A 72,089-nucleotide genomic window follows, 5' to 3' on the forward strand; every position below is an offset into this window, starting at 1 on the left:
TTTAGTCACTTATTTCATACGAAATTAAAGAAATTTTGTCGTAAAAATTAGTGAAAAGTGAATATACTCTGACAAAATAATGATGGCTTAATGTAATATAAATCACAACTGTGCTTATAAGCAACTAATTTGTTCCTCTACAAACATCTATTTATGCTGCCTTTGTGAATAATAATCTTTAGAAAAGGAAAATTTATTGCCATTATTATTTATTGCAACTCATTATGACGATGATGAGTATGTATGTATACTTACGTGTCGTATCTGTAATCTTCATCAAGATTGTACTAAAAATATGTTGCTCATTTACAAACAGAAGCTATATTAAGAGTCAGACTCCTGCAACTATATTTCATATATAATATAATACTGCGTGTGTATAATTTATACAAAAATTATTTATTCTAATCTATAATTTTGTAGCATTTACTTCATCATTATATTATATTTTCATCACTTAAAAATATTAAAAAGTATTGTATATGTATATAAGGTTGAGTATGTATCTATGAGTATGAATAATGAGTAATATATTTATTTAAAATGACGAGAAATTCAGAAAATATTTTTAAAAAATTATTAAAAAATATTTAAAAATATCTCTTATCATGAAAAAGTACTCATTTTTATGGCATAGTTCAATTTCTTCATAAAACCCATCAAACCCTGTATTATAAATCATGTTGTATATCATGTTGATAATATATGTGTATAGTATTTCATTAATCTATTAAATTATCTATCTATTCATATTATTAAATTGTTTTTTTATAATAAAACAATATTTGTGTAAGAGTGCTTTTTCGACGATGTATTCTGTATTTTCAACATAACTTTTCCTCGGCTATATTGCAGAGTTCAGAAAAGTTCCCAATGATTTATTTAACAATCTATAATCTTTGATCCGTCTCACCATTAATGTATCCTTTCTACCATTCAAAAACCTACATGAAAGCCTGACATACATACTTGTACATGTATCTATCTATAATTAATGACCATTTCAAGGCTGCGATAGCGAGGGAAACCTCCGCATCTTTTTGCTAACAATAAACTCAAGGAGAGAGACTTACATAGATTGACTACGCGCACCCATGGAGGATAAGAAGACGACATTAGAAAGACAGGACGAGAGTCGTAGAGAGTCATATTTCTTCCGTGTCCAGCAAGAAAAAAATCGGACAGGGAAAGAATAAGAGCGCGCAGTTTATCTATAAAAATATATGTCCTATATATAATTATATAAATCATTATAAAATTATATAATTATATAACCGTAAGTAACACAAATTTATAAATAATATTCGTCTGAATTAAATCGTAAACAATAATAAAAATGGTGAAATTTGTAAAATTGACAGATGTCGAAGATGGTCTAAAACATAGGACCAAAACGTTCATTATTTTAATAAAGATTTCTAATATTATATAACATTACGCACTGACTTCCGGCTCTTAATTAGCCTGTCCATATTAAAAAAAATTATATGAATAATTATATAAATTATACAAATAATTAATATTAATTATTTGTATTAAAAGGAATAAAATAAATTGAATAAATGACAGGATCATCGCGAGGTTGAGGATACCTCGACGTTATCTCACCTGTTGTTGTGTACAACCTCGCAATGGCGAACGCGGCGGCCTCGGAAGTCGCCGCCACACACGCACGCACACGCGCTTGTCCACGCAGCGCAGCGCAACGCGATGCAATGCAGCGCAGCGCAGTGCGGCGCGCGCAACACCGGTTCGACCGGAATCAAAGCACTATCTCTCCAAGTCGACGCGGGGCTCTCACGGGCACATACACGCACCCGCGGAAAGTCCGAGGCGAAGCCTCGGACAGTCGATGGTCGGCTTTGATGTGGCCGCCGGCTCTGCTGCTCCTTTTCGCCATCCCGAATACCTTTATATACGTTTCTCGCGCTCTACTTTTTCTCTCTTCTCTCTCCTCTCTACATATAGGGTGACCGACTCTTGATCAACCAATTTTGGGATATCGATCTTAAAAGGGGCACAATAAAAAGAAATCAGGATTTTTTATTAATAATTTTAATTATTAATATAATAATTTTTAACTATAATATAATTATGAATTATTTTAATATAATAATAATTAATATAATTAGAATTTTGAAACATAATATGATAATAATGTTGCAGGTTTTTTATTGCATATTATTTTTTAAATATAAATAATTATTAATTTAAAATTAAACTGGTAAAATTCTTAAAATAAAATTAACAAACAATCATCAACCGAAAACATAGAAGTAACATAAACTTTTTTCTCTTATCAAGCAAAATACAAATAATAAAATGACATTGTAGAGTTGATTTTATATCTATAGCGAAATTTTAGTATGATCTATTATTGTTTTATATTATTTAATGTTATGTGAAAAATAGCGTTCTGTCTAAGGTTCTTTCAGGCTTCTAATGAGAGTCGAAATTCGGGATGTCCCGGAAAATTGGGGATCGTCGACCACCCTAGCTACATAGCTTTCGATTGTCGTCTTACCACAATCTTCTTTTTCCCCTCGACATGCTTTTCTTTCCGTTCTTTTGCTCTCTCTTTTTCTGTATAAATGCATATATACAGTACAAACTTTATTCCATTATTTACTTCACTCTCTTCTTATACAGGCTGGACTTTCTTCTCGACTCAAGGGGGTAGATCGCTGATGCTTTAGCTCTCCTGCGTGCGACACGAGAGATCTCGTGATTCTGGCGGAAATCGTTAGACGAGTGGCGAGGCGCGTGTTGAATTCGTAGAAAGATTAGGCTTTTTAATTTCTCTATCAATCCGGCGAAATGACGTAGTGAGCGAGCATAAGTTTGTTTCGAGAACGATATACCACAATAATAGTAGTACCATTCTTTACATACATATAATTACAGTTTGCTTTTTTTTTACATGTAAGAGTTTACACGACCTAGTTGAAAGAATTATGCGACACACAATGCTGCTTTGTAATAATAATATTCAATTTGATAAACAATTCTAACAATTGTTTGATAAAACAATTTCTACATATTCGTAAAAATATAGAAATATGTGATAAGAATGCGATTTTTTAAATCTTAGGCAAGTGGATGGTTTTAGAAGAATCTGCCAAATTTATCAAATTTTGCGAATTTATAATAATGCACGCACAAGAAATGTCTCTTCAATCTTTAATTATTCTATTTCTGTCAATTGAGAAAGAATTATTATAAATATGTGATTAGTTTCCCAATTATGTTTTACCCATATCTTCATTTATGTGTCAATGTTTTTTAAAATATTTAAAATCAATTCAATTAAATGATTTAGACCGATTAAAAAAAAAAAAGACTGTTCCAGTATTAAACCATTTTTGTCACGCATGAATGCAAAATAAATCGTTCTCCAACAGGAAAATCTCCGAAACGGAGCGGGCAATAAACTCTGGCGGCGATTAGTGTGCTATACATCGATCAAGGGAGTGACGGAAGGCAAAATCCTACGCGATGTGGTCGGAATGTGAGTGAGATGCAGAAAAAGTTTCGCGCGTATCTTGGAGGATACCGCGTTCCCGCAGGATCAAGGAAGAAGGAGGTCTCACTTTCTCTCTTTCTCTCTATGCAGCACCTATAGCGTGTCCATCTGTCCATCCGTTCATTCCGTGGCATCGGTGGGAAGGCAAGGTCTGGTCAGCTTCTTGTTGCGCAATCAATCGAGCCGCCACCGTTGATGCCTCTCCCCTTCGACCTTCTCCTCATTCGGCTTCGACTCTGTGCTTTCCCACTAATGACACGAATTGTACTCGTGCGCACGTAGATTATTTGTTCTTTCGACTGTCTCGAGTGTCTTAAGTATGTGTATCGACATCCATTCGCGCAAAAGGCGTAGGAATAGGCTCTGATCCGTCTTGAGAGGACGAACCTTGAGTATCAGAAACATGTAGTATAGATTATATATTAAAAATAAAATATTGTAATTAATTACACATTTTGCATGATGTTAAATCGTGAATGTATCAATATTGAATCTCGCCTTTCGTTTTAGAGAAGAGATTCGTACTAATATTTTGCAGCATATGAAGATTGTAATAAAAATTCCTCTGATATTCGATAATTTAAAAAGCGAAATAAGAATGCAAGCAATGTAAAATTTAAATAACTAGAACAACACAAGCGCGTGCTACGCACGCGCCATTCTTCAATTTTATATTAAAAAGAATGATATTATAAAAATGATATTTTTATATAAAGTTTGTTTAAATTTGATTAACATTTTTTGACAGAAGTCAGATAATTAAAGCGTTAATTTGCTAATTAAATTTTAAAATAAAAATATGTTATAAAAATTAAAAATGTTATAAATATAATATTACAAATAATATGTTTACTACTTAAAACTCGAATAATATATTTCATTGTTTGCACAGATAACTTTTATATATATAATACAATGTACTATCGAAATATATACAAGCAATAAATTTTTGGCTATTTTCGAATATCAAAAATCGATACTTTGTAGCAGCGGATCCTATATGGCGCAAACTTTTATTATGTATATCAAATAAAAGAATATGCAGGCTCGTATCTATTTGGTATAAAAATAATCTGCAAACAACGTACTATTGGAAAAAACAAGCGATAAATTATATTGGCTCTTTATATTAAATAAATACGAGCATGCAAATTATTTTATATAATATACATAATATAAGTCTGTGTAGGGTTCGCGGCTACAAAGTTTCATCTTTACATATAATAAAAAAAAAAGAATTCATCGCTTGTTTTTTGTTAATAGTATATTGTATGCAGATTACTTTTATACCAAATATATTCGAGCTTACAAATTTTTTCGTTTAATACACATAATATAATTCTGCTTTATATAAGGTCCGCGGTTATAAAGTATCGATTTTGAATATTCTAAAAAAAAGCCAAGAATTAAAAAATAATCGAATATTTTTTTTAATAGTACATTTTATGCAGATTTCTCTTATACCAAACAGATTCGAGCGTACAAATTTTTTTGTTTAATACACATAATATAATTCTGCTTTATATAGGGTCCGCGGTTATAAAGTATCGATAATTAATATTTTAATAAGAGCCAAAAATTAACCGATTGTTCTTTTTAGAAGTACATTTTAAACAGATTACTTTTATATCAAACAGATTCGAGCGTACAAATTTTTTCGTTTAATACACATAGTATAATTCTTCGTTATATAATGTTCGCGTTAATAAAGTATCGATTTTTAATATTTTATAAAGAGCCAAAAATTAAACATGTATATATTTCAACTGTACATTGTATGCACATTATGATGGTACCATCAGCATACCAGCGTACAAACTTTTTGATCTAATATACGTAAAATGAATCCGCGCCGTATGGGATCCGCGGTTTAAAAATTTTAATTTTCAATTGTTTAAAGCGAGCAAAAAATTATTTTTTCATATATTTTAACATTACATTGACTGCACATTATGATGGTACCATCAGCATACCAGCGTACAAACTTTTTGATCTAATATACGTAAAATGAATCCGGGCCGTATGGGATCCGCGGTCTCAAAATTTTAATTTTCAATTGTTTAAAGCGAGCCAAAAATTAAATCTGTATATATTTCAACTGTACATTATATGCACATTATGATGGTACCATCAGCATACCAGCGTACAAACTTTTTGATCTAATATACGTAAAATTAATCCGCGCCGTATGGGATCCGCGGTTTAAAATTTTAATTTTCAATTGCTTAAAGCGAGCCAAAAATTAATATTGTATATATTTCAACTGTACATTATATGCACATTATGATGGTACCATCAGCATACCAGCGTACAAACTTTTTGATCTAATATACGTAAAATTAATCCGCGCCGTATGGGATCGGCGGTATAAAAATTTTAAATTTCAATTGTTTAAAGCGAGCCAAAAATTATTCTTTCATATATTTTAACATTACATTGACTGCACATTATGATGGTACCATCGGCATACCAGCGTACATACTTTTTGATCTAATATACGTAAAATGATTCCGCGTCTTATGGGATCTGCGGTATAAAAATTTTAATTATCAATTGTTTAAAGCGAGCCAAAAATTAATCTTGTATATATTTCAACTGTACATTCTATGCACATTATGATGGTACCATCAGCATACCAGCGTACAAACTTTTTGATCTAATATACGTAAAATGAATCCGCGCCGTATGGGATCCGCAGTTTAAAAATTTTAATTTTCAATTGTTTAAAGCGAGCCAAAAATTATTTTTTCATATATTTTAACATTACATTGACTGCACATTATGATGGTACCATCGGCATACCAGCGTACATACTTTTTGATCTAATATACGTAAAATGATTCCGCGCCTTATGGGATCTGCGGTATAAAAATTTTAATTTTCAATTGTTTAAAGCGAGCCAAAAATTAATCTTGTATATATTTCAACTGTACATTATATGCACATTATGATAGTACCATCAGCATATCAGCGTACAAACTTTTTGATCTAATATACGTAAAATTAATCTGCGCCGTATGGGATCTGCGGTATAAAAATTTTAAATTTCAATTGTTTAAAGCGAGCCAAAAATTATTCTTTCATATATTTTAACATTACATTGACTGCACATTATGATGGTACCATCGGCATACCAGCGTACATACTTTTTGATCTAATATACGTAAAATGATTCCGCGCCTTATGGGATCTGCGGTATAAAAATTTTAATTTTCAATTGTTTAAAGCAAGCCAAAAATTAATCTTGTATATATTTCAACTGTACATTATATGCACATTATGATAGTACCATCAGCATATCAGCGTACAAACTTTTTGATCTAATATACGTAAAATTAATCCGCGCCGTATGGGATCTGCGGTATAAAAATTTTAAATTTCAATTGTTTAAAGCGAGCCAAAAATTATTCTTTCATATATTTCAACTGTACATTATATGCACATTATGATGGTACCATCAGCATACCAGCGTACAAACTTTTTGATCTAATATACGTAAAATGAATCCGCGCCGTATGGGATCCGCAGTTTAAAAATTTTAATTTTCAATTGTTTAAAGCGAGCCAAAAATTATTCTTTCATATATTTTAACATTACATTGACTGCACATTATGATGGTACCATCGGCATACCAGCGTACATACTTTTTGATCTAATATACGTAAAATGAATCCGCGCCTTATGGGATCTGCGGTATAAAAATTTTAATTTTTAATTGTTTAAAGCGAGCCAAAAATTAATATTGTATATATTTCAACTGTACATTATATGCACATTATGATGGTACCATCAGCATACCAGCGTACAAACTTTTTGATCTAATATACGTAAAATTAATCCGCGCCGTATGGGATTTGCGATATAAAAATTTTAAATTTCAATTGTTTAAAGCGAGCCAAAAATTATTCTTTCATATATTTTAACATTACATTGACTGCATATTATGATGGTACCATCGGCATACCAGCGTACATACTTTTTGATCTAATATACGTAAAATGAATCCGCGCCGTATGGGATCCGCCGTTTAAAAATTTTAATTTTCAATTGTTTAAAGCGAGCCAAAAATTATTCTTTCATATATTTTAACATTACATTGACTGCACATTATGATGGTACCATCAGCATACCAGCGTACAAACTTTTTGATCTAATATACGTAAAATGATTCCGCGCCGTATGGGATCCGCCGTTTAAAAATTTTAATTTTCAATTGTTTAAAGCGAGCCAAAAATTAATCTTGTATATATTTCAACTGTACGTTATATGCACATTATGATGGTACCATCAGCATACCAGCGTACAAACTTTTTGATCTAATATACGTAAAATGAATCCGCGCCGTATGGGATCCGCAGTTTAAAAATTTTAATTTTCAATTGTTTAAAGCGAGCCAAAAATTAATCTTGTATATATTTCAACTGTACATTATATGCACATTATGATGGTACCATCACCATACCAGCGTACAAACTTTTTGATCTAATATACGTAAAATGAATCCGCGCCGTATGGGATCCGCAGTTTAAAAATTTTAATTTTCAATTGTTTAAAGCGAGCCAAAAATTATTCTTTCATATATTTTAACATTACATTGACTGCACATTATGATGGTACCATCGGCATACCAGCGTACATACTTTTTGATCTAATATACGTAAAATGAATCCGCGCCTTATGGGATCCGCGGTATAAAAATTTTAATTTTCAATTGTTTAAAGCGAGCCAAAAATTAATCTTGTATATATTTCAACTGTACATTATATGCACATTATGATGGTACCATCCGCATACCAGCGTACAAACTTTTTGATCTAATATACGTAAAATTAATCCGCGCCGTATGGGATCCGCGGTTTAAAATTTTAATTTTCAATTGTTTAAAGCGAGCCAAAAATTAATATTGTATATATTTCAACTGTACATTATATGCACATTATGATGGTACCATCAGCATACCAGCGTACAAACTTTTTGATCTAATATACGTAAAATTAATCCGCGCCGTATGGGATCGGCGGTATAAAAATTTTAAATTTCAATTGTTTAAAGCGAGCCAAAAATTATTCTTTCATATATTTTAACATTACATTGACTGCACATTATGATGGTACCATCGGCATACCAGCGTACATACTTTTTGATCTAATATACGTAAAATGATTCCGCGTCTTATGGGATCTGCGGTATATAAATTTTAATTATCAATTGTTTAAAGCGAGCCAAAAATTAATCTTGTATATATTTCAACTGTACATTCTATGCACATTATGATGGTACCATCAGCATACCAGCGTACAAACTTTTTGATCTAATATACGTAAAATGAATCCGCGCCGTATGGGATCCGCAGTATAAAAATTTTAATTTTCAATTGTTTAAAGCGAGCCAAAAATTAATATTGTATATATTTCAACTGTACATTATATGCACATTATGATGGTACCATCAGCATACCAGCGTACAAACTTTTTGATCTAATATACGTAAAATTAATCCGCGCCGTATGGGATCTACGATATAAAAATTTTAAATTTCAATTGTTTAAAGCGAGCCAAAAATTATTCTTTCATATATTTTAACATTACATTGACTGCACATTATGATGGTACCATCGGCATACCAGCGTACATACTTTTTGATCTAATATACGTAAAATGAATCCGCGCCGTATGGGATCCGCATTTTAAATATTTTAATTTTCAATTGTTTAAAGCGAGCCAAAAATTAATCTTGTATATATTTCAACTGTACATTATATGCACATTATGATGGTACCATCAGCATACCAGCGTACAAACTTTTTGATCTAATATACGTAAAATGAATCCGCGCCGTATGGGATCCGCGGTTTAAAAATTTTAGTTTTCAATTGTTTAAAGCGAGCCAAAAATTATTTTTTCATATATTTTAACATTACATTGACTGCACATTAAGATGGTACCATCAGCATACCAGCGTACAAACTTTTTGATCTAATATACGTAAAATTAATCCGGGCCGTATGGGATCCGCGGTTTCAAAATTTTTATCTTCAATTGTTTAAAGCGAGCCAAAAATTAATCTTGTATATATTTCAACTGTACATTATATGCACATTATGATGGTATCATCAGCATACCAGCGTACAAACTTTTTGATCTAATATACGTAAAATGAATCCGCGCCGTATGGGATCCGCGGTTTAAAAATTTTAATTTTCAATTGTTTAAAGCGAGCCAAAAATTAAATCTGTATATATTTCAACTGTACATTATATGCACATTATGATGGTACCATCAGCATACCAGCGTACATACTTTTTGATCTAATATACGTAAAATGAATCCGCGCCTTATGGGATCTGCGGAAAAAAAATTTTAATTTTTAATTGTTTAAAGCGAGCCAAAAATTAATCTTGTATATATTTCAATTGTACATTATATGCACATTATGATGGTACCATCAGCATACCAGCGTACAAACTTTTTGATCTAATATACGTAAAATTAATCCGCGCCGTATGGGATCTGCGATATAAAAATTTTAAATTTCAATTGTTTAAAGCGAGCCAAAAATTATTCTTTCATATATTTTAACATTACATTGACTGCACATTATGATGGTACCATCAGCATACCAGCGTACAAACTTTTTGATCTAATATACGTAAAATGATTCCGCGCCGTATGGGATCCGCCGTATAAAAATTTTAATTTTCAATTGTTTAAAGCGAGCCAAAAATTAATCTTGTATATATTTCAACTGTACATTATATGCACATTATGATGGTACCATCAGCATACCAGCGTACAAACTTTTTGATCTAATATACGTAAAATGAATCCGCGCCGTATGGGATCCGCAGTTTAAAAATTTTAATTTTCAATTGTTTAAAGCGAGCCAAAAATTAATCTTGTATATATTTCAACTGTACATTATATGCACATTATGATGGTACCATCAGCATACCAGCGTACAAACTTTTTGATCTAATATACGTAAAATTAATCCGCGCCGTATGGGATCCGCGGTTTAAAAATTTTAATTTTCAATTGTTTAAAGCGAGCCAAAAATTATTTTTTCATATATTTTAACATTACATTGACTGCACATTATGATGGTACCATCAGCATACCAGCGTACAAACTTTTTGATCTAATATACGTAAAATGAATCCGGGCCGTATGGGATCCGCGGTCACAAAATTTTAATTTTCAATTGTTTAAAGGGAGCCAAAAATTAAATCTGTATATATTTCAACTGTACATTATATGCACATTATGATGGTACCATCAGCATACCAGCGTACAAACTTTTTGATCTAATATACGTAAAATGAATCCGGGCCGTATGGGATCCGCGGTCACAAAATTTTAATTTTCAATTGTTTAAAGCGAGCCAAAAATTAAATCTGTATATATTTCAACTGTACATTATATGCACATTATGATGGTACCATCGGCATACCAGCGTACATACTTTTTGATCTAATATACGTAAAATGAATCCGCGCCTTATGGGATCCGCGGTATAAAAATTTTAATTTTCAATTGTTTAAAGCGAGCCAAAAATTAATCTTGTATATATTTCAACTGTACATTATATGCACATTATGATGGTACCATCACCATACCAGCGTACAAACTTTTTGATCTAATATACGTAAAATGAATCCGCGCCGTATGGGATCCGCAGTTTAAAAATTTTAATTTTCAATTGTTTAAAGCGAGCCAAAAATTATTCTTTCATATATTTTAACATTACATTGACTGCACATTATGATGGTACCATCGGCATACCAGCGTACATACTTTTTGATCTAATATACGTAAAATGAATCCGCGCCTTATGGGATCTGCGGTATAAAAATTTTAATTTTTAATTGTTTAAAGCGAGCCAAAAATTAATCTTGTATATATTTCAACTGTACATTATATGCACATTATGATGGTACCATCAGCATACCAGCGTACAAACTTTTTGATCTAATATACGTAAAATTAATCCGCGCCGTATGGGATCTGCGATATAAAAATTTTAAATTTCAATTGTTTAAAGCGAGCCAAAAATTATTCTTTCATATATTTTAACATTACATTGACTGCACATTATGATGGTACCATCAGCATACCAGCGTACAAACTTTTTGATCTAATATACGTAAAATGATTCCGCGCCGTATGGGATCCGCCGTTTAAAAATTTTAATTTTCAATTGTTTAAAGCGAGCCAAAAATTAATCTTGTATATATTTCAACTGTACATTATATGCACATTATGATGGTACCATCAGCATACCAGCGTACAAACTTTTTGATCTAATATACGTAAAATGAATCCGCGCCGTATGGGATCCGCAGTTTAAAAATTTTAATTTTCAATTGTTTAAAGCGAGCCAAAAATTAATCTTGTATATATTTCAACTGTACATTATATGCACATTATGATGGTACCATCAGCATACCAGCGTACAAACTTTTTGATCTAATATACGTAAAATTAATCCGCGCCGTATGGGATTTGCGATATAAAAATTTTAAATTTCAATTGTTTAAAGCGAGCCAAAAATTATTCTTTCATATATTTTAACATTACATTGACTGCATATTATGATGGTACCATCGGCATACCAGCGTACATACTTTTTGATCTAATATACGTAAAATGAATCCGCGCCGTATGGGATCCGCCGTTTAAAAATTTTAATTTTCAATTGTTTAAAGCGAGCCAAAAATTATTCTTTCATATATTTTAACATTACATTGACTGCACATTATGATGGTACCATCAGCATACCAGCGTACAAACTTTTTGATCTAATATACGTAAAATGATTCCGCGCCGTATGGGATCCGCCGTTTAAAAATTTTAATTTTCAATTGTTTAAAGCGAGCCAAAAATTAATCTTGTATATATTTCAACTGTACATTATATGCACATTATGATGGTACCATCACCATACCAGCGTACAAACTTTTTGATGTAATATACGTAAAATGAATCCGCGCCGTATGGGATCCGCAGTTTAAAAATTTTAATTTTCAATTGTTTAAAGCGAGCCAAAAATTATTCTTTCATATATTTTAACATTACATTGACTGCACATTATGATGGTACCATCGGCATACCAGCGTACATACTTTTTGATCTAATATACGTAAAATGAATCCGCGCCTTATGGGATCCGCGGTATAAAAATTTTAATTTTCAATTGTTTAAAGCGAGCCAAAAATTAATCTTGTATATATTTCAACTGTACATTATATGCACATTATGATGGTACCATCAGCATACCAGCGTACAAACTTTTTGATCTAATATACGTAAAATGAATCCGCGCCGTATGGGATCCGCAGTTTAAAAATTTTAATTTTCAATTGTTTAAAGCGAGCCAAAAATTAATCTTGTATATATTTCAACTGTACATTATATGCACATTATGATGGTACCATCAGCATACCAGCGTACAAACTTTTTGATCTAATATACGTAAAATGAATCCGCGCCGTATGGGATCCGCGGTTTAAAAATTTTAATTTTCAATTGTTTAAAGCGAGCCAAAAATTATTTTTTCATATATTTTAACATTACATTGACTGCACATTATGATGGTACCATCAGCATACCAGCGTACAAACTTTTTGATCTAATATACGTAAAATGAATCCGGGCCGTATGGGATCCGCGGTCACAAAATTTTAATTTTCAATTGTTTAAAGGGAGCCAAAAATTAAATCTGTATATATTTCAACTGTACATTATATGCACATTATGATGGTACCATCAGCATACCAGCGTACAAACTTTTTGATCTAATATACGTAAAATGAATCCGGGCCGTATGGGATCCGCGGTCACAAAATTTTAATTTTCAATTGTTTAAAGCGAGCCAAAAATTAAATCTGTATATATTTCAACTGTACATTATATGCACATTATGATGGTACCATCGGCATACCAGCGTACATACTTTTTGATCTAATATACGTAAAATGAATCCGCGCCTTATGGGATCCGCAGTATAAAAATTTTAATTTTCAATTGTTTAAAGCGAGCCAAAAATTAATCTTGTATATATTTCAACTGTACATTATATGCACATTATGATGGTACCATCACCATACCAGCGTACAAACTTTTTGATCTAATATACGTAAAATGAATCCGCGCCGTATGGGATCCGCAGTTTAAAAATTTTAATTTTCAATTGTTTAAAGCGAGCCAAAAATTAATCTTGTATATATTTCAACTGTACATTATATGCACATTATGATGGTACCATCACCATACCAGCGTACAAACTTTTTGATCTAATATACGTAAAATGAATCCGCGCCGTATGGGATCCGCAGTTTAAAAATTTTAATTTTCAATTGTTTAAAGCGAGCCAAAAATTATTCTTTCATATATTTTAACATTACATTGACTGCACATTATGATGGTACCATCGGCATACCAGCGTACATACTTTTTGATCTAATATACGTAAAATGAATCTGCGCCTTATGGGATCTGCGATATAAAAATTTTAAATTTCAATTGTTTAAAGCGAGCCAAAAATTATTCTTTCATATATTTTAACATTACATTGACTGCACATTATGATGGTACCATCGGCATACCAGCGTACATACTTTTTGATCTAATATACGTAAAATGAATCCGCGCCGTATGGGATCCGCCGTTTAAAAATTTTAATTTTCAATTGTTTAAAACGAGCCAAAAATTATTTTTTCATATATTTTAACATTACATTGACTGCACATTATGATGGTACCATCAGCATACCAGCGTACAAACTTTTTGATCTAATATACGTAAAATGAATCCGGGCCGTATGGGATCCGCGGTTTAAAAATTTTAATTTTCAATTGTTTAAAGCGAGCCAAAAATTAATCTTGTATATATTTCAACTGTACATTATATGCACATTATGATGGTACCATCACCATACCAGCGTACAAACTTTTTGATCTAATATACGTAAAATGAATCCGCGCCGTATGGGATCCGCAGTTTAAAAATTTTAATTTTCAATTGTTTAAAGCGAGCAAAAAATTAAACTTGTATATATTTCAACTGTACATTATATGCACATTATGATGGTACCATCAGCATACCAGCGTACATACTTTTTGATCTAATATACGTAAAATGAATCCGCGCCTTATGGGATCTGCGGTATAAAAATTTTAATTTTTAATTGTTTAAAGCGAGCCAAAAATTAATATTGTATATATTTCAACTGTACATTATATGCACATTATGATGGTACCATCAGCATACCAGCGTACAAACTTTTTGATCTAATATACGTAAAATTAATCCGCGCCGTATGGGATCTGCGATATAAAAATTTTAAATTTCAATTGTTTAAAGCGAGCCAAAAATTATTCTTTCATATATTTTAACATTACATTGACTGCACATTATGATGGTACCATCGGCATACCAGCGTACATACTTTTTGATCTAATATACGTAAAATGAATCCGCGCCGTATGGGATCCGCCGTTTAAAAATTTTAATTTTAAATTGTTTAAAACGAGCCAAAAATTATTTTTTCATATATTTTAACATTACATTGACTGCACATTATGATGGTACCATCAGCATACCAGCGTACAAACTTTTTGATCTAATATACGTAAAATGAATCCGGGCCGTATGGGATCCGCGGTTTAAAAATTTTAATTTTCAATTGTTTAAAGCGAGCCAAAAATTAATCTTGTATATATTTCAACTGTACATTATATGCACATTATGATGGTACCATTAGCATACCAGCGTACAAACTTTTTGATCTAATATACGTAAAATTAATCCACGCCGTATGGGATCCGCCGTTTAAAAATTTTAATTTTCAATTGTTTAAAGCGAGCAAAAAATTAAACTTGTATATATTTCAACTGTACATTATATGCACATTATGATGGTACCATCAGCATACCAGCGTACAAACTTTTTGATCTAATATACGTAAAATGAATCCGCGCCGTATGGGATCCGCGGTTTAAAAATTTTAATTTTCAATTGTTTAAAGCGAGCCAAAAATTATTTTTTCATATATTTTAACATTACATTGACTGCACATTATGATGGTACCATCAGCATACCAGCGTACAAACTTTTTGATCTAATATACGTAAAATGAATCCGGGCCGTATGGGATCCGCGGTCACAAAATTTTAATTTTCAATTGTTTAAAGGGAGCCAAAAATTAAATCTGTATTTATTTCAACTGTACATTATATGCACATTATGATGGTACCATCAGCATACCAGCGTACAAACTTTTTGATCTAATATACGTAAAATGAATCCGGGCCGTATGGGATCCGCGGTCACAAAATTTTAATTTTCAATTGTTTAAAGCGAGCCAAAAATTAAATCTGTATATATTTCAACTGTACATTATATGCACATTATGATGGTACCATCGGCATACCAGCGTACATACTTTTTGATCTAATATACGTAAAATGAATCCGCGCCTTATGGGATCCGCGGTATAAAAATTTTAATTTTCAATTGTTTAAAGCGAGCCAAAAATTATTTTTTCATATATTTTAACATTACATTGACTGCACATTATGATGGTACCATCAGCATACCAGCGTACAAACTTTTTGATCTAATATACGTAAAATGAATCCGGGCCGTATGGGATCCGCGGTCACAAAATTTTAATTTTCAATTGTTTAAAGGGAGCCAAAAATTAAATCTGTATATATTTCAACTGTACATTATATGCACATTATGATGGTACCATCAGCATACCAGCGTACAAACTTTTTGATCTAATATACGTAAAATGAATCCGGGCCGTATGGGATCCGCGGTCACAAAATTTTAATTTTCAATTGTTTAAAGCGAGCCAAAAATTAAATCTGTATATATTTCAACTGTACATTATATGCACATTATGATGGTACCATCGGCATACCAGCGTACATACTTTTTGATCTAATATACGTAAAATGAATCCGCGCCTTATGGGATCCGCGGTATAAAAATTTTAATTTTCAATTGTTTAAAGCGAGCCAAAAATTAATCTTGTATATATTTCAACTGTACATTATATGCACATTATGATGGTACCATCACCATACCAGCGTACAAACTTTTTGATCTAATATACGTAAAATGAATCCGCGCCGTATGGGATCCGCAGTTTAAAAATTTTAATTTTCAATTGTTTAAAGCGAGCCAAAAATTATTCTTTCATATATTTTAACATTACATTGACTGCACATTATGATGGTACCATCGGCATACCAGCGTACATACTTTTTGATCTAATATACGTAAAATGAATCCGCGCCTTATGGGATCTGCGGTATAAAAATTTTAATTTTTAATTGTTTAAAGCGAGCCAAAAATTAATATTGTATATATTTCAACTGTACATTATATGCACATTATGATGGTACCATCAGCATACCAGCGTACAAACTTTTTGATCTAATATACGTAAAATTAATCCGCGCCGTATGGGATCTGCGATATAAAAATTTTAAATTTCAATTGTTTAAAGCGAGCCAAAAATTATTCTTTCATATATTTTAACATTACATTGACTGCACATTATGATGGTACCATCGGCATACCAGCGTACATACTTTTTGATCTAATATACGTAAAATGAATCCGCGCCGTATGGGATCCGCCGTTTAAAAATTTTAATTTTCAATTGTTTAAAACGAGCCAAAAATTATTTTTTCATATATTTTAACATTACATTGACTGCACATTATGATGGTACCATCAGCATACCAGCGTACAAACTTTTTGATCTAATATACGTAAAATGAATCCGGGCCGTATGGGATCCGCGGTTTAAAAATTTTAATTTTTAATTGTTTAAAGCGAGCAAAAAATTAAACTTGTATATATTTCAACTGTACATTATATGCACATTATGATGGTACCATCAGCATACCAGCGTACAAACTTTTTGATCTAATATACGTAAAATTAATCCACGCCGTATGGGATCCGCCGTTTAAAAATTTTAATTTTCAATTGTTTAAAGCGAGCAAAAAATTAAACTTGTATATATTTCAACTGTACATTATATGCACATTATGATGGTACCATCAGCATACCAGCGTACAAACTTTTTGATCTAATATACGTAAAATGAATCCGCGCCGTATGGGATCCGCGGTTTAAAAATTTTAATTTTCAATTGTTTAAAGCGAGCCAAAAATTATTTTTTCATATATTTTAACATTACATTGACTGCACATTATGATGGTACCATCAGCATACCAGCGTACAAACTTTTTGATCTAATATACGTAAAATGAATCCGGGCCGTATGGGATCCGCGGTCACAAAATTTTAATTTTCAATTGTTTAAAGGGAGCCAAAAATTAAATCTGTATATATTTCAACTGTACATTATATGCACATTATGATGGTACCATCAGCATACCAGCGTACAAACTTTTTGATCTAATATACGTAAAATGAATCCGGGCCGTATGGGATCCGCGGTCACAAAATTTTAATTTTCAATTGTTTAAAGCGAGCCAAAAATTAATCTTGTATATATTTCAACTGTACATTATATGCACATTATGATGGTACCATCACCATACCAGCGTACAAACTTTTTGATCTAATATACGTAAAATGAATCCGCGCCGTATGGGATCCGCAGTTTAAAAATTTTAATTTTCAATTGTTTAAAGCGAGCCAAAAATTACTCTTTCATATATTTTAACATTACATTGACTGCACATTATGATGGTACCATCGGCATACCAGCGTACATACTTTTTGATCTAATATACGTAAAATGAATCCGCGCCTCATGGGATCTGCGGTATAAAAATTTTAATTTTTAATTGTTTAAAGCGAGCCAAAAATTAATATTGTATATATTTCAACTGTACATTATATGCACATTATGATGGTACCATCAGCATACCAGCGTACAAACTTTTTGATCTAATATACGTAAAATTAATCCGCGCCGTATGGGATCTGCGATATAAAAATTTTAAATTTCAATTGTTTAAAGCGAGCCAAAAATTATTCTTTCATATATTTTAACATTACATTGACTGCACATTATGATGGTACCATCGGCATACCAGCGTACATACTTTTTGATCTAATATACGTAAAATGAATCCGCGCCGTATGGGATCCGCCGTTTAAAAATTTTAATTTTCAATTGTTTAAAACGAGCCAAAAATTATTTTTTCATATATTTTAACATTACATTGACTGCACATTATGATGGTACCATCAGCATACCAGCGTACAAACTTTTTGATCTAATATACGTAAAATGAATCCGGGCCGTATGGGATCCGCGGTTTAAAAATTTTAATTTTCAATTGTTTAAAGCGAGCCAAAAATTAATCTTGTATATATTTCAACTGTACATTATATGCACATTATGATGGTACCATTAGCATACCAGCGTACAAACTTTTTGATCTAATATACGTAAAATTAATCCACGCCGTATGGGATCCGCCGTTTAAAAATTTTAATTTTCAATTGTTTAAAGCGAGCAAAAAATTAAACTTGTATATATTTCAACTGTACATTATATGCACATTATGATGGTACCATCAGCATACCAGCGTACAAACTTTTTGATCTAATATACGTAAAATGAATCCGCGCCGTATGGGATCCGCGGTTTAAAAATTTTAATTTTCAATTGTTTAAAGCGAGCCAAAAATTATTTTTTCATATATTTTAACATTACATTGACTGCACATTATGATGGTACCATCAGCATACCAGCGTACAAACTTTTTGATCTAATATACGTAAAATGAATCCGGGCCGTATGGGATCCGCGGTCACAAAATTTTAATTTTCAATTGTTTAAAGGGAGCCAAAAATTAAATCTGTATATATTTCAACTGTACATTATATGCACATTATGATGGTACCATCAGCATACCAGCGTACAAACTTTTTGATCTAATATACGTAAAATGAATCCGGGCCGTATGGGATCCGCGGTCACAAAATTTTAATTTTCAATTGTTTAAAGCGAGCCAAAAATTAAATCTGTATATATTTCAACTGTACATTATATGCACATTATGATGGTACCATCGGCATACCAGCGTACATACTTTTTGATCTAATATACGTAAAATGAATCCGCGCCTTATGGGATCCGCGGTATAAAAATTTTAATTTTCAATTGTTTAAAGCGAGCCAAAAATTAATCTTGTATATATTTCAACTGTACATTATATGCACATTATGATGGTACCATCACCATACCAGCGTACAAACTTTTTGATCTAATATACGTAAAATGAATCCGCGCCGTATGGGATCCGCAGTTTAAAAATTTTAATTTTCAATTGTTTAAAGCGAGCCAAAAATTATTCTTTCATATATTTTAACATTACATTGACTGCACATTATGATGGTACCATCGGCATACCAGCGTACATACTTTTTGATCTAATATACGTAAAATGAATCTGCGCCTTATGGGATCTGCGATATAAAAATTTTAAATTTCAATTGTTTAAAGCGAGCCAAAAATTATTCTTTCATATATTTTAACATTACATTGACTGCACATTATGATGGTACCATCGGCATACCAGCGTACATACTTTTTGATCTAATATACGTAAAATGAATCCGCGCCGTATGGGATCCGCCGTTTAAAAATTTTAATTTTCAATTGTTTAAAACGAGCCAAAAATTATTTTTTCATATATTTTAACATTACATTGACTGCACATTATGATGGTACCATCAGCATACCAGCGTACAAACTTTTTGATCTAATATACGTAAAATGAATCCGGGCCGTATGGGATCCGCGGTTTAAAAATTTTAATTTTCAATTGTTTAAAGCGAGCCAAAAATTAATCTTGTATATATTTCAACTGTACATTATATGCACATTATGATGGTACCATCACCATACCAGCGTACAAACTTTTTGATCTAATATACGTAAAATGAATCCGCGCCGTATGGGATCCGCAGTTTAAAAATTTTAATTTTCAATTGTTTAAAGCGAGCAAAAAATTAAACTTGTATATATTTCAACTGTACATTATATGCACATTATGATGGTACCATCAGCATACCAGCGTACATACTTTTTGATCTAATATACGTAAAATGAATCCGCGCCTTATGGGATCTGCGGTATAAAAATTTTAATTTTTAATTGTTTAAAGCGAGCCAAAAATTAATATTGTATATATTTCAACTGTACATTATATGCACATTATGATGGTACCATCAGCATACCAGCGTACAAACTTTTTGATCTAATATACGTAAAATTAATCCGCGCCGTATGGGATCTGCGATATAAAAATTTTAAATTTCAATTGTTTAAAGCGAGCCAAAAATTATTCTTTCATATATTTTAACATTACATTGACTGCACATTATGATGGTACCATCGGCATACCAGCGTACATACTTTTTGATCTAATATACGTAAAATGAATCCGCGCCGTATGGGATCCGCCGTTTAAAAATTTTAATTTTAAATTGTTTAAAACGAGCCAAAAATTATTTTTTCATATATTTTAACATTACATTGACTGCACATTATGATGGTACCATCAGCATACCAGCGTACAAACTTTTTGATCTAATATACGTAAAATGAATCCGGGCCGTATGGGATCCGCGGTTTAAAAATTTTAATTTTCAATTGTTTAAAGCGAGCCAAAAATTAATCTTGTATATATTTCAACTGTACATTATATGCACATTATGATGGTACCATTAGCATACCAGCGTACAAACTTTTTGATCTAATATACGTAAAATTAATCCACGCCGTATGGGATCCGCCGTTTAAAAATTTTAATTTTCAATTGTTTAAAGCGAGCAAAAAATTAAACTTGTATATATTTCAACTGTACATTATATGCACATTATGATGGTACCATCAGCATACCAGCGTACAAACTTTTTGATCTAATATACGTAAAATGAATCCGCGCCGTATGGGATCCGCGGTTTAAAAATTTTAATTTTCAATTGTTTAAAGCGAGCCAAAAATTATTTTTTCATATATTTTAACATTACATTGACTGCACATTATGATGGTACCATCAGCATACCAGCGTACAAACTTTTTGATCTAATATACGTAAAATGAATCCGGGCCGTATGGGATCCGCGGTCACAAAATTTTAATTTTCAATTGTTTAAAGGGAGCCAAAAATTAAATCTGTATTTATTTCAACTGTACATTATATGCACATTATGATGGTACCATCAGCATACCAGCGTACAAACTTTTTGATCTAATATACGTAAAATGAATCCGGGCCGTATGGGATCCGCGGTCACAAAATTTTAATTTTCAATTGTTTAAAGCGAGCCAAAAATTAAATCTGTATATATTTCAACTGTACATTATATGCACATTATGATGGTACCATCGGCATACCAGCGTACATACTTTTTGATCTAATATACGTAAAATGAATCCGCGCCTTATGGGATCCGCGGTATAAAAATTTTAATTTTCAATTGTTTAAAGCGAGCCAAAAATTATTTTTTCATATATTTTAACATTACATTGACTGCACATTATGATGGTACCATCAGCATACCAGCGTACAAACTTTTTGTTCTAATATACGTAAAATGAATCCGGGCCGTATGGGATCCGCGGTTTAAAAATTTTATTTTTCAATTGTTTAAAGCAAGCCAAAAATTATTTTTTCATATATTTTAACATTACATTGACTGCACATTATGATGGTACCATCAGCATACCAGGGTACAAACTTTTTGATCTAATATACGTAAAATGAATCCGGGCCGTATGGGATCCGCGTTTTCAAAATTTTAATTTTCAATTGTTTAAAGCGAGCCAAAAATTAATCTTGTATATATTTCAACTTTACATTATATGCACATTATGATGGTACCATTAGCATACCAGCGTACAAACTTTTTGATCTAATATACGTAAAATGAATCCGCGCCTTATGGGATCCGCGGTATAAAAATTTTAATTTTCAATTGTTTAAAGCGAGCCAAAAATTATTCTTTCATATATTTTAACTGTACATTATATGCACATTATGATGGTACCATTAGCATACCAGCGTACAAACTTTTTGATCTAATATACTTAAAATGAATCCGCGCCTTATGGGATCCGCGGTATAAAAATTTTAATTTTCAATTGTTTAAAGCGAGCCAAAAATTGTTCTTTCATATATTTTAACATTACATTGACTGCACATTATGATGGTACCATCAGCATACCAGCGTACAAACTATTCGATCTAACAAGCGCGCGCTACGCGTTATTTATTGATTTGATTGAATAAGATTGACATCTATATATAACGTTTGTTTTAACTTGATCAATATTTTTTGACAGAAATCATCTAATTAAAGCGTTAATTTGCTAAATACATTTTAAAATAAGAATATGTTACAAAATAATAAAATAATAATATTTTACAAAAAGAATTTTCTTTTAGAATTTGATTTAAAATTTAAGACTTTGAAGAGACTTTTAAAACACGTCCAAATGAAATGTTTTACGACTTACACAGGCCTTAATTTTCGCAAAAAACGTTTAAACTTTGAATTCATAAAATAAGGTTTGCGTAAGTCGTAGAACATTTTCTGAGGACTCATTTTGTTTGTCTTGAAGAAATCTTTAAAAGATCGTTAAAAGTTCGTCTTGTAGAGATCTTTAAAAGAACGTTTAAACTCGAAAAGGTTAAGGCCTCTATAAAGCCCAGAACATTTTCTGTCGGCTCATTTTGTATGTCTTGAAGAAATCTTTTAAAGATCTCTTCTATAAAGCCTAGAACAGAAAATGTTCTATTAGGCTTTATAGAGGCCTTAATCTTTTCAAGTTTAAACGTTTATCGGGCAAATTCAGCAAACTATAAATTTAAAATAGCAATATGTTGTGAATAATATGTTGTAATACCTTATCCTCGATTAATATTTTTGTTACAGAAATCAGCTGATTAAAACGTTAATTTGCTAATTAATTTTTAAAATAAGAATATATATTATAACATTTAAAATAATAATGTTTTAAATAATGTTTATTATAATTCCTTAAACTCGATTAATATTTATGACAGCTATCAGCTGATTTCTGTCAAAAAATATTAATCACAGATAAAGCATTATAACATATTATTTATAAAATTATTATTTTAATTTTTATAACATATTTTTATTTTAAAATTTAATTAGCAATATAATGCTTTAATCATCTGATTTCTGTCAAAAAATATTAATCAAGTTTAAACAAACTTTATATAAAAACATCAATCTTTTTTATATAAAATCGATGAATGGCGTAGCGCGCGCTTGTTGTTCTAGTTCTTTTTTGAAAAAGACATATTAAGTCGATTCTCGCAAGTATTGTTGCCTTGACTTTCGAGATGACTTCGATACATTCGAGTGGACTGCGATACATTCGAGAATCGACTTAACATGCCTTTTTTAAAGAGAGGATACTGAAAAATTCGCCACAGGTTGGCAGGTAGAAATCTACATACTATCCGATCTCTTTCCCGGATCTCCGTGTCGGATCAAAGTGAAACGATGGGTCAAAGAAACGAGTGACGGAGACAAACGGCTGACTCAAGTCTCTCAAGAGAGTCACGCTTTTAACTTTCCTGACTTCGGGAAGAATCGGATTATTTCTACGTTTTTTCTCCCTTTTTTCTGGAAAGGTGAAATGACATATAGTGACACATTCAAGTTTTCATACCTTTCTTGTGCTTTACAATCCACTTTTGAAGGATCTCAATCAGCTTCTTTCTCGAGCATTATCTCCAAATAAAGAAAAACATAAAATTGTGAAAAAACAGAGTGTTATAATATTATTATATCACTCTGTTTTTTCACAATTGCATTTCATAGCATAGCACTTAAGAGATTATTTCAGTATTATAAGAAATTGCAATTTGTTTCATCTTGTTGCAAAGAATAACAAGTCTTTTATCTGTCAATTTCTCGAAGGACTCGGCTTTCTTTTCGTATATATGATTATCAAGTTGGACGTCTGAATCGATGTGAGTAATGCCTGCTGTATTCAATGCCAGGATACACACAACACCGGCACGCCATAATTAACAGTAGCCACGTTGCAAGTTGAGTACAATGGCGGCGCTACTTTGAAGGAGACCCCCCACGCACGAGCGTGTACTAATTTATTATTTTTTTGATATGCTGCTCATTTCGACATTGTTTCCTCTCTCTTTCTCTCTGATTCGCAATCAACCTCATTTATTTAAAAGATTAAACGAGAAAAATGACCAGTTGTCGCTGCAAGGAGTTTCACTTTTTTGTGCTCTTTTTTTGTATTAAGAAAATGAGTAGCAAAAGAAGTTCTTTATTCAGCTCAAATATACTTTGATTAAAAAAAAAATAATAAAAATTAACAACTGATGATATATTCTTAAAATTTAAATGAAAGGATTGAACTTTCCTTTATATTTAAAAAAATTGCAAATTTTCTCTATTTATTAGCTTCTTTTCTTTAGACAAAAGAAATTGTTTGCAGTTGTTTTGTGAAATATTTTTTGCATTTCACATTTAATTGAAAAATATTCTACACTTAGTATACATGTGCAAATTTTTGTTCGCCAAAATTATGCGTACAAAAGACAAAAGTCACGACATAGATTGAGAAATTCCTATTCGGAGAAACAAGTCGGTGCTCGAAGAGAACCGGCGTCCGACTTTCCGTCGCAGACTTTGCGACGCCGCGCGATGATCAACCTGACCACTTTGTTTTATTTGCATTTAAACGGCTCACCGCGGTTGACAAATGAGACTGATATTATCGCGAACAATCGATTCCGAAGTCGTCCTCCTCCTCGAGAGGAATCGCTTTGCAGGCGCCGACCGACTTGGCTGACGAATCTTTTAGCTATACACGTGCCTTGTTTTAGAGGAAAAGAAAAGGAGAAGCAAGAAGGGAGAAGAACAATCGGCTCCCTTGTGATATGCCCCGTACAAACGAAGCATCGTGTTTCTCGCGTTTCTCAACCTTCTCTCGCTCCTCTCTTCCTTCTTTTGTCGCCGTGTGATTCATCTCCTTGCAGACCCCAATCTATGGGAACAAACGAAAAGGGCGCGTCTGTGGAATTCGGAAGCAGGTGCTTAAGAATGCAGATATGTTTCCAACTTTTCTATGAACAGAACATCATCGCAATCTTGCGAAACCTATTTTTGAGTGTAGATCAGGTTTTCAAGCACTTAATCTTAAGAAGATATCTTTGGTCGACAAGATTAGACCATTTTTGGTTATCAGAAGCCATTAAAACTACAGAAGAAGAAGAGAGTATCGAGACGCATATTTGTGTACAATAGAGTATCAGGACTTGGTTTCCTATTCGTCAAACGCAGATCAGGTATATTTGAATTTGAATAAGCGATATCGGTTTCAAGGGCACGGAAGGTTTATGAACCCTTCTTTCTTGGGAATCGACTCCGGTATAATGTCCCGGTGGCGTATGTCACGGAGGAAACTCCGCCGCGGGGCAATTACAATATTTCCTATGTTGCGAAAGAGGATGGGCTTGGCTGACACTCTGACAGCCCGTAGTCAAATGTTCCACGCTTCCCTGCGTTCCACGTCTCGAAGCACGAAACGTAAGCATCTACGTACTATGTACATACGTGTGCACATGCCTGCTTCCTCTTAACAGCGCAGCGGCTTGCAGCGCACAATTAGAGGGCCTTTTCTCGCTCCTTTCACGTGCCTCCCGATAAACTTTGAAGAAAAATGGTTTCACTCTCACGCGTAATACCTAATTGCGCTTGATTACGCCTAGAAAGAAAGATAGAGAGAGAAAGGTACTCTTAAATATTTCCTCACGCTCTCTCCGTATTCGATTCTCATTTTTTTTTTATATCATAGATCAACGAGAGCGAGGTAAAAATTACCTATATTCCCCGCGAGATTTATATTTCAACATAATAAATGAGATACCGCACGTGTGAACAGTTTTTCCCCGATTCCTACTTAATTCACGACCTGCTAGATCAACCCGTGACCGGCTTCTGTAGACAGGATCGATTTCTAATGACACTCTCGCATATATAGCATCTCGTGATTTACGAGCCTTCCTCTTCACGACTATACACGACTCTTTGATATTCCTAATAGCGAATCGCCGGAGCCTGGAAGGGAACATCGAACGATCCAGAGATAAAGGGAAAGAGAGAGAGAGTGAAAGAGTAGCTCCCGCAGGTGAACGCGCGTTGCGCAAACCAAAATCTCATTATCGCGAGACAAAGGTGCGACGATTAATCATCGTCATCGCTACGATGGACCCGAGTAGCTCGCGGCGGAAGCGCGAGATGGAAGGCGCGAAGCAAAGAGGCTACGCGGCGGCGGCGGATGAGAAGAAGCTGGACGAGGACGAGGAAGGAGATGAGGGACCAGCGTCAACGCACGGTGGTCGTCAAAGGTCCATGCGGAACTAACAAAGTCGCGCGCCCTTTGTCCCGCTGCCATCCCCGACGACCTCTTACCATTTCTTTCGAGAGCAACGAGGAGGCTCGATTCGATCCGCTTCATCTGCGTACAGCGTCATTCGAGGAGACGCGTGCATATCTACCGTGGTGGCTCGTCCAAACGCGTTAAATTTGTAATTACATTTATTACCGAGGAATCATGCATCTTCCAGCAGGACGGCCTTGTCGGCGGGATTAATCGATAGATCGAATTGTCGCGTCAAATTTAGCGGCCCTTCTTTGGTGAAGTGGTAATTCCGAGGCGAGATGCCGCTATTTGTTAGGCTCGGTATTGTTGAAAGCGTGTGAGAGCGATGTAATAACGTGTAAGCTTCATGATTATTGCGCACGAATGTTATACAGGGTGTCCCATAATTAGCGGATCACCTATTAAGGGCAGATTCCTGGGATCATTTGGAGACGATTTTTTCTCAGCGGAAATGTCGAGGTAGGCGATCATTTTTTGCATGTTCCCAATTTTTGCCATCATGTATCTTTGTAACTAAGCCTTAAATTAAAATTCTATTAAACTCTACTTGAAATTAATTGAAGAATGTATTTGTTAATATTTTATTTCCACAAGCCTTATTGTTAGTTTGCGAAAAACTCTTTATTTTCAATCGCTTATAACTTGAAAATTATTGGTGCCTCGACATTTTTGCTGAAGAAATATTGTCTCCAAACGATCCCAGGAATCTGTCATTAACGGATAATACGCTAATTTTGGGACACCCAATATGTGACGTTATGATGTGTAGTAATTATTTAAAAAATTTTGAAACAAAAATGACACATTAATTTTAAGTATCGAATTATTTATGACGCTAGATTCGCGATCGCCACGAATTATATCGAGCATTGCTCTACACTTGATTAATCAAATGTGAAATTGCGCTGTCCTATTTATCAGGAGGAGGTTTAAAGATGTACGCTTCAATATCTTTGATATCGCAATAATTCATCAACAAGAGTTGCACGTTCTCGGCAAAAAGGATACGCAACTTGTTTCTTTCATTAAGTCCTCCTCTGCAAACATTTCAGCATTTTCGCGGGAGGTACGCATGTATATTCCTACGTCATCCGAGTATATCTTCTAATTATCTGAATTATCGCGCGGCCGCTATCGGATCTCTCATTACGCGAGACATCCTTCCGCGGCATAGAAAAGGCAATATAGCAAGAGGCATAACGCCTGTCTCTTCGCCTCTTCTTCGAGGTCGGAGCCGATCAAGCGCGAGCGTAATTATTGGGTTCAGAAAACGAGTCGGTCGGTGTCGACAATGAAAAATCCCGGGAGAAGGATTAATCCCTGCCTCGCGGCACCGTCGTGTCTCTCGACGCGTCCTCAGGGTCCTCCTCGAAGGACGTTCTCTCTCGCTCTCCCTCTCTCTCACCTTACGGAAGTTTCCCCCGTTCGAAATCTTGTGCCATGGTGCACGTGGTGCCCATCAATCTTGTTTATGCATATTAGAGATTACGCGTATATGTAAGTACACCGGGCGATACACGATATCGCGGTGGGAAAAAAAGGATTAACTACGTTGTCGTGCATCAATCTCTCTCCGCGAGAGAGCTTCTTCTTTGCGCCGACCGGTTCCGCGTCGTGAATCTTCAGCGTAGGTTTCTTTCTCGAAGATTAATGTTAATTTTTTTTCTTTTTTTTTTAATATCTCGATGGTAGCACTATTACTTGATACCACGTACTTCGTAGATCATCACGATGCGAAAGAAAATTTTCTATTATTGAGTAGATCGCCGAATCAGACGACTTGACACCACCTGAATGAGAAACGCAGAACATGCAAAAAAATATACAGGATGTAACTAAAAAAACATATATATGAAGCATTAAATCTTCTGGCCAATTTGGAAAAGATTAAAGGCACTAACAATTTTGAAGTTATAAAATGAATAAGAAAGAAGGGCTTCTCGCAAACTAAACTTTGTGGAATTAAAATATTAACAAAATTACATTTTTCAGTTAAGTTTAGGTAGATATTTTAATTTTAATTTAACTTAGTTACAAAGATACATGATGGCAAAAATTGGGAACATGCAAAAAATGATGGACTTCCTCGACATTTTCTCTTTGAGGAAAAATCGTCTCCAAATTGGCCAGAGAATCTGATGGTATATAAGAAATATTTTTGCGATAGCTTGTTCGTGTGAACGCGAACGCGGTTAACGTCGCGACATAATTGATCCCGTATAAATGTAGAAAAGAGATAAGAACGGAGGAGGAGATGTGCGGGCTGGAATTTCGATAAGAAGGAGCTGCCTGACGTGCGAACGCCGTGATAATCTCGATACATGGTGTGTCACCGGAGGTGGTCCGCGATGATGAATGCGAGGCCTTAGGCGGACCTCTCAGGAGAGGACGGCAGGTAGCCGGGTAGCCGACAACACACAGCAGGGGGCTCCTCTCATCTCGGTGATTCAGACGTATTGAGTCGAACAGCGAAGCAACATTGGCTCTCTCTCGTCCCATAAGTCTGAAGAAAAGAAAGCGGTGCAATGCAACCGGGACGAGGTGTGACTCATGATGTGACGACAGCTGGAAGATGCATTACGGTGTATTAATCCTTTCAGTACGGAATCAAATGTTCCAAAATTTGTTAATTTCTGCTTTATGTCGCGTTTACTTAAATTTATATAAATTTCTTTTCACGTAAATGTATATATCGGTTGTTAGATGCGTTATAATTTTTTCACGAGTAACGATCTTAAAAAAAAAGAACGTATGACAGTTTAGGTAGAAAGAATGCAACAAATATTTTTGAAGAAGCATCACCTGCACAAATTGTAGGAGCATTGCATAAAGTCAGAGGGGGAAAAAAGATCGAAATTAGTGACACGATCTTCCTGTGTAGGCGAGGCGCGGATCTTCGTTGTTCAACACCAAAACGGGAGTCCATAGACTTGTCCGGCGCCGGAAGTGATTAATTTTACGAGTGTGTTGTTCTGCTTGCCGTACAATCATAGATACTTAATGGATGAAAGGAAACGTCGTTGTAGGTGTCTTTCCAACTGGATGACCGCTTGTAAAAGCGACAATAAATTACATTGGTCGCTGACCAGCAGCTTGTAACGACTTCAAATCATTGCACTGAGACAATAATGTGGATTTAAATGGCAAAGAAAAGCTATTAGACAGAAAAAAAATTGCTAAGCTCTTTAATTCAAAAATTAATTCAAATGGATAACTTTTATGCTATATTGCATCGCGTAATAATATTACATTACTATTTAAAAAGTTGTCCAAAATTGTCAATATATAGGAATAACTTTATAGTCTGCTTCAAGTGTTAAGCATTAACTCACGAAGATGGATATCTCGGAAAATCCTCGTGCGAACGAGATCGCTGCACTCGATAAACGATTCTCCCCATGACTCTATCCCAGACGCTGACTTTCGGGGGAGATTATTACGAGTCGTTAAATGTGCCGGGAAAGCTTTCAAGATTCTCTTCTAACGGGGTGCTTGAGATGCCGCGGTATGACGAAGTCATTTTTTTGTTCTTCTTCTGTGTTGTTCCAGCTGCATCGTTTTTGTTTCGCGTAATTGGAAATCCTCCCGTTATTTTGACATCTCTCATAAAGAGAAGACAGCTTTTTGCAATAGTGTAAAAATACCCTACAGGGTTGAGATTATTTAGAGATGCAGCAAAAATAATTTCCGAGTTATAAGCGATTCAAAAAGGAGGATTTTTCGCAAATCAAACTTTATGAAGATAGAAGATCAAAATTATATTTTTCAGTTAATTTTAGGTAGAGTTTATTTTAGTAGAATTTTAATTGACGGCTTAGTTATAAAAATATATATTGGTAAAAATTGGAATTCGTTGAAGAAAATCGTCTTTAAATAATTTGAAGAATCTGCTATTAGTAGATGATGCGATTTTAAATGGCAAATTAAATATTATTATTTATTTTATATTTATAATAATTAAACATATAATCAACGTGTGATTATTTCACATCTAGAAATTACACGTTATATTCTTTAAATGCACATATCTCCGCGCCGCATTAATCGTCCTAAACATCGATAAATATTCATCCAGAGATAGCGAGCCGTAATTAGGAAGGGAAACGGCGTGAAGAGAAATTTCGCGGCCATATATCTGAAGGAACTGCGTTTTCGCGTGCATTCGCGAAAGGCAGAGGGAAGCCAGTTTTCGAGAAACGCGCAGGTTTGCATGGGGTTGGTGTATAAGGGGCGGGTCGCATCCCCATGACAACCGTTGGCCCCCGCTGATGAATCGACTTCGTACTACGCGGCACATCGGTACACCGGTGAAATACGATTCCTGATTACCACGCAAACTTGGGATTCCTAATTAACAACGCGAGCGCGCATTTGTTGCTCGAGTTACAACTTTCGTGGGTTCCTACTCGGCCGCGCGCGTGGAAACCGGCTTTGTAATCCGAGCGCTGATAGGCGCTTTTTGAGAATAGCTTCAATTATCGTCTGCCATTACAGGCTATGAACAACCGATCTAAACCAATCATATCTAAAGACTGTGATTGAATAAACGAATTTTCCAATAAAGACAAATTCAAGTGTTTTATAATATATTATTCGACTTATATTCATCTGTGATCATTTTTTAGAGATAGCGAGATAATAATATGTAAAATTGATTGTTTTTGATAGAGCTTATGATAATGTCTAACATTTATTGTCTTGTATAGGGTGTAATTGAAAAAACATATATAAAGCACATCATCAAATTCTCTGATCAATTTGTCATCAGTGAAAATTTCGAGGCACCAATAATTTTCAAGTTATAAATGATTGAAAAAGAAAGGCTTCTCGCAAACTAAACTTTATGGAATTAAAATATTAATAAAACTACATTCTTCAGTTAATTTTAGGTAGAGTTTACTTTAATAGAATTTTAATTTAAGGTTTACAATTAGTTAGAAAGATATATGGTGGCAAAAATTGGGAACATGCAAAAAATTATGACCTTTCTTTTCGCTGAGGAAAAATCGTCTCCAAATTGACCAGAGAATTTGATGCGCCATAAATGTTTTTTCTCAATTACACCCTGTATATGTATACTTGTCAAAATTACTGAGCCTTGTTTTATTACCTTTTTTTATTACCTTTTATAGCAAATAATATTCATATCAATAAAAAGAAATACATGTTACTTCCATAAGCAAGAAGTACAGGCGAATTTAAGTTATATCGACGGCATCAGCGGAAAAATTCACTACCCTCCTTCGGGGAAACTTTCCTCGGGGAGATGGAACGCAAAGTCGCAGCACGTCTCTGACAAATGTATCGCAAATTGTCGTTGCAAAGTGCTTAATGCAACCATCGCGCGAGAAGGTGCGACTTGTCAGAGGAGAGGAGGACGAGGAGACGAGGACGAGGAAAGGAGAGATTCTCACTCAGAGGAGAGACGAGCCATTTCGCGTCGCGCCCGCCCACGCTAAAACTTCGAGTCCGATGACGAATCCTCCTCGGTGTCGCAACGAGAGAATCATCGGCAGCGGCCTAATGGCTTGGTAATGTCACCCGCGGAGATAATCGAGCGTGAGATTTCGCTCGGCCGATTTTCCATCCTCGCGGATTTTAGGGGCGACGCGGACCAATTTTCCGCCTCATCTCGAGAGAGAGTGCATACCTCGTACTTTAGCGAGGACGCGATGCGCTTTTAAGACGTCGCGATGAAGACTTCACGTATCTCACGCAAGAGTTGCATCTACATATTCCAAATATTTCTTTCTTCCGTTTATTTGTAAATTTTTTACTAATTTAGAATTGACATTTAAAAACTTTAGGCTTCTAATTTCTGAATTATTAAAAATTATCTAAAAAACCTAAAAGTTTAAAGAATTAAGTGATGAGAAGCTTACACATAACTTTTCAAATTTTCTATATATTTCTAAAATATAAATGATATATTAATTTTGAATCGTCAGACTATTAGAAGCATCGTGCTGCCAGATTGATTCAATAGTGAACTTGCGATGAAGACTTCACGTATCTCATGCAAGAGTTGCATCTACATATTCCAAATATTTCTTTCTTCCGTTTATTTGTAAATTTTTTACTAATTTAGAATTGACATTTAAAAACTTTAGGCTTCTAATTTCTGAATTATTAAAAATTATCTAAAAAACCTAAAAGTTTAAAGAATTAAGTGATGAGAAGCTTACACATAACTTTTCAAATTTTCTATATATTTCTAAAATATAAATGATATATTAATTTTGAATCGTCAGACTATTAGAAGCATCGTGCTGCCAGATTGATTCAATAGTGAACTTGCGATGAAGACTTTACGTATCTCACGCAAGAGTTGCATCTACATATTCCAAATATTTCTTTCTTCCGTTTATTTGTAAATTTTTTACTAATTTAGAATTGACATTTAAAAACTTTAGGCTTCTAATTTCTGAATTATTAAAAATTGTCTAAAAAACCTAAAAGGTTTAAGAATTAAGTGATGAGAAGCTTACACATAACTTTTCAAATTTTCTATATATTTCTAAAATATAAATAATATATTAATTTTGAATTGTCAGACTATTAGAAGCATCGTGCTGCCAGATTGATTCAATAGTAAACTTGCGATGAAGACTTCACGTATCTCATGCAAGAGTTGCATCTACATATTCCAAATATTTCTTTCTTCCGTTTATTTGTAAATTTTTTACTAATTTAGAATTGACATTTAAAAACTTTAGGCTTCTAATTTCTAAATTATTAAATATTGCCTAAAAAACCTAAAAGTTTTAAGAATTAAGTGATGAGAAGCTTACATATAACTTTTCAAATTTTCTATATATTTCTAAAATATAAATAATATATTAATTTTGAATTGTCAGACTATTAGAAGCATCATGCTGCCAGATTGATTCAATAGTGAACTTGACAACGGATCGATTCTCAGAGTGCTGCTGCAGCATAATGGACCCAACAGTTCATGAGGGGTTGAGTCGGTGGCTCGGTTGCCCTCAAATCATCGCGGGAGTGTGAGGCAAATGACGTTCGGCCACGCGGAAGTAACGCGATAATGGCTGCCATGAAAGGTCCCTACCATGATATCTGTTGCTTTGATGTATTCTCTCTCTCTTTTGCTCGTTCGACTTTTTATTCTCTTTGTCGACACTACAACTTCACATGGTCGATTTGTTGGATTGATAACATTTAATTCAGCAAATTTTTTAATTGCTAATTGCGAGACAGCAATCAGCAATCACTAATACGACATTGAAAAAAATCGGTGATCTTTAATATAAAACTGTTTGCGTCTTTCAGAAATCGTCATGACTGCAAATTATATAAAAAAAAGAATAAATTTATATTTTTAGAATCAATTGAGTTTTGATAGGCTGCGGTATTTGCAAATTGAAGAGATTCTCGCGGCGCGGCGTTTGATCGAGAATGTCAGATGTATAAAAATCATCTCTCCTCGTAGCACATTAAGGAACATTTATCTGGGAAAGAACGCTAGAGTATATATTGCTATAAAGCTCACTGAATCACGCAATCATTATCGATGACATAGTAGAGGCTGATGTAACGCGAGGCGGACATTAATAAAAATACTGAACGATTCTGCGAGCGCACGAGTCAGTAATCTCCCATTCAGAAAAGTTAGCCGGGCATCTCAGGTTAATTCGCTACTTGCATTCCGCTCAATGGCTACACGTGAGTGCTACGAACGCCGTAATGAATGGGCACGAGGCGCGGATGAGGGTTGCTTTCGCTCAATATGATTCTCTAGGTGTTGTAGTCTACGAGATCTCCCTCATAAATTTTTGCAATATTTTATTGTAGAAATTATATACATCTTTCTGGTGACTCACATAATAATGTTTGCAATATATTATAATTCTTGGGTATATTAAAATTATGTATTTGGAAGTATATGTCAAGCACTTAGCTTAATTTGCAAAATATTTCTATATAAATATTTTCCTTTTCTTCTATTTAGAACACGAGCTTAAAATATTTTTATCGCCTCATAAAGAGCCATATCGATAACATTTTGCAAGCATCAGAGTTTCTGACTCTTTAATCAAAATTTCACCGCCTGTGGATCGCAAAAACTACGGGCTCTCTCTCTATCTATCTCCTCTTCGCAAGCAGCAAAAATCGATAAACACAATCTTCATCGACCGTAGAGTCCCTCCCTGAAAAGTACTTACGGCTCCAACAATCGAAGCCCGCGATTACGGGTCGATCCCTATCAAATAAAGATCGTCCAAAAAAGGGGAATTACTTATGCTGCCTCCACCACCCTTTTGACGGTGCATCGGGTCGTCGGCATCATCCGTCGAGGAACAGACGCGTCCGTAGTCGCAGTTTGTCGGCCAATGGGACCAGACAGAAACGCAATCGCAATGCAGGCCAATCCCTCTGCTCGGTTCGTCCACCCGCTCTCTCGCTCGCCCTCCCGTGCCCCGGTAATGACAATCATTACCGGGGAATGATTGCAGCGTCGGGTCCGCCAGCGCGCCAGCCGCTATTGGGGGATGGAAACCACCTTATAGAGTCTCTCCTCGGTCCTCGATGCGAGCGGATTGTGTCACATGCTCCCGCTTGCACGGCGGAGGAGCCGCGTTTCCTCTTCTTCTTCGCTCGCACTTCCTCCGGGTTCGATTTTGCGGTGGAGAACTTTCTTCGGTGGTAGTGTGAGTGACCGCGTGACACCACCAGGCGGTCACGGTCAGTCAGTCGAGGACGAGAGCGGCAAAAATTGCGGTCGGAAAGAAAGTTTCTTCTTACTCTCTTGCGGGGGCGGCACTTCCGGAACATATCCGCATCAGTATCGGTTATCGCGATATACTTCTTCAGAGTGAATATCGGCCGACATTTGCCTTTCCGTTCCCCTTTCTTTCAGTATCCATTCTTCGTAGCAAGAGTGCACAGTGAAGCCGCTTAATTTGTGTTCTGTTGTCTCGATCGATGACAGATCGATTGAAGAGATTATTTGTGAATCGATCATACGCGCGACTTAATGTAGCATTGCCGTAGCTTTGTTTAGAATGGTCTTCCACGAGTTCCAGTGAAAAGCCTTCCTTCTACGTGATGTAAGCCATAAAAATATAGCGGCGCACATGTCGCTCTGGATATAAGCTTTTGTGTCGCGATGGAGTTGGCAAATCGATCGATACTGTTTGTCGATCTCTGAATTTTTTGCAATGTTTATGTTTACCAATCAACGCACATCTGTTGCAGTCACGTTTAATGACGAATCGTATCGCGCTCCTTCTTCGAGGAAGAGAATGTATGCCGTTATTGATGGTTACATAACGCCGATCGACGAATTCCTTTTCATCAAGGGATCGCTGTATTGCAAATTGGACGGGGGAAGAGGAGAGAATTATTACCAGGTGATTATATCAATCGATTCTATCGTTGTACGTATATGAAAAAAAAAAATTATTGAAGTGACGCGCATCAAGTGTGCACAATTCAATTACATAACATACAGATTTATGTGTGCGTAGAATATGTCACTTTGATTACATAAGAAGACGAAATCCACGTCGCGTCTTTTAAATGTCAGTATTACTCGAGAGTGTCATTCCTTCTTCCTTGCTCTTTACTTGGGAAATTGGAAAACCATCTTTTTCCATCAAATAATATAGCATATTCTCTCTCTCTCTCTTTTATGAGAAATTAAAAATTTAGATTAAAACACTATGTTAATCGCAAAATGTATCATTATGCTAGTGTATTAAATTATAAAACAGTCGGACTTATTTAAATAGCAGGATTATCCAGCAAAATCTTGCTCACTTTATACACGTTTCCAATTCCCGAAATCCTACAATTAGCTATAATAATCGCCTTCGATATTTTCGGTACAGCTGTCGCCGATAACTGGCATCGCGCCGAGTCTCACAAAACTTGAAAACCCGACCCCAGGATACAACGTTTACGACTCGAGAGTCGGACAATAATTGTCGCTTGAGAACCGATCATTTGCGGATACCTGAGAATTTCTGCCGTCTGTCTGACTGCGAAGGACATCTTTGAGTTTAGAAATGACTCCGAGAAATCATTTCGCAAAAAACTACACGGGAGGAATTCGTCAGAAGGTAATGATTATTTTTTTTACGTAAAGAAAGAAAAAACCATTGATATAGGCACACACATGCATACGTACGCACTTACTGTGACATAAATCTGCTCATTTAAATTTGTTTTAACTCTTTACATTCGAAATTATTAAATAGACTATAATAACTTTGCTTTTCAGGTCAGAAATTTCAAAATCAAAATTAATTTGTCATAGAAAATGTCTTACACTATGAAAAGGATATTCGGGATAGTGATTATAATAAATACAAATATATAAATTATATATTAAAGAGTTAATAAGAATTGTCAAACAAAATCACATAAAATTATTTAAGCTATTCTTCGCTGTTAGTACAATAATTTTATCAATTGTAATTATATTAAAAATATTTAATAAAACAAGAATTTATTTTAAAAATAATCTACAACAAATCGCACGATCGATATAATAATAGATTGACTGTATATCTGAAATAAATACAACGCCTGATAATGCGATAAGTGAAGTGTAGTTTAGGCTCAATGTTAAACGAAGTAAATAAATCACTGTAATTGCAACATATTGTTGATCTCGTGGATGCATTCGAGAATGAAATTGGCAAAGCGATTGCCGTTAGAATCAATCTCGTTGGCGCATTAACTTTCTGATCGTGTTATGATAACGGGAAACGATAGTACAAATTTTGCGAACAATTATTTTCACGTTCACGTAAATCACCGCGAATTCGATCACTTTCATTATTATATCTGATCTCGGGATTATAATGATCGCGTCCGTTGCATTTAATCGCTCCGTACGGCCGCGCGATCGAGCATTATCTCGATTTTTTTTCGGCGAAACTGCAATTTCTTCCGGAAGACAATATCGACACCTAATGGTTGAACCTCGCTTTAAACGTCAAAAAGTACGAAAGCGTCGTAAAAAAATAGGAAAGAATAGATGAGATAAGCAGGCACGATTTCTGCGGAAGTATGTGTGCACAATTAGACGTTGCCATCACGCGAAACATTATGTTTTCTTACAATTTATGAGACACACAAGCTCAGTGGTAAATATATTTTTGCAACGGAAACTTTTATCTTCCATTACAATAAAAAGAGATAATTTTATTCTGAGAAAGAATGCAATAAAAATTTTCCTTCTTTACTTGTAAGCAAGCTATTTTGCTTTCGATTGGAACAAAATCGATGTTCTTTAAAATTTATTTGATATTCTTTTAATGAATTTTTGTTGTACAAATTGTATGTAAAATACAGGGGAAAGTATGCTAAATCGTACCTTTCATTAAATCGTACCTCTACTGTATTTCTTAAACAGAGTTTAAATATTTTAAGGTGTTAACGCGCTGTTATATCGCAGCTAGCCTCACTCGAATGCCGCAATGTTTGTTTCCTTTTCAAGCGATCCGTTGATGAGTGATGTTCATAAATTTATTTTGTGTGATTTTCATGTATTCGGCACGTGCTTAAGCTATCGCACATAGCTAAAGCAATTAAACTTATTATTAAAACATTTATTCATCTTATTTAATCCTGTATATGGAAGCGTCGGCTTTTGAAAGGTCGGCAAAATGTTTTAAGATTTTTGAAGTCGATGTTAGAAGTTCGGTAAAATATACTACTAACTTTTTTCTATATCGTATTGGTACGATTTAGTAAATTAATTTTTTTATTTAGGCATTAATTTTTTTTTCTTTATATGTATTTAAATGAACAACTGAAGAAAATATTATCAAATTTTATAATTATATTGAGATTATATTTATTTATATTTTTGTGTGATACAAAAAGTATTTTTGTTAAATTTTTGAAGAGAATTTATCATTATAAATATGACACTCTTATAGATATGTTTTCTTGCAGACTGAGAACTTTTGTAGGAAATAAAACTTTATTTTTGTTACAATTTTTTAATTTTATTGTTAGAGGTACGATTTAAAAACTGATGGGTACAATTTAGCAGTATTGTAAATCATATACTACTTTTTTCTAATTTTTAATTTACGTGATGAAACAATGATAAATTTGTGTTAATATTTATAGCAAATATCGTTGACAAAGAACCATAGTTTGAAATGAATAAAATAGAAATTTTGTCATTTCTTTGATAGTTTTATTGCAATTTTAATATTTACTTTAGGGGATACGATTTAGCATACTTTCTCCTATATAAATAATTTTTTTTTTTTTTAAGTGATCTTTATGTGTTACAAAAATCCGTGTTTTTTCGCTAAATCTCGAGAGAGCAAACGTCAGCTTTACCATTAAACCGCTACGCTGCGCAACCATTATCATTCGCAATAATGACAGACGTCCGCGCTTCTACGGGGTCTGCCATTCCGGTCAGTCTAGTTTCTACTACATGCTTAAGGCCTCCTTCTCACAACTATCGATTACAAAGTATCAGAATTGTGCTCGCCGAGCTGTGTTTAAGGAAATGAAAGAACGTATACGGCTCAATGGTGACCGCGTTCTGATCCACACCCGTGCGTGATCATTTGTGTGTGTGTGCGAGCTACTGTTCGTATGGGCTAGTAATGTCTGTGTCGTAAAAAAAGAGTTTAAGAAAGCGACATACATATATAAGTTGCCCCCCATCTGAATCTAATTCATATCTCGTGCATTGCGCTAACATCACCGGTACCTCCTTATATCCGCTATGTTATTCTTACGGAATAGCGGTTTTTCCGCCGTTGGCGGAATGATTGCTGCTTCACATTTTCTGGAATTGAGAATTACATCGATACCGATACGCATAGGAAATAACGTTTCTTCGAAATATATCGTGGAAAAATATTCTTTCATACAAAAGTTATTAATATTATATATGCAATGATGATGCGAGCAAAACACTGCAAAATTTCAAAGGTTTTATTCTCAATATTTTTGTAGCTAAATTTTCACTCAACATTTTGTTATTAATATTACAATAAAATGTCAATTATAAAAAAAGACTTTATAATTAATTTTATTATAGCCTCAATAATTAATATACATACACATTATAATTAAAACTAATTTTCTTAGTTTGGTAACAATTTATAAGTATCTATTTTCATAATGCTAAATATTTTGCATGGCAATTCACTTCGATTTTTCACATAATTTCTGATAAAAAAATTGAAAGAGGACAAATTCCACTCTGGGAACCCTCGAAAACACCTTTTTCTCTATCCCTTTCACCATTTCGCTTTCCATCTAAGGGGAGCCTTTCTCCGAAGTATCGACTACAATGTACCAAGGAGTTTGCGGAGATGTATATTTACGGAAATAAAAAAAAAAAAAAAAAAAGAAGATACGTACGACGTGCTAGAGTTTCCACGCCCGTGTGCATGCGCTCGTATCTCCATCGCGGCGCGCACGCTTATATATATATACAGGCACATGCACAAGCCATGTACGGAAATGCAGTACCTATCCATCTCTCTCTTTCTCTCACCGTGTTGTGCGTTCTTGCTCGCCGCGGAAAACATAATGATGGCGAGCGAGCGAGCGAAGCTGCGAGCGTTCGTTCGTTCGTTCGTTCGTCTGGGACTCGTGTTGGAAACCGGCGATAAGGAGGGAGTGTCTACTGCTGCCATAATGATAGCCCTGAGCGCCTCTCCGACTCCGCTCTGCGCCGCTCTCCACAACCGCCGTGGCAAATGCACGTAAGTATGCACATGCACGATGCTATGATGCACCTTCGCGTCGCAGCATTTTCGCAGCTCCAGATATCTTACTCGACTGCGACTTCCTATCGTGGAGCAGAATACGGTTGCTAGGTTTCAAAGAGAGAACGCTCGGATGATCTCGGCATCTTGGATGAATTCGTACGTCTATATCTTTGAAAGGATGAAGGAGACACTTTGCAAAGAAGGCAAAGAAATATTCTTCGGTTGGATGAATGAACTCACGAACTCTCGGTTTGCAATATATATAAAATGTTGTCAGAATATACTGATGATTATTATTTAAAGGAACATCTATATGGCTGCGTGAGGGGGCGATATAATGGGTTTTAGATAAAATTTAAGTTTACTGCTTATATACATAATGCTGGCGACGGGCGAGCATAATGTTCGCGGGATAGGGGTAAGTAATAAAAAATGTATGCAGTCGCGTGAGTTCCCCGACATCAACCCAGCACTATACGTATGTACACCTCGGGGGTGGCCTCAGGGACGACGCGTAGTTACTTATTGATGATGCGAATTAATTTTTAAGTGACCGCTCGTGCATTGTGCATTATTCGCGCAAGCCACCCCTCCCGCGTAGGGAAGGTTTCAGTTTAATTATTACCAAAGAGAAGAAACGATCTTTATTAAAATGCTGTCCCGTTGCTGAAGAGTTCTTTCTCTTTTTTAAATACACGATTTAAGTTCAATTCATTGGCGTGTTAGGCCGCATCAACAATTTGACCCCAAAAGATTATCGCACGGCGAATATTATCAGCCGAAAAATCGCGCCGATAATTCCTTTCGCTCAACCCCGATCTCGTGCTCAAGTACTCGAGTCCCGATCGAAGGGCACCACACCCTTGGCCGGTTCCGCGAGACCATAGCTGCGGGGGTTACATCGGGCACACGAGCGGGAAGCGGTGTATATATGCGGGCCCCACCATTGGTCGGGCCGGTTCAGATTCATTAGCACGAGAACGGCGATTGGCCGACCGCGGGGCACTCGTCTTTTTGCCTTCCACGCGTAATGACGTGCTGCGCGTCTCGGCCTATATGCAACCGAGAGATCGTGCATGGCAGATAGGTTCTGCCCGCGTTTGCTGCATGTGCATCGCCCACCGCGCGCACACGTATATTGTATATATATATATGTAGGAAGCAGCCCGTCGAAGGTGGAAGATATCTCGAGAGGGGTGTGGAGTTACCTGCATATCGCAAATGGGCCTTCACCACGCAGCTCTGTCCTGCGAGCAACTTGAGAAAAAAAAATATGTATATATTCTTTCATAAATGGAAGAATAATACAGGGTGTCCCAGAATTGATAGTAAAAAAAAGAGAAGCATATTCTACAGATCAAAAGAAGGTAAAATTGTCTTATAAACATATGTCCGGAAACGCACCCCCTTTGAGCTACATCCTCCTCCTTAAAACTACCTTCGAAATTTTCTTAGACAACAAAAATGAATAAAACGCACAAGGATATGTATATGTACCAATTTTTATAAAATTCGAAGCCCAAGTTTAGACAATATACAGAAAATTCGTGTTTTTTCAGAAAACTTGGGGGAGTGTAGCTCAGAAAGGGTGCGTTTCTGTACATATGTTTATAAGACTTTTACCTTCTTTTGACTTATAGAATATGCCTCTCTTTTTTTACTATCAATTCTGGAACACCCTGTATATATAGTATATTTGGTCGCCTTCGAAGAATCGTCTCTGATGGAAGATATGAAGAGGGAGGATATCTTCCATCAGAGACGATTCTTCGAGGGCGGCTAAATAATTCGAACAAAATTTTTATTCTTTGCACGAGCCTATAATTGTAGTAAAGATACATGTAGAATCACCTGCGGAATATTATCATTTTTGCTGTACAAAAATGTTTGAGATTTTTACACAGCTTTATTTTGATTCCTGTTCTGTTCCTAGTTTGGTAGAAAGGAAAATTTTGATCCTTTTAATTCTGTAATTATGAATATATGTATTCTATGCAATATACACGATTTTTCCTCAGTGAAAATATTGAGGCACCAATAATTTTCGAGTTTTAAGCGATTGAAAATAAAGGGTTTTTCGCAAACTAAACCTTGTGGAAATAAAATATCAACAAAACCACATTCTTCAGTTTCAATTTCAGGTAAAGTTTACTTTAATAGAATTTTAATTTAAGTTGCAAAGATACATGATAGCAAAAATTGAGAACATGCAAAAAATGACCTTCCTCGACATTTTCGCTGAGGAAAAATCGTCTCCAAATGATCCCAGAAATCTGCCATTAACAGGTTATAGGTCTGGGACACCCTATATATACAATATATGCATTGAGAAATGAATCAAAATGCTAGTTTTGTAAAAAGATATTACGAAGCAAAATAATTGATTTATTGTCATGTTGTTTATATAAAGCATACGATAATGAAGTCGAGACCAAGTCGAGAATAGATTCTTTTTCGCTTGCGGGTTATTACATGCCCGTATACCGAGCCAGGTACGGTAACGTATATATCCAAGCACTTATACGAATGAATAAGAAATTAGGTAGGTACATGTGCATGCAAAAGCAGACCGCATTAAGGTGCAAATTTTCTGTCCGCGAGAAAACACCCACTTAAACTCGAAGAAAGATATTTTTAGTAAGGATTTATGTTAATCTTGGAACAATTATGCGTAACGTGTCAAGTGTCTTAAGGCGAACACATGTTTTTGCCTTCACTTAATAGCAATTTTATACATGTTTTATACGCACGATCAAAGGACTTCGATTATGTATTAATAAGAATATTAGTATTACAATAATATCCGATTACTTGGAATACATACAAAGTAGTCTGTAGAAGCGAGATTTAAATACGACAGCGTCTCTCTCTTTCTCCTTTTTGCACAGATCGGTATATACAGGAGCTCCGGATGCACTCTCTGTTAATTGTCGTTCCGCACGATTGTTTCCTCTTAACGTCGTAATAGGTTAAGAGCATGACTCTCGAAATTGGTGCTCGAGGACCAATGTGCAGACATATAGTACGATAGTACACCCCTATATGCATTCTCGAGAGAGCGCCGGGTTGGACGTAGGGGTGGGTTCGGAGAGCTCACAAAAACTCTATGCGCGGTCTTTATTTAAGCGCCAAATTAAGGCGCTGAAAGTAATTGCTCTTCATTATTATTAGCGAGATGCTTACTCGCGCGAGTGTGATTCTTCGCGCGAGAGGTGTGAATGTTGCGGAATAATTAATCACGTGGGACATTATCGGTGTTAATGATCTAACTGCCACCGTTGCGTTCGTTTAATGATACCAGCGAAATGATAGCCGCCGAGCGTAATTATTAATTGCCGCTCTTGAACATTGTGTTTCTTTATATCGTGGAACGTGTTCAACAAGTTCTTGAGCAATTTATTAACAAAGTTTCTTTCATCCTTAATTTCATTGGCCGTGTCTTATTTGATACTGAACAATTTTTCACCTTGAACGGATCAGCTTTCTTTCGTGCATTGACATTAAATTTGATTAAAATTGCGAATACCAATAGTATAAATTTATTTCGAGGAGAACTGGCTATGGCTTTTTTAATAATGATACAGAAATATGCATCGTACATGTGAACGTTTATGTCAGGTGGAATTTCATGCGTCGGAAGCTGGTGAATGTAAATTTTTCGACATTTTTGTTGCCACATGGCCGCGTGAAATTTTTTAAGCTTAAAACATGGAAGATTTTAATGTTATGTCTTTTTTCTTCTTCGTGCGGCTTCTAGTAGATATTAAAAGGCGCGCAACGTGATGTGTATCAAGTGTGCACCAAGTAATACTCGGGGACCATGTGTATCATCGGCGTGTAAATTCACAAAGTCGGAGTCTCATTGTCAGTAGAGATTACATAAATAGGAAAACACGTAATTACGAGCCGGCATGCAACATTGTTTCTAATCACCGCTTCCTCGTTCTTTGTTTCAGGATTTTTCCCAGCTAACTTTGACACGCGGACTCTTTTGTATGCATCATTTATGTGCGAAGCTTAACTTTTTACGCTATGTCGCGCCTACTATTATAGCACTGTATATTTATGCTTCGTATATATGAACAATTCTCTCATTTACTTGAAAATAACCGCGATACATGACGAGAATGACAGAAAAATTTCTTCAAATTGCAGTGTCTTTGTAATGTCTATTATTATTCTTTTATTAAGTTGATTTAAGCTAAATGTCTATTTTACTGATACTTTTGAACACAAAACATTCTACAAATAAATAATAATATAAACTATTTGAACGAAAATATAAATTATTGTAGCGCTATTAAGAATGCTGATAAAAGAAATAGAAATAAAAATGATTAACTTTTATTCTGATGACGTATGTCATAATTTGCCAGCATAAATTGATCTGGAAGTATTTTGGAGCGAATGATGGAAACATTTAGATTAATGAAAAATGTTTAATATAGATAATAAATCAAAAATATAGCACAAACAAAAATTTGTGTAATTATTTGAGATCAGTGGTAAGCGGAATTATTCTTCGACAAATGTAGAAGCACAAAATGGCCATTCAAACGTGACTTTACGTTAGCAGATATGGATCGCGCCCTTCCTGACGGTCGGAGGATTCCCTCTCGGGGGGAATGGCAAACGACCAGAGGACGGGGTTGGTGTTACCATGGCAACAACGATCCCTCAGTAGCCGAACCCTCCTACACCCTTCATTCAACTCTGCCACCCCTATAATCCGCTCGAACTCGAAGACAGCCACTGCGCAATTTTCGCGAGAGGATATGCGCTTTCACGATGTATCACAGAGAAGTAAAGTAAATTCTGATGTGTGTCTGTCAAAAATTACACGATAGAATTAAATTGACAAAGATATAATATAACATAAAAAGATTAAATATTAGTATTTAAAAATAATATTTTACTGACAAAGTTATATGTATAATTAAATATAGGTACTTAAAATATTTATCGAAATTGTGTGGATTGACATTTATAAGTGATAATTAATACATTTTTAAAATCAGGTTGATTACCTGATATATCGACTACTTGCAGAGAAAACGAAAATTAATTCAGATTAAACGAAATTGTTCTCGATTGTTGGATCTCAATCGATGATGGCAGTAATTTTCTGTCAATATTATTGTAACGTTAATTCAGGGGAATTGTTCATGCTAATATTTGGAAATGATTGCTACTTTGATAATGTTCAGAGATAACCAATGAGAGAGCTAAGTAACGAGACCTAAAATTACGCGCGCGTTAGCTCTCTCGGCGGGTAGATAAACTATACAATTCATGATGTAAGTGTAAGTACAGATCGCGGGTATATTTGCCGCAGCGGTTACGTACGTGATTGCAATTAAAGTTACTTCGATAATTGATAGCTCCGTGCGCGAGAAGACGCGTTGATCTATGAAAGCAACGCAAATCACTTCTAGGAATTCAGTGCGTAGGTATAATCATTTCTATGCGTGATTACGCAATTTTGTTTCCAATTTAAAAATCTGTGTTTCTTTTGCTCTAAAAAAAAAGAAGAATTCTCACGGTGAAATAATCTACACATTGAAAAATAAAAAATATATGTAATTATATTTCATCATCTGTCAATTTTACATTAAAGTATGATGAGAGGTTGACATCATTATATAAGAGACCACGTAAAACTATCAGTAATTAAAATCACAATATCTTAGGTGCTGAAATTAATAAAACTATAATAATATCGAAAATAACTTATATATATATAGGATGTCCCAGAATTACTCGATCATCCGTTAATGAGAGATTCTTGAAGTTATTTCAAGACGATTTTTCTTCAACGAAAATGTCGAGGAAGATCATCATTTTTTGCAAGCTCCCAATTTTTGCCATCATATATCTTTGTAACTATTACTATTATATATATAGTGGGTAATTTTAAGACCCACTATAATAGTTGTAAATTTCCACGCATTTGTAAATTTGCAGTATATACAAGTAAAATTAATTTCTTCATTTGTAATTAAGCTGATTGCAAAAATAAATTTACAATATGTATGTAAAATTATAAAACGATAATGTAAAAATATTTTTTATTGTATTATTAAACATATTATTAAACACAATATATTATTAAACATATTATTAAACACGATATATAGAATATTACTGTTGTATTGAGTAATATTACAAAAATTTAGATAATTACATAAAATCTTTAAAATATCATATTATTTCATAAGTTTCCATATAAAAGAAGATATATTTACGTAATAAAAGACAAATCTACATCATTTTGTGGAATTACATAATTTCTGTAAAATTACATGATTTCTTATATTACAAGACTAATCATGTAATTTTTACACTTATTATTTGTGTAAATTTACTAAATTTTTTTACACAAGCCTTAAATTAAAATTTTATTAAATTAAATTCGTCTTGAAATTAACTGAAAAATGTAGTTTCGTTAATATTTTATTTCCATAAACCTTTATTTGCGAAAAATCCTTTATTTTCAATCGCTTAATTAAAGTCTGGGACACTCTGTACATATATATATATATATATATATATATATATATATATATAAATGCAAATTCTTTTGAGAAATATTTAATCGATCAGGAAGTCATGTTTCATTCAATCAGCGTCGTCGATCGAGCGATTCACCCTTTTCTCGCGTCGAATTCGTATTCCCCTAATCTGCAAAGACAAGCGCAAGAGGTGACGCGAATTCGAAGCGAGATTTTCTCGTATCGAAGGCTACCCTCGTCGATTCCGTAACCCCATCGTCGCGCATTCACGCCTGATTCTGTCCGAATAAACGACGCGAGTTAGACGACGGTTTCATATATAGATATATAGAACGTCTTCGCGACGTCTAATTACCCTACGGGAGTTAAAAAGAGTACAGTCGGAGCCCTTTGTCGGGCGCCTAACGAAGCGTCAAAAAGCTACCTCGAACAAAGTCCGAGTCTGATCCAAATAAATATTCATGGGAGACAGCCGTTGCGTTTCTCTTCCGTTTATTAATTATCTTTTTGTTACGACGTGCTTTTTCCCGCCCCGAGGAGATATACACGCATACATAGGTATACACGCATATACGCGACGCTATACGTGGGCGAAAAATCCGAAAAAGGTCCACGAGAGAGAAAAAGGGAGCAACGCGATCGATCGCATAGCGTAATATTGCCCGGCCGATTAACATAATATCTCTGCTCCTTTCGTATTCAAAACGGGCCACCGCCGCGGCCTCGGATAATAGTACTCCCGATCCGTGTTTATACTAATGCTAGGTTTGCTGAGACGAGCTCTAAGATCATAATGAGTCTTCGATCGAATTAGGCAGAAGGGTGTCTCTCGTCGCGCTCCCTCTTGATTTCGCTCTCCGCCGACGCGCCGTCTTTTTGCCCCCCTTGCATCCAGAATCCTTGCGGATACCTTTTTTACACGACTGCGTCATTAAAAATGGGGAAAGAGAGAAGGAGGGAGAATTTGTACCGTTAAACATCGTTTTATACCACAATCTTATATTAAAAATGGTTCAGCGAAGTGAACCGACGTCTAGCATTAAATGCTGCTCTTTCTTCTTCGTGGAATTCGAAGCTGATCGACGAATTTTGATATAACTTAGCGCATTTTGTAAGAAAGTTCTATCATTAATTAATATTTGTCCTAGTACTCATCAAAGATTTAAATAATCAATCAATTGTATAAGGTACATGTGTGATACTAAGAAAATCGATCTATAAATATTGATGATCTTTTGAATAGATAAATATTTTATTGTAAACATAACTTAAAATGTACGGGAATGACGCGGTGGCAAAGTAACTCCTCGTCCGGGGAAGATCAACAGTTTTCCCGCGAAACGAGCTTAAAATCTCCCCCTCGTCGATCGAAGAAGTGCCATTAGCGGCGAGCGGGAGCTTTAGAAGCTCCCGAGCTTTCTCGTGCCTCGTCGCGCTTTCGAGGTACGGCAACATCAGTCGCGGCTCGTTATTCTCTCATTGTCAATGACGTTCGTAATATTGCATCCATTCCATCTACCGCCCTTCGTCGGGGGTTGACTGAATCGCTGCCTTTTAATCCTAAGTGCGGAACAATGCTGTTGCAATTCTCGCGATGGCAAATGCAAACTTTTCCTCTAGCTAAATGTGTCTTCGAAATGAATTGTGCATTTTGTTTTTCACGTTAGAGAGTTTCCATCTGTCAAAAACATATCTAGTTTTAATTGTTAATGAGATAAAGTTATATTCTCGGAAAAGGGTAAGAGAGGATTTCTTTTCGCAAATAATTTTAAAATTATATAATATAAATTATACAGAGTGTGTAATTGAAAAAAAATATATAGAGCACACCATCAGATTCTCTGACCAATTTGGAAACCATTTTTCCTTAGCAAAAATCATTTTTTGCATGTCCCCAATTTTTGTCATCATGTATCTTTGTAACTAATAATAAGCCTGAAATTAAAATTCTATTAAAGTAAACTCTACTTGAAATTAACTGAAGAATGTAGTTTTATTAATATTTTTAACTCCACAAAGTTTAGTTTGCGAAAAGTCTTTATTTTTCAATCATTTATAACTTGAAAATTATTGCCTCGATATATTTTCACTGAGAAAAAATCGTCTCCAAATTGACCGAGAATTTGATGGTGTGCTCCATATATGTATTTTTTATTAGTTTTAATTTTAGTTACACCCTGCGTATATACAATTATTTAGTATAAACTATTCCTGTAATATATAAAAGACTACATTAGAAATGTTATCATAATTTTATACTTTCTTCTCCATTATTTTAAAAAAATATTTTTGAATTATATTTTGAAGTTGTGTGCTCATTATATGAAAGTGTAATTTTTGAGATATTGTTTTGTTTTATTTTTCGCTTATTTTTTTATACACATTGCACTATTTTTTATTCGCGAGAAATATGCACGATGAGTCATCGCGATGATGCGTTCGTCGAATAGGTTTTTTTTTAACATATGCACGAGCAAATACGTGAATGTGGTATAATAGTGCCGCGAGGTTTGTAGATGCAGACGTCGGCTCTCTTCATTCATGTCGCTCGGCCGCGATCCGGACCGCAAAATTCGGGATTAATGCGTTTTTAATAGTGACATAACTGCGCAGCTCGTTCGCCAGCGCGCTTTTTTCCCCGGCGCGCGTGTTGTTTCGCGGAAAGCCCGGGAATATTATAAGTTGGCGCCGGCGGAGTGGATTTTTAACGATCCTTTCGAAAAGGGAAGCAGAAAATCGCGTGCATGCGTTATGGACGGGAATGCTCCACTTTCTTGCGCGATGTGCACGAAAGCCGCAGAGACGACACGCATCCTACTCGTTACACCGTCGCTGACCGTCGCCGCTTTTGACAGCCGAGAGAAATGTTGATGCTTCGACGACTGCACATGTCTGTCTTCGCAGAAACATTCTTTCGGTTTCTTTATTCATTTTTTTAATTTCTACGCATTTTTAAGTGAAGCTGCACGTTAGTGGTAACACAAGCCAATCAAAATATATACGTTCGATGACTGAATAGAATTAACCCTCCGTCAACTATCTGGGTCTTTTAAAAGCAAAATGCACTTTTTCCAAATTTGTGTTCAAATTTCGCTTTGTATAATTGGGTTTAATATTTGGCTTTAAATTTGACTGGATACTGTAACAGAGATATTAACAAATAATCCTGAATTTTTTGGGATTTTTTGAGAGTCTAGTTTTGAACTTAAAAGACCTAGTAGTGTTAGTAAAAAAATGATTGCTGACGGAGGGTTAATAATCATATCTTGATTATATAACACAAATGAAATTATATAAAATAACGCAATTATATATATACATGTGTGATTAATACAAATGTATTTCATAATTTAGCAAGTTTCTATACTGTTGAGGAAGAATGAATCCTTTCATAACAATGTTTGGCAAGACTCGTTCTATCCGCCGCCATTTTGCGATGGGGGATCTGAAGATGCTTGCTCTTCCTCTTCTCTTCTCGTTTTTTTCGCGGACCGTTTCGTCGTCCTAATCATTGTTATTACGGGAGGATGCCCCGTTCGCGCACACGCGCTTTTTCTCCCTCGCTCACATCCCCCGGTGCATCCCCCGGTGCTGCGCCGTCTCTTCCACCCTCGGCGATAGATTTCGGTCAAGCCAATTACATTTTTTCCCCAGCCGTGGAAGGAATAAAACTATGATACACCAGGGGCCGGTGTATCGCGCTCCCCACCTGCCTTCGAACGCAGCATCGATGCCGACCTTAGAAACCCCAAAAATAATCCCCGCACAAAATTCGTAGGCGCGACAGACGCGCCTAATGCCAATAATCATGGCGGATGGCCGGATCATCATCTCCTGATCTTCGTAGTATCGTATTCTAATTTCCGCACGTTGTCCCGGCCCTTCTTCATAGGGATATATGGAAAAATATCGGCGCCAAACTTCTGCCCTTAATTAATGCGCGCTCCTTAACATAATCTTCCGTCGAAGATAGCAATTTCTTCAAAGTTGCAAGCAGATTAAAAATACTTTACAAAATAAGTTTCACAGGAAAACCATTAACGTCTTCGCAAAATGATTGGCGGCGATAAAGAAGTACAGGATATACGTAATTACAGTTACATAAACGTATTGTCAAATCCCAATTCGAGTGAAAGGTCAAGAGTAAAAACGAGACCTTTCACTTGTTAGCAGAAGAGATTCTCTTGTTAGGGGAACGAGAACATCGTATGAGAGCATTTTGTGGAAAAAAATCCTAGACAGCCTATATATAGCGTATCATCAGGATACCAGTGCGAGCGATCGAGAATCACGAAGTGATGTCGTGCTTCACACGCGAATCTTGTTACTCTCCGATTACCGAGGCCTAACGAGTGCGTCACGGCGTCCTCTTTCTCGAAGACAGCTGGCCGGTTGAGAGAAGAGGGCCCCGTCGTCAATTTTCTGCCCGACAGATCCGCGAATCCGCGTCGCCGAGAGATCCGCTCCCCTCGGCGATTTAAGCAAGGTCCTCCACCCGCGCCCGTGGAAAGACGCCGACTCTTCTCTTTCCGACGTCCTCCCGAGTCCTCGTGGTGTCTCCCTCGCTCCTCCGGGCCCAGTAATTGATATTATTATAGGCTGGAGAGGCCCTTCCATTACGTTATAAATGTTACACGGGTCGATTACCGCTCTTTGTTCCGGACATGCTTACATTGTCCGCGAACAATGCTGGACCCTCTTCCTCCGCCACCTCCTGTTCCCTGGGCCCGGCTGCATCGTCGTATGCGGAGAAGGAAGAGGACGGAACAGAGGAGAGTTAACCCTACGATTTAACCTGAGAGATATCGAGGTATCGGTATCGCGCTCTTTTCTCGACGCGGATAACAGTGGCGTTCTTCCCTCTTTATCTTCGGTGAGAATTCGATATTTATTGGGCCCATTTGTACTTGTCAGTGAAAGCTCGCAGCCTTATCTCAGAGAGATAGGAATAAAAATGTTGAAGAGTTAGGTGAAGAATATAAAATAAATGTTGAATAATTATAAAATCACTTGTACAACTTTTCTTGAAATCTTTGACAAGTAAATGTGATCCCAGAAACCCCAACGAGGGACGTACTTAAATTACTAAGTAAAATATGAATGAAGGTAGTTGCTGCTATGAATGCCGATATGAATTCTTCAAGATGCGCCGTGATGTATGCAGTTATAATCGCGTTATGCTCCGAATACGTTGATCACGATCAAATCGACTCTCCTTTCAATCATAATATAAACAGACTGCATGTTTCGAATTAGCTATACTATTAATAGTTATTTTAAAAGTATATTTAAAAAAAAATGAATGAAATTAAAAATATATTCCACGCACATATTGAAGTTGATGTCACGATATTTATTTCGTTATGTCATCTCCGCGATTTGGCGGTCGAAAAATATTTTCCTCAAAGCCGTATATATGGGAAATATGTAATTGCAGATGCGAGGTTCGGGTTGACGGGCGGCGCAACCAAACAAGCAGATGCTTGCGCAAAAGGACCATATATATGTACTTATATACAAATCGCAACAATGCCACGGCAAGGCCAGAAACACGCTGCAGCGGGCCCGGACCCCTTCGATTTTTAATTTAATCCCTTTTCTCGCAGCACGTTTTGTTTAATGACGAAGGCGGTAACCGCGCACGGATCCCCCGACCAATGGAAGACCGGCTGGAAATCATACACGAGATCGCCGGCTGCGCAGCGGCCTCCTCGAGAGAGGAGGTGAAGTTGGGTTCGACGAGGTTATGCTCGCTCCCCACGTCTCCTTAACATTCGACGGGCCTGTCCCGACACGGCATTGCTCTCGCAAAGAGGTGGGGTTCCCTCTCTTCGATCGGCGTTAGGTATTTCTTCTTCCACCACCTTCTTGTCCTCCTCTTCCTCTTTCTCCTCATCCTCCTTCTCCTCCTTTTTGCTTCGCCGCATTTTCTTTCTCCTCTACCTTTTGCACTCGAATGCCTTTATCTTCGTTGCACTCGTTCAAGTCGATATTCTACTCTAGAGCAGAAGGTTCCCCAGCTTTACGTACCCAAATAGGAAACGTGAGAATTATTGTATGGATGATAGCAAATTCAAAAAATTATAGTCTTTTCATAATAATAAAAATATTTTCCTTAGTAGAAATTAAGAAATAAACTAAAAAGACAAAAGAAATTGTTACTAATATGTTGACAGAAGTGAATGAAATAATGGTTGTTAAAATATAAAATCATCATAATCGAAAAATTACATTACAATTCTGGTAGTGCAAATTCATTAAAATCAGTTACTGCAGTTTGCATCGATCACTCTGACAGATTGTTGAACTTTTTCGATGGTGCAAACTTTCACTAATTATTATTATTTAATGAAGTTTTTCTTCGTGGAGAGATTTTCTGCTTCTCGCAATTTTCCGGCGAGGAATTACAAAACTCTCTTGTTCGACATCGTCGAAAGGGAAGAAACGAGGTGCCAAGATGATGATTAAAGTGCCGGGACAATATCAGTGCTCGACAATTGATCGTGATTATCGCTGGCTGCGAAAAATTTTTAAACGGCCGCTTAACAGAAGCCACAAACCGAGTTTTTTTTCCGTTAATCCGTTCGGGGCAACAATTTGCGACACGACTATAGGATAACCGCGCGGCGAGCGATGAAAAAGGGGTTTCTTCGCGAGGGTGGCACACACGATCACACGCTATAAACGGAGGAGTCGCACACCGACACTCCCGATAAATCGCGTACGCCTCGGTCAGTGGTAATTTCAGATGTGAAAAGCTGCCGCACACTTATAATGTTAGATCAGCGGTAGTTAGACCTGGTGGTGCATTTCAAGTCGAATTAGACTGGACGATCTTTCGCTAAAGTCCGACAATAGTCATCACGCTAATTTCTACTTGGGTTTCGATGCACGATTCGACGATTTAGATCTTCGATACGAATTCTTTTGCCGCGTAAATTATTTAGATTTAGAGGGACTATTGTGATCTGGAGGAAGTATCTATTTGAATCGTTGAAGAAAATAATATACACAGGCTGACGCTTTGTTGATTTAGAGTGCGACATTGTTTTTTTTTTCTGTATTAAAAAATGTATGATACAAGTTTTTAATTGACTGTTTGCGTAATGTAAGCAAAGATTTTTGTTGTAGATAGTGCGATTCGCGGACTCAAAGTGAATAACAATCATGTGAATATGTGTTGCTTGCGTGCCCGCGATTTGATCGTATTGCAATTTTCGCCTGGTCTATCATCGGAGAGTTTAATCGTAAACTGTACAACACGAGGATACAATGTTTCGTCTCTATTAGCTATTCGTCGCTTCATTTTTTCCACGAAATCGTTATTCAGATTGAATCCTAACAAAAAATTTACATCGCAAACTCTCTTCTCTCTCTATTTCTCTCTTTCTCTTTTATGTGAAAAGCTTCAATTGCGAATTAAATACAGGAAGTGCCGTCATCGGGACATACAATTATCACAAATTGAGGATCGCTCGGTTAAATTAGGGAGCGTTTATTCATTAACGCGAAGCTGCGTAATCGACTAAACACATTTTCTACAGACAATTTGTTTAATTATTAAAATGCAACCTTTGCGTGTCGTCTCCTACCGCTAAAACGTATTCAACTGCGATTCCGATCGATATGGAATAAAGTAGCGCGTTTATCAGCAATCATTATAAATCTAAAAGAAAAAGAAGAAAGATGAAAAAAAAAGAGTCTCTCTCGCTTAGGTTTCAATTACTTCGCCGCGGAATCTTTTTTTCGGAAGCTAACACACACGCACACCAGGGTAAGTATTTCTCGGTAAAAGCGAAACACGCCGGGGCAAAACTGAAAATTAGCATCACCATTTTGCCATTGATGCGCCTGTTGCCCCTTTGTCGATTCTTGCATGTACATATTGATCGATGCCACCGTAATTTTCGTATCGCGTGCCGTATCACCTGCCACCTTTCCTTTTCCAGCAAACCATATCGGCTCTCGGACATTTTTCCCTCAAAGTCGCATTTTCTTTTTGCCGCGAGGCCGAGCACGAGAGGCCAGCTTCGAGCGCTCTCCTACGTTAATTTTCTCTCCCGTATGTAAACGTAAGAGAGTTTTTTTTTTCAAGACTACTAATTCTGCAACGTAAAAGCTGATTAATCGCCCTGCGCCTCGAAGATAAAGAAATGTGCAATTACGAAGCGAAATTGCGCAATTTAATTACTGCATTGAATGCGCAGTGTATATATGATGGTTAATGGCAATTTTTTTCTTAAAGGGGTTGCCTCTAAGAAATATACAATTATCAGTGAGACACAACTTCAACGAATTATTTTTTTATGAGTCGCATTTAGATTTAATTTTAGCAATCACTTTATTGCACATGACTTTTTGGAAGTTATAATATGTATATATATTATACTATATTTATTTTTCGTTGTGTACATTTTTGCTCGTTCTTACGATTCCCTTCACCTCCGTGTCTTTTTTTCACCCTCTCTGCGCGCTTCGTGTTCTTTTATTGAGTTCGGACGTGCGCAGTCTCAGCATCGTAATCACGTTTCCGTGTTCTTTCGTGTTGCAGGTGCAGCGTGCGGGGACAGAGGAAAAAAAAAAGGAAAGAGAGAACGAGAACCTTGAACCAATCGTAAATGGCGCGGAGTGAAAGCGATCGGTCACCACGGTTTTCCCAGAAGAGCGCGAGCCATACGAAATTATCGGCTTGTAAATGGAACCATAGAATCTCGTTCCTTTTGCGGCAAATAAGCCGGACCGTTCGGTAATTCAGTAGCGAATATCGAGATCACGAAACGTCGAAAGTGATGAGGGAACGCAATCCCCAATTATTATCAAACCGTCCGACATGTGTATCTGGGGCTAAATACTAGTCATCACTTACTTTTACAGCGAGAGAACTATTTTATCCTCTCGAAGTAAAAGATTTTGTCGACTATATGCAGGGTCCCAGACTTACTGGATTAATGGAAGATTCCTAAGATTATTTGGATTTTTCTTCAATAAAAATGTCGAGGGAGGTCCATATATCTTTGTCACTAACTAACAAGTCTTAAATTAAAATTCTATTAAATTTAATTCGACCCGAAATTAACTGAAAAATATAGTTTTGTTAATATTTTATTTCCATAAGCCTTAGTTTGCAAAAAACCTTTTATTTTTAATCGCTCATAATTCGAAAATTATTGATGCCTCGACATTTTCACTAAGGAGAACTCATTTCCAAATAATCCCAAGAATCTACCATTAACAAGTGGTCCAGGAACACCCTATATGAAACCTGATGAAAAAAAATATAATTCTATTGATTCAATCTTTTTACAACCTGTAATATTATTAGATTTTGTAATTAAATAAATATACGTTTTTTAAATAGAGAGAGACTTAAAGCGAGCAAGATTTTCTCAAAACATTATGTATAAAAGAATTTCTTTATTTTATTACAAATTATTAAGAAAAAAATTAGACTGCATCTAGATATAAGATGCTTTGAAGAGAGATTGTAGACATGTCACACCTTCGCTCGAGAGCGACAGAGAGATAGCATGGCGACACTTCGCGGACAATAATACTCCGTGACTCGCACGATTATACGCGAGCACAGCTTAATCACCGTAATAGGGCGGACATAATAGCCGATACAATCTGTATTTGCTCGTTAAATTCGAGCTATGCTCTTCCACGCGTATATGTACGAAAGAGCGTTGTCCGTTTCGCCTACGCGTGTGTACGAATGGCAATTACACTTGGGTAGTAATCTTGTGCATAAATTTTTGCATAATGATATACCCGTAACGGCGATGTGACACAAATTAAACGTTACAATTAATACAGGTCTATATTTATATCTTTAAGATAAAACTTTGCAAAAATCACAATTTCTCTCTTCTTTTTCTTTATTCTCCTCCCTATTTATTCTAATAATTTGCGATATAAATTCCCTCCTTTGGAAAAATATCCGACAATAATGAAGAGTAAATAAAATTCAAACTAAAACATTCTATTTTCGATCGCATCTTGAAACGATAAATCTTTTTCTCATGAACATTGGAAGGCGGCACAGAATACAATGCATTATTATATTAGATCGATTACGAAATGGCTACGTGAAATCGAAGACGTGCGTAGGATTCCGAGGCGTCTGAAATCCGCGGATAGGTTGCCGTTTAATTGAGTCATCGTGTCATTAGTCGCGTAATAATCGGGCGTCGCGAGCAATCCGTCTGGCCCCGATGGTGATGGATCAAAATTCTCGCAGGACACAACGCAGAGACCTGAAGATTGTACGATCGATGTCCAATTAGGCCCAATTACACGCACGAATAATCGACTACGGTCGATGAAAGATGGTTTATCCTGCGAAGTAAAGTAGTATGGACGACAGGTTTTGCAAGATCGCTTACATCGACGAAACAAAGAAGGGATGACAGTCCTGCTGATGAAAGGAGGCATTAGGTCTGAAGGCTCTTGCGAAATCTATGATCGTGTTTTGTCGGTAAAATAATTAGTGGCTAAATAGTAAATAATTTTATAAATTATACATTAATATAAACTCCCACTTCTCTCAAAGTAAACATTATTATATCAGAAAGCAAAGTTGTATGTTAAAATTATAAGTAATTTCCATTGGTAAACTATTATTATCTGTGATGCATGTATATTTCTGTAGATACATATTTCTTTCATTTTGGATCGATCATTTCGCATCTACCGGATTTAACAAAGTTCTCTTTCAATGGAATCCGAGCGATCGCGAGACTTTAGGGAACACGAGCGACCGGGGAACATCGCGTGTCTCCGAAATATTCCGAGAATATGCTAATTACCAGTTAGTCAGTTTCTTGTGACCGTTTCTAACAATCGGCGATGCCCTTTTTAGCCGCCATCCGTTTCTCGTACCTTTACCTCCCGTCGTATAGCTTCCCGTAATATTGTCGCTCTTTGTTCGCCACAATCCCCGGCGGTTGCGCTTCGTTAAACATGCGATGGATCCGCTCCTCCTTCGTTACCTCTGACTTTTGTTCCTCGGTGACATTGTTTATCGAACGGCTGGCCGCATTCGTGTCTCCCTCACTGGCCAGATATTCGCGAGCGAGCGACAGTGCTGATTGTTTTAATGCCAAGAGTACGTTCGCCCTAGGAGAGCCCGACGTTTTAATAATTTTCTAGATAGTCATTGTTCAAGACAATTCTACTCGAATACATATATATATACAGAGTGTCCCAGACTTACCGAATCACCTATTCCTAAGGGTTATATGGGGATGATTTTTCCTCAACTCTTTTACAAGCTCCCAATTTTTGCCATCATATATCTTTCGTAACTAAGTCTTAAATTAAAGTTCTATTAAATTCGACCTAAAATTAACTAAAAATGTAGTTTTGATAATATTTTATTTCCACAAGGTTTAATTTGTGAAAAATCCTTTATTTTCAATCGCTTATAAGTCAAAAATTATTGCTGCCTCGACATTTTCATTGAGGAAAAATCGTTCCGAAATAATCCCAAGAATCTGCCCTTAAACGGGCAATTCAATAAGTCTGAGACACTCAGTATATATTTATCTAATTTTCTTGACAGATTTTCGAATTTCTAAAGACTTATACTATCTTTTCTCTTTGATATCAACAATGAAGAATTTTCATGTATTCGTGAACATTATAATTTTTTTTTTCTAAACTTTTATCACGAACAAATAATATAAGATATTTAAAAAAATATATTTAATTGTAAGATAACTTTACGATTTTTCAGTCACATATTTGTGATCCATCAGTATATGGTTCTTTCCGCATTCAACCCTTCATATTCCCGTGCGTCACGCAAGCACGGCAAATTCTGGCCGTGGAAGGATTGAATAAATTTGAAATTTTCTAGAAAAATAAATTCTAACTTGCGCATGAGCGAAGGCCACGAGCAGGATATCGCGTGTAAACGTGAGCGTATATTCAATTAATGCAGAACGGATGTTGTGAGAGAGCGGCGATACAGCGCAAGGGACGCCGTTCCTCATCATTCTCAAAACCGGAGAGCGGTTGAGTGTACGCTGTGGAGTTAATTAATGGGAGTGAAGAGAGAGAGAGAGAGAGAGAGAGAGAATGTGGTACGCAACAAAGAAGCTCGGGTAGGCGAGGTGTCTAGGGTCCTTTGAACCATCAGCGATCGATCGCAGCATCCGCGACGAGAGAGTGCGAGTCTAAACAGTTAATATCAAATTATGCAATACACGTTGATGTAATAACGGATCCACATTTCGATCCATGGAATCGTCGGGGCATAGATCGTGACGGATACGCGGTTTCACGCTCCACAAGCAGTACACATAGAATATCCGGAAACCGGGGCAACTCTATTATCGCCCACAGATTGTACGAGTCAGCTCAAGTTTCATCGCCGCGGAAAGTTCTGCCTTCTACAGCAATATGTTGTTTTACATTATGCAATCATCAATGCAGTAATAATCATTAAATCCGTCAGGCAAGGCTGTACGGAGCCGTAAGCTTTGTGTTTTCTCAGAGTATCTTATACTTTCAGCGTCATATAATCTATTCGAATTTTGTTTGTAGCTGTTCGTTCATTTTTTTTGCTACTATAAATCAGAAATAAAATATTTGAGCATTTCTAAGGAGTTTAGTTGTGATAAATTCTTCTCTAATCAAAAAATTCTTAATCTCTACTAGGACTCGTGCAACTAATCGTTCTATCAGTCGCGAAACGATTAGCAGTCATTAAAGCGCCAGTAGTCATTCTCGTAAATTATTTGTCTTTCGATCAGATGCCAAAAGAGAACAGGATAGAGAGAGAGAGAGAGAAGGCCGACGAAGCGAAAAGATCGGTCGAAACGCGATGAAGACGACGGCGACGGTTAGTTAGTCGGTTATAGATGGCATAATTGCGGTTTACTGTCTCAATAAATATATACGACACACACCGCGCCTGGATCAAAGCGAGTGAATAGGCCTCGGCCAGGGTTTTGAAATCAAGCGGCGTCCAGCGGGGCGAATTTTATGGCCGCTACTTAATATGGTTTATGGTATATTTTGTCCTGCTTATATATACACGCCGACCCGCCGCGGAACCGGAAGACTGCTAATGATCCGCCGGGTTCGTTCTCGAGGAGAAGGTATATATGTATACGATGTAGTGCCGGTAACAAGACCTCGTTATCTCTGGCCGCTCGTAAGTCATTGCCAAAAAATACAGGATATATTCCAGGCGTCGCGCACTTTACACCGTGAAGTAAAGTGGCTACTTGTGACCTGGTCTTATCATGGTTAAGTCACCATAGTACCCGATAATTAACCGAACGGTTATTGGAAATGTTCCAGTTTCTTAATCTATTGCATTCATACTCGATATGAGCGCGATGTAGTTTATCACCAACAGAGCAATTACGAGTCTGCGTCTATCAGTGTAATTATTGCTGAACATTGTATCCTTGATAATCGATATCAAAATAGTCGATAACGATTCTGTACGAAGCTTCTACGCACAATTTGCAAATAAATAGAAACCCAGTGAGCAATATGTTATCAAAAGAAATTCATAAAGTACTCAAGTTTAAGAGTCGGACTTCCGATAACTCCATCAAAATGATAATATTATGATATCAATAAGTCCTCCAATGCGTCGATTTTAGAGGAAAGAAAGACATCACATAAACGACATCTAAAAGAATTCCACAATCTGACTTCTTTTAAATATCAAAAAAAGGTTACCGTTAAGAATTGCTATTTGTAGTATTATATTTTTACATATTTTTATATTTAAAAAAAATATAAATCTTAGTATACATTCCTTTTATAACATTTTATTAAAATTAAAACAGGTTTCAAAATGCCCATAGACTTTGAATAAAAAAAACTTTATGATTGCAACGTGCTTTTTGCAGACAACCCAACTTCTTTGGTTGGATATAGAGGCAACATAGAACAAATAACAAAAATATATATGAAAATATATAATCTCTATTTTATGCTCAAATATATATTTAATAATATTTATAATTTAAGAAAGAAAGATTAAACGTTAATATCGAAGAACGTAAATGCTATCTCCTTGAAATTCAACTCAGAGCACGCAGTTCACACACGTATATATGTGGCTTGCCCATGTGCGGCGTTCGTAAAATAGCACGCTTGCTAGAGACTCTACAGACATCTATGAATAGACAACATAAAGAGCTCTTCTGAAAGATATCTTACAAAAAGATAACTTACTGATATCATTTTTGAGAAAAATTAATGAAGTTTTCAAAAAGTTCTCTTAAAGAGCTCTTCCTCTCAATAATGCTCACTGGGAAGGCTTAGCGATATTATATATATGTATTCCGGTTATCCATATTTCATCTTAAATTGTAGATCTTAAATTAACGACCATTATGTGGTTCACGCATCAATACCAATATTACAAAAACAATCACCATCATTAATCGAGCCAAGTGCGAGTTGTTTATGTCCGGTGGACATAAAGCGTGACAAGATATGGCAGGCTGTATCGCGACATTATCGGGGCGCTATTTTTCACCTGCGTACGCCACTATAAAGCACGTCGATTAAGCATCTAAAATGCACTTTGAGTCTTCATATAATTTGCTTATCGTTTCCTTTTCAATATGAAAAGCATTCTGCTGAAATTTTTATATTATTCTATTTACTTAATTGAGTTACGCGCTGCCCGAACGATACAAAAAATTAGTCATCAGTTTAAATTATAAGATGCACGAATCCTAGATAACGTGAAGAGATAATAATAGATGGAAACGTTATAGGTAGGTATGAAAATGTTCAAAACGCAACCGGAGATATGTCAGCGATATGCGAAAACGTTGCTCACGTTTGCGGCTAATTCAAGGTAAAATTACGAGGACATATCTAATCAACTTGTATTACGTGCGGCCGTGTAAATGGCGCAAAATAAACAGCCTCGTGTATTATCTATAATTTTGATAAACGATCATCTCGAAAGAGACATTCTCGATCCGTTGAACTTTGGAAATAAAACAATCTTTGCAGTTCTATTTTTATATGTATTAATTAAGTGTGTATCGTTCTCATGCTAGCTTACGCTAATTGCGCGAGGTTGATAAAAGCGGGGACGTTAACTTGTCTCGTTTATTTATTCTCTACAACGCGATGGGTTAAATATTACGATCAACGTAATTAGCGGCGCCTAATAAAACGGGGAAATGCACCGGGATTGGACAACTGTTCTACACCGGCGTGTAATATTTAAAAGACAGGTCTCGGTGACATTAATAGTCCGCGGATTAACGGTCATTACACCCAACAACTATCATAAAACGCGACTAATGCTCTGCTTAACGTTAATACGCTAACAATCATTCTATTCACTAATAGCTAATCGCATGTTATCATTGAATGTCCCTCTTACTACAACTTTGACTCGAATCGCCATATAATTTCGTCGAGAGAGCGTATTTACCTTCGTTTAGCGAAAAACATTGCGTTTAATTTTTTCATACATTAACACGCATGCAAGACTCAAAATGATATTCCTGTATGAATTTTTATTAATAATATAAAAAGAAATTTAATTAAATTTAAAACATTTTAAATTCTATATCTCACATGCAGCAACGAAATAGCTGATGCAACTTGTCCTTAATTCGTTGATTTTTTTATTTTTACGAATGACTTTGATTGACCTTTTTGGCTGTCATTTTCACTTGTTGTACATAAAAAAAAATAATAGTGTCGTAAGAGAATAATAGTGTACCATAAAAACACAATCCGATTCGAACCTTCATTTCCTCGTTGTTGCAGCAATTTTGTGGTTCTAAGCATCGTTTCGTAATGCGTTCCATCTGCATTCTGTCGCTGCCGGTGCGTTAATGTTCGCCACAACTGTTCTTTGTTTCGTCGTAGTCGGGAATTTTGGAATCGGAACAGCTCGGGCGACCCTAGCATTAAGTCCGGTTTGTTTTCCCGTAATGACAGCCCGCTGTGGATATATGAAGCTAAGAGTCCCCCGACTTTTTTCAATAAGAAAAAAAGAAGAAACCCAACGCAATAATCCACATTTTAATCCATATAACTTTGTACGACGCATAAATATAAAAAATTATTCATAAAAAGTATCAAAATATATCGAGGAAAACATTAATTATTTTTAAATCAGTTTGCAGTATTATCCTAGCCTATTGCGTATACATCTGTTTAAGCGTGAAGCTTTTATTGCGAGTAACAACTCGATTAGATCTAAAAACTGGGATTGAGAAGAAGCTAATAGCGGTTCGAACAGCGTAGCAAGATTTATGCCCATTTTTTTGTGCCAGTAATACACATCGTATATCTCGTCATTAGTTACGTGCGATGATATTATACAGGCAAAAAGAGAATTCTACAATATAATGCGTCGTGCGGAAGATGCATTAACCTTCGCCTGGTAATCGTATTACTTATCTTCATCTTGGCATTCTCTATCGCGAATGTATCGCGACGGGAAGAATGCAGTTTGCGCGACATGAAGAACGCGCGAGCCGCGCATTCTTACATAATATAATCGCGAACTTGTGTACTTGCGCTCATATATCCTGGAAAATCGTTCGACGAAGAACAGAGAGATGAAGTCTAGGCTTCTTCGCTACTGACCACCTTCCTATCCGGCTGATGCGCCATCGATCCGACGGAAAAGGGTGCATCACTGCACCTAGGAAGAGAGCGCGAACAAAAACGGAGAGCGATAGGTATCGTCGAGAGAAGTTACGGATGTGGATCCATCGATCGTGTAAAAGCCTCGTTTTTCATTCCGCGTGACATACATGCATAAATAATGTCGCGGTAGAGTGTTTTTTTTTTATTTTTAACACATTGGACTGATCTCGCTCGATATATCCACGATTGGATATAGAAGAGAGAGATGATATCCAGCCAATGGCGAAGACTGTCCTCTTCCTGGACAAAGTGCCCACCTACCCGTACGTCATCCGCGGCAGACTCCCACAGAAAAAGCTGCTGTTGCCCGTAAAAGGCCTATGTGTCCGCAACGCGCGCCTATAACACACGTATGTATCTCCCCGATAACTTTCCCTTCCCCGGGCAATCTTTTTCGCGGTGAGCGGCCGCGCAATGCCGCGATCGATGGCTGACGGAAAAAATGCGGTCGATGCTGCGAAGGAAGGACGCGACGTGGACGTGGACACGCTCGAGAGAGGGTGCAGCAGGGCCAACGCTTTCCGTGAATGCCGGCGGCTTCGTTTGATGCTTTTTACCGGGGAGTCCCGGATACCGAGCGTTCCTGCAGCGCGATTGGCTTCTTCCACGGACCCTGATTGATCATTGGTCCCTTTGGTCCCGCAAAAAAGGGAAAAATATTGAATTTGCGTTCATTAAACTCCTGCACGAATGCTGCATCGTGTTGCAGTAATATTAATATCAACATTAATATTGTTCGCGCAGCGAAACAAGTTCATCACGTTTCAAAAATTCACTGATGACCAAGTCAAGGATTCGCGCTATCTTCTGGATGTTGAGAAGAAATGATAATCTTTTATAATATAACAGCGTGGTCCATGTCAAATAAATATTTAGCTATAAATTGTTTATTGAGTGCTTATAGATTATAGTGTTTCGATGATTTTGTGATTTCTGATATATACAGCTATACAATATATGGAACGTGAATTCATCAGAAAACCGTAAGCAAATTTGAACCAGTCGAATTATTCCTGGCCCTTTCAAAGCGATTTAGTTCAGCTGAATTAACCGCGATGAGAGCCGAGTGCGAAGTGTTTCGCACGCGATCGCTTCTGGTACCTGATTTACGAGACACCCTATAACCAGAGGCACCACTCCACCGTTTTCTCACATATATGAGAGTCTGGTTCTTCACTTCTTGAAGAGATGGCACCACCAGGAGAATAGTATCTTTTATATATGATATCTTCAATACATCTTCAAGATCTCAAGTCACCTTCATCTAAAAAAAAAAAAAATTCCTTATAATTAATAAAACAAAAGTTCTCGTAATCTTTCTCTTTCTGCAGCTACACGTCAGGATGATAAGAAAAAAATACAATGTAACAATAAAAATATGTTCACCAAGGTACACATAATTCTGACATTATTCCGAATAGTAACAAAAACATGTAGAGAGGGGCAACAAAGATAATATTAATTAACGCGTCTCGATTAATTCGGCGCGAACGAAAGTGTTGAGCTACAAATTAAGGGCGAGGGTGTATTATAATAGCCGTCTGTTTATTTTCAATTTTCGCTCAATCCCGCTCTCGCGCGAGGAACGCTATAGCAGTTCGGTTAAACGACCGCAAACGATAATCTACGGCGTGATAAAGCGCGTGTAACGTCGCGCAATAAAATCGCAATCGCTCGACACGACGAATTAACCACATGCTATCCCTATTTGTAGCTCGCTCGTCGACATATCAGCGCGGCGATTAATTATGCATGTGGCGCTATTACACAACCGAGAGCGGGTTCGCGGATTTGCACAAATTGGACCGGCGAGTAGTTAACGCCACCGGTTAATGGGAAGCACCTTAATCATGATTACTGACGTATATACGATTAACTGGCGCTCGAAAGAATTAGCGTGCCGGATCGAGAGTGGGTGCGAGAGCGGAGGAACGAAATTACATGGTTTGCGAAGTAATTAGTTTCTTGCACATACGTAGCTATATATATATTTTGTTGCGGGATACCTCTTTCCATCTCCTTCACTTTCTTCAGTTTATCTCGAAACGGAGAGTATTCAACAAAATTTTACAGGTATAATCCGCGTCGTTTTGTATGAATTTTATATATGTCCCAGACTGCATCAAAATCAAAATATGTCCAAGATCGGGACATAAGAACTCTTTAAGATATTTTTTAGACATCATATCATAAGATGTCTTAAAGATGTCTATGTCCCAATTTTGGACATGATGCTGTTTCGGTGTATTACATTAGAAATGCATAATAAAGTTACTGTTTATGCTACTTGCAATTATATCATAGTCAAGTCAGATCAGAAGGCGAGGGTTCGGCTGAGAGAAGAGCCACGTAAAAAATTGCTAAAGTCGACAACGACATGGTTACAAAACGTCGGCAGCCGCAAGCAAGCGATAGAGAGGAGGGCTCCCTCCCCTCGCCGTTCCTTCAATTCAATTGAATTCTATTCCGGCGTGCAGTTGATATCATTGAGGTCGCCACTTAAATCCTCATTGTCGTCCGTCGCTTATTGTTTCACCCTTCGCGTACCGGGGCGTACGTACATACGTACGTTTCTCTTTCACATCCCGTACCCGCACCTCTAACCGGCCTGAAGGAGAGCGGGCTCGTCGAGGGTCCGTCGCAGGGCATCGACAGAGAAACAGTAGCGGATACTTAAACGATGCTATTTCTCAATCGAGAGCATTATCCCGTCTATAAAACGCGCCAACGAATTTATTTTGCACAGTCAAATTTCTATAATGCGTTATGTCTTCTCCTAGCAGCGTTGATGATGTACCGTCCTGATACATATTTCATGAAGTAACTGTTTAAGCACATCGCTTATTTTATGATTAAATCAGTTAGAGATATGTAAATAATAATGTTATAAAAATTAAAATAATGTATTTTAAATAATACCTATGTTATAATATCATAAATTCGATTAATATTTTTTGACAGTTATCAGCTGATTTCTGTCAAAAAATATTAATCCAAGATAAGGTGTTATAACATATTATTTGAAACATATTATTATTTTAATATTTTTAAGATATTATTTTAAAATTTAATTAGCAAATTAACACTTTATTAATATTTTTTTACAGAGATCAGCTGATTTCTGTCAAAAAATATTATGCGAGTTTACAGTATGATAACATATTATTTACACAACATATACTATTTTAATTCTTATAACTTATTTTTATTTTAAAACTTAATTAGCAAATTAACGCTTTAATCAGCTGATTTCTGCAAAAAATATTAATCGAGTTTAAACACTTTATATTTTTTTTTTTTAATATCATTCGTTTTATTTAATATAAAATGGAAGAATGGCGCGCTTGTATTGTTCTGGTATCTAAAAAATAATCTTCTGATAAAAACATGTCTGTCTGAAGAATTACGCAAATGTCTTTTATCGATTAATGCATTACATTATCGTTTCCACGTGGAAGCAAGCGCGTCGGCTAATCGGCAAGTTTAATCAAATTTAAATTACTCGCGTATATACGAATGAAGAAGTCATGCAGGAGCATTGTCGGCGACTAATGATGATCTTAAAGGTAGTCGCCGTAATTAAGAGGAGAGTAAAGGCCATTGCACGTACAAAAATTTTAGTCGTAATCGTCGTAATCGCAAATCGTCCAATCACAGTCAAGCATTCTTATTAAGTTATGATAATTCTTCTCTATGATTGGACGATTTGCTTACGGCCTTACGATTACGACTAAAATTTTTGTACGTGCAATAGCCTTTAGGAGGACGACGCGCGGAAAGACGAGATTAGAGAAGAAAATGGAATGGTGAACGGGGAAGAGAAAAGGAGAAATATATATACGAGGCGGCCCACATCTCGACACACGTTCCCATGTTGTTACCAGCGAGGTCGATCAGCTCGGTTTGTTCGGAGCGAGCATGTGGGCCAACAATGCCCACTTCGGTAGAGCCGACCACGACGCACTTCACTCGGTCCATTATATTCCGTACACGTTTTCATGCGGCCGCCGCGGTTACGCGCTGCCGGGGATATTCCCTCGTCGACGGAGGGTGCTTCATCGCGACCGCGCGGCTGAAAGATGCTGAAGAGCACTCGTGGAAATTCGCAACGTGCCAAGTAGCGTCGAGTCGCGCAACATGGGAGCCTACCTGTGCCCTACCGACAACGAAGTCGACATTGAAAACGACATTCCTCCTTCAGCGGAAGTTTGGCGACAAAATCTACGTCGGTAGATTCGGATCCTGAGGTGAGAATGTCAGAATTTCCTTCGTTTGGCGAAAGAAACACCGTATTACGTGATCTACATGCTTGTCGATTCTTATTTTACGCGAAAGCTGACGTCTTTCTATAGATGACAAGAAGATATGTATCTGAAATACTACAACAATGACGATGTTGTTATAATTGATAATTATATCAATTATTTTTATGTCGTGTAAACTAATTGTCTAATTGCTATCGATTGCTGTTCACCAATATTTCGCATCTCATTAAACAAATAAACAAATAAACGGTTATTGCATGATGAAAAAGAACATGATAAAAATTTTATTAATCCTGGAAATGCACATTAATGCATTGTTAAGGATTAGTAAAATTCATTACATTATTGGCGCATACACAATGTAAGAGAAATGATCATTAATATTAGAGTCAAGCCCGATAAGTATCGATACGTCGGGAGAGAGACCCCGCGGTGGATACTCCGTGGCGCGATCATGTAAAGTGAATTATCCCATCAGATTATATCGTCGTCGTTGTCATTAGGGCTCGATCTCTCGCCTTCTCGTCGTTCCAGCCACCTACGGTGCCCCCGTTAACAATTCCACTTGATTCCGTCATTGGCGACGTTGGAGTTCCTGAATGAGTTCGTAACGAGATGCACAGCCAGAGGGCTGGACCATGTCGGGGTTGCCAGCACGTGTCCTCAATGGACCAATCAAAGCTCACCCTCTTCTCGTCGAATCTCTCCCTCTGTCTCTCTGTCTCTCTCTCTCTCTCTCTCCCTCTTTCTCTCTCTCTCTCTTTCTCTGTCTTTCTGTCTCCACACGACTGACAGCTTATGCACATTGAGCTAATAAGGTGTCTTTGCTGGATCTAATAGATCGGGAATCCGAATTTCTTCTACTGACAAACTTTTTACTTTTTCTACTTTTGATCTAACTTTTACTAATTTCTACTTTTGATCTAAGGAAAAATTTAATTTAATTATATTTATGTAGCTACAAATTATATGTATTTATATGAAAAAAATCCAGTTTTTTTACGTGTAGATTCTTACAAAAAAAAGATTTTTATTTATATAATATTTTTATATTATAAATTATTATTTCTTACGATTGATAAACTTAATATTAGTGCCAATGGTTTTTAACAAAAAGCTTCTGTGGTCGCAATACTTGTTCAAGCGTTTAATAAGCCAATAATCATTACGAAAGATTGTAATAATAGAGCAGAGCATTGCTTTTTCTTGCATTTCAATTTACATAATGAAATCTCGATGGTATCCTGATTTTTTCGATCAATAAGAATAAATTTTCAGTTAAAAAATTGCTGGAATATCAAACGAGATCGAGGTTCGCGCGCAGCTTGTCGTTTCTTCAGTCGAGAGGGAATTCGAGAGAGTCCGTCGCCTGGCAGTTAACGACTCGTAAAGTCGTCGCCCGTAATTAATCATCGTAATGCTAATGACGTTCCTTAATGGTAAAAATCTCACCCGGCTTGCCCGCAACACTCGGCTGACTCGCGTAAAACTCGCGAAAAACAGAGTATCGCGGATATACCAATAATCGAGCCATTCTTCGTGGTAAATTTCTCGCAATTAGCAGCTAATAACACGAGTTCACAGAGATCTTATCTCATATCTGTTAGTACTCGTTTTACGAGTTAGGCTCGCAACATAAAGAATTATTGTACACATTATGCGCATAAAAATTTTCTTAATAATCTAATTTAAGTATAAGATTTCTCGAGGATGAAGGGAAGAGAGAGAGAGAGTTATACAAATTATATAATTTCAATTGAAAAGTGTGAGCAACCTGTTCCCCTCTTCGCAACAATATCTCCATATTATTTAGTAATGCATATTGAGATGAGCCTCGTGAAAGACGTGTCCCATTAAGCTCGTATGTTCTCTTCTTTTCCCTCCTACGACATGTGTAACGAGGGGTGGCTTAATAGGGCCTGTTGAACGCGGGTGATTCGAGGATCGACGAGCGCGTTGAGGCGGACAAAAAAGGCGCGAGTCGCGCGAGCGTGAACGGACCCGATGGGTTTCGCACGATAATCAACGAACCATTTAATTGTCGAGATTAATCGCGCCTAAAGAGCTGCCTCCAGCAACATATTCTGCGAATCGGGATTATTTCGATCGGATAAACATGTTGAAATCGAATGACAGGAACTTGGAAACTTCAAACGATACATTCTGTCATTGATTTTTCTTTTATTCAATAAACCATAGCTTTAAACTTTAGCGCGAAGTTTATTGGCCATCCTCCTCCTCGACCGACGTGAACTGAAAAACAACACAACCACTGCATTAAACCGGCCGTAAAACACGAAATTATAGTTGCACGCGATGTAGGCAATAATGCGTTCGCTCGCGTACTTACGGGCGTGTTAAAAGTACACGCCGGTCGTATATAAAGTACATACTACTATGTTCGAGAGAGATTACGGAAAGAGACGCAGAGAGAGAAGTTGCGCAGCCGGGCGCAGCCGCACGTCGGTGGCTCACCGGCTCACCGATGATTACGACATGACTTTTAACAACCACTCTCGACATCCAAGAGAAACTTGTGACATCAAAACTTTGGCCGAGTCTCGCGATTGCGACCGGCGCGGCCGAGTCGACTCGGCGATTTCTGAAGCTCGCCGTAAGTAAGAGAGCTACCGGCGCCCTGAATGTCCTCGCCGGCCGACCAAATTGTCCTCCATGAAGAAACCGTCGCGCTCATTGTCTTGAGCCGCGTTATACAAGGACTCCCGAGAATCTCTCGTGCCTCTTCTTCGCTCGACCGAGATTCGATCGAGGAGAGTGTTTCGAAGTCGATATTCTTGAACGAATAAAAATTTAAGGTTCTTGATAAATGCAGAAAGCGAAATCTTATTCGATTTTAAGTATATACTTTAACAGGGGATTAAAATCGAAATGATGATTTAACGAGCTTAAAGTAAAATATAAGCGTTGCGATGATAAAATACTTTGTCAGAGAAGTGAAAAACATGTCTTTTTTATATTAAAAATTATAAAAATATATTTAAAAGTTACTTGAAATATTGTAAAGACAAATAATTAAAATCTCAGTTGCATCTTTGTATACTTATATTTCTTTAATTTAGTAAAAAAGCGGACAAGTGCAATTATTCTATTTACCCGTATATTACATATATTACATACATAAAATATCTATAAGTCGACTTATTAAAAAACGAGTTGTGTTTTATGAATCACGCGCAACCTGCTATTATAAATCAAATTTCTTAAAGATAAGCGCCAGATATAAAATTAGTCATTGTAATTATGGAAATTTTATCGTCGAAAAACATCAGTAAAATACTGCTATTGTATTATTCATTAATTAACAAATTATAATCTTTATATTTACTAAATATTGACAATCTATAAGGGTGCTTGATATAAAAAAAATATTATGCAGATATTGCAACATTATATTATAATAACGTCGACAATATCATAGAGTTAAATAAGGAAATCATCACACTCTTTTTATTTAGTTGTAAATTTTGGAACATTTAGGATGAATTTTATGTTAAAAAGTTATATATATATTTATAGATATCATAAATCAATTATACCTAGAGGATGATTAAATTTTCATAGACTACTTCTTAACGCACAGCATTTAAAAAATTCATACTGCACACTCCCTTCGAGCGTCGTAGGAGCATTAAGCCGTCCAATTGGCCGTATCTGTTGACTGGTTACCGGGTGACCTCGGCTCTTATCAAATGCGTTGACGCGATAAAAGTGACTCGAGAGAGAGAGAGAGAGAGAGAGAGAGAGAGAGAGAGAGAGAGAGAGAGAGAGAGAGAGAGAGAGTGAGTTTGTTGTATGTCGGAATAGAAAAAAATACGAGAACAACGACGAGAGGAAGAAGAAAAGAGAAGAAGGGGAAACTCGATACACCGATTGCCTAATCAGTCTCAGACCTGACCCTTCGTAGGGTTCCTCTTTCCTCGATCATCAG

The 72,089-nt window shown here is 36.2% G+C and overlaps 1 long non-coding RNA gene across 1 annotated transcript; it reads left to right on the top strand.

The window, feature by feature from the left end:
* Window positions 1-35,342: 35,342 nt before the first annotated feature.
* Window positions 35,343-37,404, top strand: LOC145939722 (uncharacterized). Its single transcript, XR_014425888.1, has 4 exons — window positions 35,343-36,051; window positions 36,200-36,354; window positions 36,835-37,065; window positions 37,227-37,404. It is a non-coding gene; the product is annotated as an uncharacterized LOC145939722 (long non-coding RNA).
* The last annotated feature ends 34,685 nt before the right edge of the window (window positions 37,405-72,089 follow it).

This window comes from Prenolepis imparis, unplaced genomic scaffold (assembly GCF_030444845.1).
Source record: "Prenolepis imparis isolate NDT839.2.m4 unplaced genomic scaffold, iyPreImpa1.0 SCAF_8, whole genome shotgun sequence".
Taxonomy (NCBI): domain Eukaryota; kingdom Metazoa; phylum Arthropoda; class Insecta; order Hymenoptera; family Formicidae; genus Prenolepis; species Prenolepis imparis.